We start from the raw sequence: 72,089 nt of genomic DNA on the forward strand, positions 1-72,089 counted from the left end.
CGGGGACGGTACAGGTTTCTAATAATTTGGTGGTTAATTCGCTGATTTGCTCTGAGAATAGAATGTGGGATATTGATTTTCTGAAGCCGTTCCTGGAAAGGTCCGAGTTTGATGTTATCCTTAAGACCCATATTGGAGACCCTTTGTTACGTGATCGTTTGGTTTGGCCCCTAGATAAAAAAAGGGTATATTCAGTTAAATTCGGATATAAATGGGTGGTTGGTCGAAATCTGCCCCATGGGGGTATTAATATTGGATCCTCGGTCACCATTCCTGCCCATCTATGGAAGTGTGTGTGGAAACTTGAGGCTTCTCCAAAAATCAGATGCTTTTTATGGAAGACCTTTCAGGAAGCTGTGGCTACTATGGCAAACCTCTTCCGAAGAAGATCTTCCCCATCTCGTTATGCCCGATTTGTAAGAATCAGGATGAAAGAATTGTACATCTATTTTTGCAATGCCCGTGGGTGGAAGCTGTTTGGTTCGGGGGAAGCTTGGGTATGAGGATTAATCAGACGGATACTTCTTCTTGGGCAGGTTGGTTGCTCTAGAGGTTTGATTCAGCGAAGGGATCGATTGAGGTGAGAAACAATATGCTCTCATATATCACTTTCACTTGTTGGCATATATGGAAATCCCGATGTAATATGCAATTCAACCAGCAACCAATTCATCCTACGCATGTTATTTTGGCCATTTCTTTATTGGTCTCTACATTCAAAGAAGCCCAGGGTGGTCCTTATACTACGCCTCCACCTCGTGGCCTGGATCAATTGGTTGATGTTTGTTGGTCTCCTCATTGTCCAGGTTTCGTTAAGATAAATGTGGATGCTAGCTGGGGATCATGTGATGGACAGGGATTCATGGGTATTGTTGCACTGGATGAGGAATGGAGGTTTCTTGCTGCTAGTAGATCAGGTGTGAAGGCTACTAGTGTGGCTATGGGAGAGGCTATGGCAATCTTGCACGGGTGTATGCTTGGCAAGAGGATGGGATGGAATAAGATTATTTTAGAGACCGACTCGTTGGAATCGATTTCTTGCCTTAGGGACATGGCTAAGAAAGGCAGTTGGGATGCCTTCCCCTCTCTTCTGGATTGTGTTAGATTGGGAAAGGAGTTTCTTGATTGCCGCTGGTCTTGGGTTCCAAGACCGGCCAATTCGGCAGCGGACCATTTGGCGTCGCGAAGTAGTAGGGAAGTATGTGATCATGTGTGGGTTAATAGACCCCCATCTTCCTTGGTTCATGTTTTGTGTAACAACGGTTTACCTTGTCCGCCTTAATGGTTTGTGGTATTGCGTGAAGGGACGCTCTAGCATTTGTTGCGGCGTCGTGTTTTCTCTGTAACCTCCTCGCTCTACCCTTTCCAAGTAGTTTTTGGCTGTTTGCTTCGGTGTAGGCTCTCTTTGTACTGTTTGGCATCTTTGCTCGGTTATTGAATCTTCTGTTTTCCAAAAAAAAAAAAAACAGTCATCAACAAAAAGTAAATTTGAAATTTTAAGTTAGTGAAGTGCTAATTTAGTCATTGAACTATCATTCAATGAAAATTAGGTCCTTACATTATTTTTTTGGTAAAATAAGCCTCTAAGTTCATTAAAAATTGTTAATTTCATCCCTACTATTATATTCAAAGCTATTTTATCCAATGTTTTGTCAACTTAAGTCACTTGGCACACTTTAGAGTATAATACCGTCATTTTCTAGCCCATAAGCCCTTAACATTTTATATAGGTTGCGAATCTAATATCTAATTTACCCTCCGAATCTGATGTCTAATTTACCCTCCAAAGTTAACTCCATAAACTATTTCTTTATGAAAAATTACCAATCTATCTTCCAAAGTGTATCACATGCAAGTAAAGTGACTTAAATTGACAAAAAGTTGAATATAGTATCTTCAAATCTAATATTAGGGATGTAATTGACATATTTTTATAATTCAATGACTGATTTTTCTGGAAATTTTTTTTATGGACCTAATTTTCACTCAGTTGATAATTGAGGGACTAAATTGGCAGTTCACCCTTTTAAGTCTTCGAGGGGAAGACAAAATTCCAACATGGGACTTAGTATAACCAGCAAGCGCATTAAGATGTCTAATTAAAGGTTCCACACAAATAATGAAAATATAAGGAAACAAGAGGGTCCCTTTGTCTAATTCCTCTTTTCGGGTAGATAACCATGAGCACTACCATTAATTAAAATGGAGAAAGATGAAGAAGTAATGTAGCCCATGACCAAAGAAAGTCAATGATTATCAAAACCAAATCTATGCGGAAAATACCTAATGTAGTCCCAATTTAAAAACTAATACGTTCTTTTTCCAAATCCAACTTGACACCCATTGCTCTAATTTGTCCTCTCATTCTATTAAAACTTGCAAACATTTCATGAGTGATTAGAATGTTATCCTGAATAAATCTTCCAGGAGCAAAAGCCCCCTGATTTTGAGAGATACAAAGATCCATGAGCGGTTTCAATCGTTTTGTAATAATCTTAGTCATTATTTAATAATTATCATTACACAAACAAATGGGCATGTAATTACTAACAGTTTCCAGGTTATCAATTTTAGGGGACAAGGTGATATTAGTATGATTTATGAGTCTTAAGGTGATATTAGTATGATTTATAAGTCTTAAACTAGTTCCATTATGAAAAAAAAATCTTTCATCAAATAAATAACAAAGTTCTTAATTAGACCCCAGCAACCATGAAAGAAGCCAGCACTGAGTCTATAGGGACCAGGGGCTTTAAGAGTGTTAATCTTCATGAATTGAACTGTATATCTTTATGTAATCTTTCTGTAGTATGCAAGAACTAGAGAGAGAAATTAGAGAGAGAAGAAGCAGAATGAAAGAAGAGAATTTTCTGTAAAGTATATTTCTTTCTTACTAAGTAATACAACAACCTTGCCTTACATAGACAGTTACAAAACTAGTCACTAACTAACTAATACACCAAGATTGTGACAAGCGTCACAATCATGGACCATTGAATATACTTTAACATCCCCCCGCAAGCTCATGCTTTAATGAACTAAGCATGAGATTGATACAATGAGTTCTAAACAAAGGACTACTTAAACGTTTGGTCAATATATCAGCAAATTGTTCTTGGGACGAAACAAACTGCACTGTCAACTGTTCCTTGGCCACTCGTTCTCGAACAAAATGAACATTGATTTCAATATGCTTAATCTTCTGGTGTTGCACATGATTAAATGATAGGGCAATAGCTGACAAGTTATCACAGAAAAGAACTAGAGGTATAGTTATGGGAATATGCAGAAATGCAAGCAGTTGCTTAATCCAATCCAATTCTACAGAAGTTGAAGAAAGAGCTCTATATTCTGCTTCAGTAGATGATCTAGACACGGTTTGTTATTTCTTTGAGGACCAAGATATGGGATTTGAACCTAAAAACACAACCAACCCCGTAGTGGACCGTCTGTCATTGGGATTTCCTGCCCAATCTACATCACTAAAGGCCTTGAGGTGAAGATCTCATCGAGTATAGGTAACACCCACATTCATTGTACCTTTTAAGTACCTGAGAATTCGTTTTACAGCAGTATAATGAGCAACCATAGGTTTCTGCATAAATTGGCATACCTGATGCACTGAAAATGCAATGTCAGGTCTAGTGAAAGTAAGATACTGTAAAGCTCCCACAATACTCCTATAAGCACCAGGATTAGCATAAGGATCACTATCATCTTTAAGAAGGCGATTATATGGAAGGTATGGTGTGTCACAGGCCTTTGCTTCAAGCATTTCAGTCTTCACTAACAAATCATGAATGTATTTAAACAATCCACTGGTAGTCTTAGAAATCTGAATGCCCAAGAAAAAAAAAGTAAAGGCCCTAGATCTTTGATATCGAACTCAGTAATAAGAGCACTGATAACCTGTGGAATTGAAGTTGTAGCACTCCCAGTTATGATTATAGTGATGATTATATCATCTACATAAAGCAGAAGGATCACAACTATATTTTCAACATATTTGACAAACAGAGAAGAATCTGCATATGTATTGACAAATCCCAACTTAGGCAAGAACTTTGTAAATCGATCATTCCAAGCTCTAGGAGTTTGCTTCAAGCCATAGAGGGATTTATGAAGTTTGCACACTAAATGAGAATTAATGGGATCCTGAAAACCAGGTGGTTGAGCCATATAAACTTCTTCTTCCAAAACTCCATGCAAGAATGCATTTTTAACATCCAATTGTCTAAGATCCCAACCAAAATTTGCAGCAAGAGCAAGTACTAACCTCACAGTAATAGGTTTAACCACAGGGCTAAAAGTCTCACCATAATTCAAACCAGGTTCTTGACTAAACCCCTTAGCTACCAAACGAGCTTTATGTCAAGCAATAAATACATCAGAGTGTCTTTTGATTTTGAAGATCCACTTACAGCCAACAAGATTTTTAGTAGATGGCAAAGAAACCAGAGTCCAAGTACCCTGAGCTTTAAGAGCATCCAGTTCTTCTTGCATGGCCTTGAACCATATAAGACTTTTAAGAGCTGACTTATAAGAGCTTGGTTCAATTGTGGACAAATCAATCCCCTCAGAATCTTGAATAGATGCTAGTAAAACATTCTTCTTAAAAATACCACTTTTGCTTCGAGTTTTCATTGGATGCAAATTGATTGAAGGAATATCCAAAACAGAGAGAATCAGGATGAAACTCAGTGTTCTTAGTACATATTATAGTATTTGGATTAGGTACCACAGGGAGCTAAGAAGAGAATTCAGGTGCACTAGTAATGGACTGAGGATTAAGTGAAGGATTTGGATGAATATCTGGTACTGATACTGGTGTATTAGAAGATATTGGTGATGGGGACACAATGACATTGTTTGTATTAACCATTGCTATGGGAATGGAAGATGAAGTGAGAACTGATGAATTAGATTCAGTAATGGTGGATTGTATCACTAAATCTGCATATAGAAACTGGTGTTCATAAAAAATAACATGCTTAGAAATGTAAATCCTTTTCTTAGGCACATCATAACACATATAACCCTTTATACTTAGAAGCATATCCTAGAAAAAAACACATCTTGTGGTTTTGGGTTGAAGTTTGGTGTTGTTGAATGGTTTTAACGAAAGGGGAACAAGCACAACCAAATATTCGAAGATGAGATATTAATGGATCACTACCAAATAAAAGTTCAAATGGTGACATATTTTTAAGAACAACAGTTGGCATTCTATTTATAAGATAGGTAGCAGTTTGACAAGCACAAGACCAAAATTGATGTGGCAGTTTAGCAGTTTGCAATAATCTCACAGTGGTTTCTATAATATGCCTATGTTTGTGTTCAGCTAACCCATTTTGTTCAGGTGTGTATTGACATGACTTATGATGAACAATACCTTTGTTAAGAAGAAAAGATTGAAGCCTATGATTCATATACTCTCCCCCACCATCACTTTTTAAAATTTAAATTGTAGTAGAGAACTGATTAAGTACAAAAGAATAGAATGCAAGAAAGGTAGAGTACAGATCAAACTTGTTTATCAATGGAAAAAACCAACAATGTCTGTTATATTCATCAATGAAGATTACATAATATTTGTAACCATCACCAGAGACACAAGGTGCAGGACCCCATAGGTCATTGTGCACAATTTCAAAAGGCTTAACAGACTTACTGACATGAGTTGGAAAGGGTTATTTGCTAAATTTTCCTTCAAGACAATGATGGCACAAAACAGATGACTTAGAAGGGGTACTAGGTACATTGGCTTTATTTAACATAAGAGAAACAACATGGTTGGTTGGATGACCTAACCTATGATGCCAAAGCTGAGATTTAACAAGTTGTCCCAGAAAAGCTTTTGCATATGGTTGACTTTGTGAAGTACCGGAGTTGGTATATGAAAGGGAATGAATATGGTATAGTCCATTACTACACAGCCCTTTGTAGAGAATCTTCCATGTGGCCTTGTCCTAAATCCAAAAACAAATCAAAGATTAGCCAACAATTATTATCAAGGCAGATCTTATGTACTGACAGTATATTTTGTGTTAACTTGGGAACATATAACACATAATTTAATTTGATTGGTTTTGCTGGAGTATGAATGATAAAATTCCCAATAAGGGAGACTTGTAAACCTTCACCATTGGCAGTTTGTATGGTCTCACTAGTAGGATAGGGTGATGTCAAGGATAAGTTGCTCATGTCAGTAGTCATATGATTGGTTGCTCCAGAATCAGTCAACCAAACTTGTGAAGGTGCTGATGGAGTTGCAGTTTGAGGTGTAAAATTGAACACAATGTTCATAGCATGCATTGGATATTGTTGTAGCTGATGTGTGTGTTGCCGTGGAAACCTTTTATATGAATACTGAGGTGAAGGAGGCAGTATGTGAAGGTTAAAGGTGCATATTGGAACCCATATGATTGTAGTGAACTAGGAGAGCCAATGTAGTTAGGTCCCTTATCATTGTAGAAACAAAACCAAGTCACATGATTTGTTTTTCCACATATTTGATAGCCATGCCTGTCTGGAGGCTTTGCACCACAAAATAAAGCAGTGTGACCATCACTGTTACATAACTGACATGGAGGAAACATAGGTGTAGATGAAGATCCCACTGAAGATATGGGAGAGTGACCAAGAATTTATGGTGCAGGAGTAGACAAAACATGCGCCTGATTTGAGTACACAGGTATGGGATTGAAGAATCTGTGTCCCTGATACTTGCCTTTACCCTTATTTTTATTGCCATTGTAAGCTTTGTAACCTCCAGAGGCAAATTGGGATTGACCATGAGTATTGCTAAACGACTGTGATAAGGATGATGCATTTTTAGGCTGAGAATTAGCAACCATAGCAGTCATAAAAAATGCATTCGAATGATTCTCAACAATGACTTCTTCAGCAAGTCCTAAAGTCTTTTAGAGAAATGACACTTTCACGACCTCGGATGATATAACGAAAGGTATTGTATTCAGAGGGCAAGCCATTAAGAGCTAGTATTACAATATCGTCATCCTGAAAGAACACTCCAGCAGCTGACAAATAATCCCTAGTTTCTTTAATTCGTTGCAGATAAACCGAAATGGAATCAGACCCCTTTTTAATTGTCTGCATGTTCGACTTCATCTGAAATATACTTGTTTTGGATACAGTGGAAAATTGCTCCTTTAAACGATTCCAAAGATATCTCGAGCCTTAACTCCCAATAGCACATGACATAGCCACAGGTGATAAAGTCGCAATAAACAATTGCATTATAGCCCTATCATGCATTCTAGAAATCACAAAAGCATCATTCTTAGTAGAAGTAGAAGAGATAGAGGGATTAATACCAGATTCACCAGTTTGTGAGAGATTTTAAGACGGACAAAGCTTCGAGCCATCCACAGATCCCATAATACCATTGCTTTCCAGCAAGAGTTGCATTTGAAAATGGCAATTAAGATAACTGGAGTCATCAAGATTGACGTTAACGGAGGTCGAGATTGACGAAATAAGGTTCATAACCAGAGATTGAAGCAATTGTAGCTGAGACGCAGTCACCATTTTTTACGCAAGATTGCAGATTCTTGAAGCATAACCCCAATTTCAGTCAGAAATTTTCACAAACACTTAATGTGCAGAGATCGCATAACACATCGAACCAGAAACTGAACCAAAAATCGATCACAATGAATAATCGACAACAAAACCCTAGAAAACAAAGAAGATTGAGTCTGATAAGAAAATCCGAGGATACCGAAGATGAAGGAGGAAGAAGCGGAAGCAAGAAGGATCTAAGATCACGTGTCAGCAACAATGGCGAGTCATACCATGTTAATCTTCATGAATCGAACTGTATATCTTTTTGTAATCTTTCTATAGTATGCAAGAACTAGAGAGAGAAATTAGAGAGAGAAGAATCAGAAGGAGAGAAGAGAATTTTCTGTAAAGTATATTTCTTTCTTACTAAGTAATACAACAACCTTGCCTTATATAGGCAGCTACAAAACTAGTCACTAACTAACCAATGCACCAAGATTGTGACAAGTGTCACAATCATGGACCATTGAATATACTCTAACAAAGAGCACCATACCATTTACTGCATCTGCATCCCAGATTTCATCATCAGAAACAGAAGCCATCAAATTTATGTTTTGATCTCTAGAAATGCAAGGTTGTAAAATATATGCTAGGGCGCATAGATCCTCATTCGAAGGCGGGCTAACACAAGTAACCTCTTTTTAAAATCACGGACAAAAACCTGCTCAAGATCCTCCCCCAGCGAACCACAAAAAATCATTATCATTCTTAACCTCAGTAATTTCATTCCTCTTCTTGTGAATAGAGGCCATAGTTTGAAAAAAGCTAGTATTCTTGTCACCAAGTTGCAGCCATAATGTCTTCACTCAGCAACACATACTGTCTTCACTCAACAACACATGATTTAACTCATCTCGAAGACACTTTTCTTTAAATAAGTCAACACAGTTATTATGAACAATAATTAATTACTGAAATTCACCAAGTTCACTAAGCAATTTTTCTTTCATTTCCTTAATATTACCAAATGTATTCTTATTCCATTTAGCAACAAGAAATTTGAAGGTATCCGCACAAGCCCTAAATTTATCTTTAGGATTAATATAAGGATCACACTTCCAAGAATTTTGAAACAAAAGATTTGAAGTTAGGATGATTGAGCCACATCACCACAAACCTAAAGTTAACGTTTCTCTTGGTTTCCACATCTGCATTTAGGGTTAGTTAAATGGGACTATGATCAGAACCAAAAGGATAATTATGCAATTGATAATGAGGGTACATATTTAACCAGATCGGATTAGCCACTACCATATCCAGCCTTTCATACACCACCGTACTACTCAAATGACAATTACTCCAAGTAAACAGCACCCTAGACGTGTTGAGGTAAGAAGTCTTATGTTCAATTATTGTCAAAAACGAATTTAAACCACATTATTGCTAGCACATTATGAGGCTAAGCCCACCCCCTCCATCTTAATGTAGATAATACGGTTGTTCAATAATAAAATAAAAATAAAAATAAAAATCAGCACCCTAGACGCATTGAGGGAGATAAGATTATTCATATCCGCAGTAGTTACCTGATTACCTCCAACTTTTTCCGATAAATCAAGGATTAAATGCAGCTAGATATTCTTCTATACACAATAATATATTTATCTTAAGGGTTAAATGCAGCTAACCAATTACATGTTTTTGTTTTTCTAGACAGATATTATTTGATACACAGGCCCTTTATGGGAAAGAATCCTCATTTAAAAAAAAAAAAAGTGGGGACACCCTCTTAATCATTGGATTTGACTTTAACGAAATTATGTGATTGAGATTAAATCACAGGCAACAGAATCTCAACCACATGATTTCATTAAAGCCAAATCTAACGGTCAAGATAATATCCCCATTTTTTTTTGAAAAATGGGGATCTCTTCCCTTAAATACTACTATTTGATACATAATGATATATCTATCTTAAGACCATCTTCAACCTTGCGTTAAAACCTAAAATTTAGACCAATGAGCTTGAGAGAAAAGGATTGAATATAGGCACAAACAAATTTTTATTTTTATTTATGGAATCGAACTTTAAGACACATCGGGGACAAAATATGAAGGGTAGTTCTCAATTTTTTTACATTCAAATTTTTTCAAAATCACACTTTACTACCCTTACTTTTTCTCGTGTCACTTTCATACCTAAAGTTTGGTTTTTCATCCACCTTAATACTTCCTTTATCCTAGCCGTTAACTTTTTTGGTAATGACATGACATTCTCACTTTGTTATGCTTAGTTTTTTTTTTCATCTCACGTTCATGCCGAAATTTACGTTTTGCTCCCAGATTCATATTTCCGTTAAACTAGGTGTCAAGGGTTAAAGCGTGACATGATGCTTGACTACTGTACAAAAACGTGGCGTTGTAGCCTTACGTGGACCTATGGAGCAATTAAAAAAATAAAAATCTTTTATTTTTTGGCAAAATAAAAAACTAAAAAGTCTTTTTTTTTTTTTTTTTTTTTTTGCAGGAATTGTGTTTTTGTCCACATGGTAGCATATGCTGCTCTTAAGTTTTTGAAAATTTTTAATTTGGTGGGAATGTATTTTAAAATATCTACTTAAACCATCTTGTACACCTTGTGAGGCTCATAGTATTACGTTTTTGCACAGTCATTGTCCAGTCAAAGCGTGACGTGGTGCTTGGCCCACCATGCCACGTTTCTGCACAGTCATCATCTAGTCAAGTGCCATGTCATGCTTTAATGGAGCCGTTGATGCCCAGGCTAACGAAAACATGAATCTGGGAGCAAAATGTAACTTTAGGTATGAAAGTGAGAAGAAAAAAAACGAAGGGTAGCAAATTGCAAATTTCACGATACTTGAGAATATTAAAGTAAGAATTAGTGGGCAAGACTTGCCAAATGATCAATTAACAAAAAAGTTAGTGGCTAAGTTAACGGAAGTATCAAAGTGCAAAAAATTAAACTTCGGTATGAAATGAGACAAAAAAGTAAATGTAGTAAAGTTCAATTTTGGCAAAACTTAAGGGTGGTAAAGTCAGAATTACCCAAATATGAATGACAACATTAATCAATTTGAAACTCTTGTTTTTTTTTTTTTGCCAAATAATCAATTTGAAACTTCACTAGACGAATAATTTGTTGCAATAGCCTATTCATTCTTTTTTTTTTTAACAAACAATATTATCTACACTAAGACCATCTTCAACTCTTGGGTTAAAACCTAAAATTTTTAACTTAGAAAATTTAGATTTTAACCCAGAAATATATTTTCTACTTTAACCCTTATGGGTTAAACTTTTAGTCCGAGATTATTAAAAAACGAATTTAGGATTCTTAAAGTAATTTAAAAAAAAAATTATGATAGACTATCCTAGTTTAATTTTGTGAACATTTTAACCTATAAATATTTAGATTATGATAAATATTGAAAAATCACTAAATTGACACCATGAAACTCGTAGAACACTATGAAATAATATGAAACACATGAAAGAATTTTTTTTATTATTTTAGCTATTGGATTTAAATTTGGACCGTTAGATCTTTTTCTTTACTATTAGATTTAATCATATTAGATCTTAGCCGTTGGATTCAATGAATTTATAAATATAAAATTTTAAAAAATACACATATATGGTGGGTTAGTCCCACAAACCCGGGGGAAATTCTGAACTAAATTTGCCCCCAAAATTTTGAGTTAAAACTCATATTTAGTCCAAGGGTTGAAACAAGTTAGGGTAAGTTTAGAATCTAAAATTTGAGTTTTACTCCAATGGTTGGAGTAGGTCTAATGGGGTGAGGGAGTGGGTTAAAGCCTCACAATGGGTTAGTAATAATGTGTTCAAATTCGTCTTTGGTTAGAATCTAACCTAATACCCGTCACTTACCAGTAAAGATGAATATCACTCGACCGTAATATTAAGTGGCAAAGTCTATTCATTCTTAAGCCATACTTTTTTTTTTCAAATTTTTACTTCTCAACCATTAATTTATTTCTGTCACTTAATTTTAAGTCACAATCATATCACTTAGTACTACGATCTAATAGTATTCATATTCACTTGTAAGTGAGAGATCTTAGGTTGACTCTCCTTGCTTAGTACTACAATCTAATGGTATTCTTCTTCAATTCTAAGTGAAAAAGTGTTCCAAAAAAACTGTCAGTCATACAAAGAAAAATGTAATTTTATGCCCCATTTTCTCAATTTGGGGCCTAACAACAATAAAACTTCCCTTTTTTAGTAAGTATAGAAAGAGGACATAAATGGTAAAACAAAAGCACAAAAACGGTAATCTTATTCCTTAATTTCTAATCTTCAGATCAAAAAAAAAAAAAAAAATCCTTAATTTCTAATACCCCTCTTTCCAAATCATGTTAGGAAAATGTCAACAGTTCTTTGATATGTACAGTAAATTGAAAATAAAATGACAATATATTATCTGTAGCATTACATCATCTTCACTAAAAATCTTATTTTCTCAGTTTTCTTTTGTCACGACAATCATATTTGTCTCAAAATATAAAGAAGATGCTCTCTTTAAAAAATAAGAAATTTAAAGCAGTTAGACCAAGGATTCCTTTCCTTTAATTTGGTTGTTACTTATGCATTCATGGGCATGCAAAAGAATGAAAGGTCATGACTGATATGTACTACTAGGTGAAAAATAATGGGGCAATATGGTGAAACACGATTGGGCAAATCCAAACCTTCAAGAGGCAAAATTATAGTGTTATGAGTTTCCTTCTTGCCATTGTCTATGAATTCGATTGATAGTGAATTTCATTGGATCATTTGTAAAGTGGGGCACAACTCATATAAACCCTGGTACATCACTTTTCTAGACATTTCCAGTCTCAACTTCTCTTTTCTTGTAAACTAGGGTTTAGTAGCTTTAGCATTTAGGAATTCCACAACAAATTTCGAAATAGGAATTCGCGTTCTCTTATGTATAACAAACGGTGAGGGTGTCAGCTAGAGCGGAGCCACCCTTAAGCTAGGGTAGGCTTGGTGCTAAAAACTCATCTTTTTAGAAGCGAAATACTCTTTTACTTAGGTAAAAAGTTGAGATTCGACAATAAAACACATTGGCAATACATGATGCAGCTAACTACTTATAAGCAGGTTCGACAATAAAACAAATTGGCAATATAAGATGTAGCCAACTACTTATAAGCAGGTTCGACAATAAAACAAATTGGCAATATAAGATGTAGCCAACTACTTATAAGTCCTTTTGATGTTTGTGATTCATCGATGTGGGACTTTGTCCTTCACATTCTCACGAATTCTCTTAGTTTTGTTCGATTTATGCTAAAATTAGTGAAACAAAACTTATATTTGACAGTTGAAACAAAATCATCAACTTAATAATATATGTTAACAATTTCAGGCACATATATATCGTCCCAACATTTCAACCACCATTTTGATTCTTAAATCTCTAATATCATAACGACATAACGTTTCCTAAAGTGAAAGATTAACAATCTTTTATATCATTGTGAGAGAAGAAATATATTTGTTGATGCACAAAACCGGAGGGGTCTTGGAACAACGTAAATCCGACCGTGAATCTGCAAGAAATGTAAATAACACAAGATATATCGTGGTTCACCCTAATGTTTGGGCTACATCCACACTGATATTGTATTTCTCTGTTTGTGAGGGAGAGAGAGTTTGTGAGGTGAGAGTGAGGCCTCTGGGGGTGAGGAGGCTTTGAGAGGGTGAGGGGGCTTGCTCTGAATATCGAGAGCCTCTCCTAATTGTGAAGGTGAGGAGTCCCTTTTATAGAATAAAGGCTCCTGACTTGTTACATATTTGCCCATTCCTTTATTACATAATTACATTTAAGTCCCCCAAGTATTTATACGAGATCTAAATATGGAGGCCCTAAGTATAGTACAAACAGTAGTCCCCCAAGTCTTCAGTCAAGAGAGTCTTTTGGCTGGAGACTTGAAATTCAGTCCATGTGTGGGCCGAAGTAACTAGATGTCGTCTAGGACTGATACTCGATATGAGGCGGTGCTCAATCTGAAATGATGCTTAACTAGAAGTAGCACATGTTGCGAGGCTGCTCGGCTTGTGGCTTATGTTGCCTTGGTTGGCTCGGCTTGTGGCGTTGAAGGTGAGGGAGTCCCTTTTATAAAATAAGGGTTCGCTCCTCAATACATAAATAATGGGCTAAGTCCCCCAAATATTTTTTTATAAGGCCCAATATATGGTACATAGTGTAGTCCCCCAAGTCTTCAGTCAATAGAGGTTGTTGGTTGGAGACTTCAAATTCAATCCATGTATGGGCTGAAGTGGCGGTTGTTCGGAAGTGGTATTTGTATACCCTGCACTGAAGCTTTCTAGGTGAAGCTTTGCAAGTGAAGCTTTTGAAGCTAGAGCTCTGTAAATGAAGCTTTCGAAGCTGGAGCTTTTGTAAATGAAGCTTTTGAAGCTAGAGTTCTGTAAATGAAGCTTTTGAAGCTTTTGAAGCTAGAGCTTTGTAAATGAAGCTTTCGAAACTAGAGCTTTATAGATGAAGCTTTTGAAGCTAGATTGACATGAGTGATGCTCATGAATATTTATGTGGATTGACATGAGTGATGGTCATGGATGTTGACATGAGTAATGCTTATGAATGTTTAACATGAGTGATGCTCATGAATGATGGTCATGAATGTTTATGTATGATTGTCATGAGTGATGCTCATGAATGTTTATGTATGAATGACATGAGTGATGCTCATGTATAATTTTGGAGTACTGGACGTACTTTTGATCACCTAGTGGGTGATAATAGCGGCAGGCTGCCGAATAATTTTGGAGTACTGGGCGTACTTTTGATCACCTGGTTGGCGATAATAGCGGCAGGCTATTGAATAATTTTGGAGTACTAAACGTACTTTTGATCACCTGATTGGTGATAATAGCGGCAGGTTACCGAATAATTTTAAAGTACTGGACGTACTTTTGATCACCTAGTGGGTAATAATAGCGGCAGGCTGCCGACTAATGTTTTGTAGTACTGGACGTACTTTTGATCACCTGGTTGGTGATAATAGCGGCATGCTGCCGAATAATTTTGGAGTACTGGGCGTACTTTTGATCACCTGGTTGGTAATAATAGAGGATCTGGCTCTTTTGGGTTGGTGATAATAGAGGCATGCTGCCAAATAATTTTGGAGTACTGGGCATACTTTTGATCACCTGGTTGGTGATAATAGAGGGTCTGGCTCTTTTGGGCGTATGGGCCTTCGCCCTCCACATAACACTTTAGCCTATTATTTTGGGCTTGCCGGTTTTTTTTTTTACCCTCTGATGGGGTTTATACAGATATCTTCAAAAGATAAGAAAAATAAATTACATCATTCAAAAATACTGCTGCAAAAGGTGGGTATGGCAGATGGTTGGATAATGGGATAATATTTGCACAATTGAAGGTTGGGCAGTGGTATGGCAGATGGCTGCAGAAGCTTTTACTTTTACTTTTTCTTTTCCTTTCTGCTTTTCCTTTTCCCCCCGCTCATTCTCTGTCCACCCATGTTGCTTTGTAAGGTATCTTTTGCTTGCAAACCACTTGCTTTTCTTGGACAGCCTGGTCGTGCCCATCCATTCTCACTCATCATTTTTCTTTTTCTCTTTCTCTTTTCCTTTTGCTTTCCATTGCGTCTTTGTCTCTGTCTCTGTCTCTTGGCGAAACTGGAGAGCTAACTCCACTAGGTAAAGATTTCATTAAACGCATGGAACTTCTATCGTGTGGTTAACACCATCATCAGAATTGGACGCTGACTTGTCAAGGGTCCTGGAAGCAACGTTGGGAAAGAGCTTTGGAGATCTCCATGGCTGAGAGACTTCACGATCTAGCCAGAAAATCCATTGACTCCGTTGGAATTTTCGACAGCGGCGCAGACGACCCTGCTGTTCCACTCCCTATACCGTCATTTTCATCTATGTTCTTCTCGAACCTCTCCACCTTCCTGTCAGCCAAACACCTTGAAGTCGTCATGGTTGCGAATGTAGATCCGGTAACCGGAATGCGTCGCAGGTGATTACTCCTCCGTTACGGGCGTCTGATCTCTATCGAGTGGCAAGGGAGGAGTTTTGGTGTCTGCAACAGTTGTCAGGATGAATGACGAATCCTTTGGAGAGCCCCCTGAAGCCATCGATCAGGCGCTGGTGACTGAACTGCCGTCGCCGTGTCGAAAAACCGTCTTTGAGTCCTAACTCGTTCTTAATCAGATTGAGTTGGCTCCCGAGCGACGATTTGATTCACTCCCTCAGATTCTGCACCTGATACTCTGCATCCTCCTCTTTGGCGTTGTCCTTCAACGACTCTCCTTCCGTGTGACGGTAGTCCTCGAAAGAGAAGATAAATTGCACTAATAAAAAACAACACAAACAATCAGTCGACTACAGCCAAGCTTTGAAATTGTTTGCCAGAGAAGGCTGCTTCCATGACATGGTCGGGACCAAAAACCCCTTTGTCCAGAAGGAACTGTACAAATTCGTTGCAGTCGCCACTCATCCTGGACACCCATTGTTCTACATAACGGATCCACGGGATAAGTTCGTCGTCATTCATATCCCAGTACACTATCTGTGGCACCACATCCCCGTAATGGGCTTCTTCAACACCGTCATATTCCTTGTACGATTCGCGCGGGAACACCTTCCTCACGATGCTCTCGCAAATCAGAGTGGCCTGATCGAATGAGGAGTCGATCGAAGGGTTCGCTAGTTGCGGGTTTGGGCTCGCATTTAGGTTCAGGTTGAGACGGTGTGGTGGTCTGTGCGGGTTTGCTGAACTTTTAGAAGGCTGAGAAGAGCCGGGGGATTTAATCGTACGGCTTGTGATGATTGGGCATGGAGAACAGCGTGGAGAAGGAGGAGTTGGACTGGGTGTGGTGAAGGACACCGCACGAGCATGGACCGCCAACCACGTGGAGAGCCACCACTGCACCTATGCATGATTTATGATGATTAGGCATGGAGAACAGCGTGGAGAATGAGGAGTTGGACTGGGTGTGGTGAAGGACACCGCACGAGCATGGACCGCCAACCACGTGGAGAGCCACCACTGCACCTATGCATGATTTTGTTTCTTTCTATTTCTCCTCCTTATTCTTCAAGGGATTTGAGTAAAAGTTTTGAACTTTCAAATGGGTTTTCTGAAATCTGAAATGGGTTCTGCTTAAAATTGAAGAGAAAAGATTGGAGTGGGGGTGAGAGATGTGGTGGCTCTGTGGGTTTTCTGGGAAAGCTTTGGGTTGTTGGGTTTTTGTAGATTCACAGTGGAGGTGAAAAAATGAAAGAGAACCGACACAACTTTTAGTATCGTTTCCCACAGACGGCGCCAAATGTTGATGTACAAAACTGGAGGGGTCTTGGAACAACGTAAATCCGACCGTGAATCTGTAAGAAATGTAAATAACACAAGATGTATCGTGGTTCACCCCAATGTTTGGGCTACATCCACACTGATATTGTATTTCTCTGTTTGTGAGGGGGATAGAGTTTGTGAGGTGAGAGTGAGGCCTCTGAGGGTGAGGAGGCTTTGAGAGGGTGAGGGGGCTTGCTCTGAATATCGAGAGTCTTTCCTACTTATGAGGGTGATGAGTCCCTTTTATAGAATAAGGGCTCCTCACTTATTACATATTTGCCCATTCCTTTATTACATAATTACATTTAAGTCCCCCGAGTATTTATACGAGATCTAAATACGGAGGCCCTAAGTATGGTACAAACAATATTAAGTAAATAAATGATGACAATCAAACGGAGAGTGTAAAGTACAAGAAAATATTAGTATAAGACAATTTGGTTTTGTTGAAGTTGCTCCTATATAAGCCAAAACGAACCAAACCCAATTACTTATGGTTTAATTTGATTTGGTCTAGAATTACATTTTTCTAGTGTTGAAACCAGACCGAACTAGTCAAATTGGTTTGGTACGATCAATTTGATATATGGAGATTTGACCTATTTTTCACTCACACTGATACTAGACCTGGCAGTTTTTGACACGACACGGTGACACGACACGAAAACGACACGAAAATAACGGGTTTCGGGTCAACACGATAACTTATCGGGTCACTATCGGGTGACCCGTTAAGAACCTGTTAATAACGGGTTCTTAACAGGTATACACGCGGGTAACACGTGGGTAACCCGTTTCGACCCGTTAAGAAAAAAATTATTTTAATAATTTTAAAGTTTAATTACTAAAAATTTATTATAAAATACAATAGTCATATTAATATATACAATATATTCTATATTAAATATATAGTTTTGTATTATTGTTCTATATAAATTATAAAAAAATAAAAAAAAGTTTTAGTCATTATTTATTTTTATTATGAGAGTTCCTTATTATCATTACTAGGATAAATTTTACATAACATATTCTTGTCCAAAATTAAAATATACTAGTATAGTATTTATATATGCAAGAACTAAGAAGACATACATACAGGTATGAAAAATGTGAAAGAATATATAAACACTCGTGATTTATCATTATTCCTTCACGAATAGATAATTGTTACACTTATATTATTGTTTAGATTTTTAAAATCCTTCAAACCCTCATGAATAATGTTTTTTATTTGAGGGCAAAATTAATAATAATTATTGTAGAAGTATAAAAAATGTAAAAAAATATATATACAATCACTCATATATAAAAAATGTAAATACTTTAAATTAAAGATCAAATTTATTCATTACATTCTTATAGGGTCGAGGAGTGTATATGTACAAAATCATCAAAATCGGAGCTAAAATAACCGTTAAATTGTGATTTTTTGTTTATAACCGTCGAAAACTTTTGTTCCGTTACGTAATCTCTGAATGTTTGTTTTTTACAATTTTTTATGTTTGCAATCTCGGAATGTGTACAAATAAGTTTGACGGTTGGATCATTGAAAAACGTTTCGTAGAATGCATATTGCATCAAAACGGTAAATTAAACAAACACTTAGAGTTAATATTATACTTCTATTAAGTATAAAATAAGTTTTTGTGGTATCCACTAGTGTAAATACTTTAAATTAAAGATCAAATTTATTCATTACATTCATATAGGGTCGAGGAGTGTATCTGTAAAAAATCATCAAAATCGGAGCTAAAATAACCGTTAAATTGTGATTTTTTTGTTTATAACCGTTGATAACTTTTGTTCCGTTACGTAATCTCTGAATGTTTGTTTTTTACGATTTTTTACGTATGAAATCTTGGAATGTGTACAAATACGTTTGACGGTTGGATTGTTAAAAAAAGTTTCGTAGAATGCATATTGTGTCAAAATAGTAGATTAAACAAACACTTAAAGTTAATATTATACTTCTATTAAGTATAAAAACGATTTTGTGGTATCCATTAGTGTAAATACTTTAAATTAAAGATCAGATTTATTCATTACATTCTTACAGGGTCGAGGAGTGTATCTGTAAAAAATCATCAAAATCGGAGCTAAAATAACCGTTAAATTGTGATTTTTCATTTATAACCGTCGAAAACTTTTGTTCCGTTACGTAATCTCTGAATGTTTGTTTTGTATGATTTTTTATGTATGCGATCTCGGAATGTGTACAAATAAGTTTGACGGTTGGATCATTGAAAAAAGTTTCGTAGAATGCATATTGCGTCAAAACAGTAGATTAAACAAACACTTAGAGTTAATATTATACTTCTATTAAGTATAAAATAAGTTTTTGTGGTATCTACTAGTGTAAATACTTTAAATTAAAGATCAAATTTATTCATTACATTCTTATAGGGTCGAGGAGTGTATCTGTACAAAATCATCAAAATCAGAGCTTAAATAACCGTTAAATTGTGATTTTTCGTTTATAACCGTCGAAAACTTTTGTTCCGTTACGTAATCTCTGAATGTTTGTTTTTTACGATTTTTTATGTATGCGATCTCGGAATGTGTACAAATACGTTTGACGGTTGGATCATTGAAAAAAGTTTCGTAGAATGCATATTGCGTCAAAACAGTAGATTAAACAAACACTTAGAGTTAATATTATACTTCTATTAAGTATAAAATAAGTTTTTGTGGTATCTACTAATGTAAATACTTTAAATTAAAGATCAAATTTATTCATTACATTCTTATAGGGTTGAGGAGTGTATCTGTAAAAAATCATCAAAATCGGAGCTAAAATAACCGTTAAATTGTGATTTTTCGTTTATAACCGTCGAAAACTTTTGTTCCGTTACGTAATCTCTGAATGTTTGTTTTTTTACGATTTTTTATGTATGCGATCTCGGAATGTGTAAAAATAAGTTTGACGGTTGGATCGTTGAAAAAAGTTTCGTATAATGCATATTGCGTCAAAACAATAGATTAAACAAACACTTAAAGTTAATATTATACTTCTATTAAGTATAAAATATTTGTGGTATCTACTAGTGTAAATACTTTAAATTAAAGATCAAATTTATTCATTACATTCTTATAGGGGCGAGGAGTGTATCTGTACAAAATCATCAAAATCAGAGCTTAAATAACCGTTAAATTGTGATTTTTCGTTTATAATCGTCGAAAACTTTTGTTCCGTTACGTAATCTCTGAATGTTTGTTTTGTATGATTTTTTATGTATGCGATCTCGGAATGTGTACAAATAAGTTTGACGGTTGGATCATTGAAAAAAGTTTCGTATAATGCATATTGCGTCAAAACAGTAGATTAAACAAACACTTAGTTAATATTATACTTCTATTAAGTATAAAATAAGTTTTTGTGGTATCTACTAGTGTAAATACTTTAAATTAAAGATCAGATTTATTCATTACATTCTTACAGGGTCGAGGAGTGTATCTGTAAAAAAGCATCAAAATCGGAGCTAAAATAACCGTTAAATTGTGATTTTTCATTTATAACCGTCGAAAACTTTTGTTCCGTTACGTAATCTCTGAATGTTTGTTTTGTATGATTTTTTATGTATGCGATCTCGGAATGTGTACAAATAAGTTTGACGGTTGGATCATTGAAAAAAGTTTCGTAGAATGCATATTGCGTCAAAACAGTAGATTAAACAAACACTTAGAGTTAATATTATACTTCTATTAAGTATAAAATAAGTTTTTGTGGTATCTACTAGTGTAAATACTTTAAATTAAAGATCAAATTTATTCATTACATTCTTATAGGGTTGAGGAGTGTATCTGTAAAAAATCATCAAAATCGGAGCTAAAATAACCGTTAAATTGTTATTTTTCGTTTATAACCGTCGAAAACTTTTGTTCCGTTACGTAATCTCTGAATGTTTGTTTTTTACGATTTTTTATGTATGCGATCTCGGAATGTGTACAAATAAGTTTGACGGTTGGATCGTTGAAAAAAGTTTCGTATAATGCATATTGCGTCAAAACAATAGATTAAACAAACACTTAAAGTTAATATTATACTTCTATTAAGTATAAAATAAGTTTTTGTGGTATCTACTAGTGTAAATACTTTAAATTAAAGATCAAATTTATTCATTACATTCTTATAGGGTCGAGGAGTGTATCTGTAAAAAATCATCAAAATCGAAGCTTAAATAACCGTTAAATTGTGATTTTTCGTTTATAACCGTCGAAAACTTTTGTTCCGTTATGTAATCTCTGAATGTTTGTTTTTTACGATTTTTTATGTATGCGATCTCGGAATGTGTACAAATAAGTTTGACGGTTGGATCGTTGAAAAAAGTTTCGTAGAATGCATATTGCGTCAAAACAGTAGATTAAACAAACACTTAGTTAATATTATACTTCTATTAAGTATAAAATAAGTTTTTGTGGTATCTACTAGTGTAAATACTTTAAATTAAAGATCAAATTTATTCATTACATTCTTATAGGGGCGAGGAGTGTATCTGTACAAAATCATCAAAATCAGAGCTTAAATAACCGTTAAATTGTGATTTTTCGTTTATAATCGTCGAAAACTTTTGTTCCGTTACGTAATCTCTGAATGTTTGTTTTGTACGATTTTTTATGTATGCGATCTCGGAATGTGTACAAATAAGTTTGACGGTTGGATCGTTGAAAAAAGTTTCGTAGAATGCATATTGCGTCAAAACAGTAGATTAAACAAACACTTAGAGTTAATATTATACTTCTATTAAGTATAAAATAAGTTTTTGTGGTATCTACTAATGTAAATACTTTAAATTAAAGATCAAATTTATTCATTACATTCTTATAGGGTTGAGGAGTGTATCTGTAAAAAATCATCAAAATCGGAGCTAAAATAACCGTTAAATTGTGATTTTTCGTTTATAACCGTCGAAAACTTTTGTTCCGTTACGTAATCTCTGAATGTTTGTTTTTTTACGATTTTTATGTATGCGATCTCGGAATGTGTACAAATAAGTTTGACGGTTGGATCGTGGAAAAAAGTTTCGTAGAATGCATATTGCGTCAAAACAATAGATTAAACAAACACTTAAAGTTAATATTATACTTCTATTAAGTATAAAATAAGTTTTTGTGGTATCTACTAGTGTAAATACTTTAAATTAAAGATCAAATTTATTCATTACATTCTTATAGGGTCGAGGAGTGTATCTGTAAAAAAATCATCAAAATCGGAGCTAAAATAACCGTTAAATTGTGATTTTTCGTTTATAACCGTTGATAACTTTTGTTCCGTTACGTAATATTTGAATGTTTGTTTTTTTACAATTTTTTACGTTTGCCATCTTGGAATGTGTACAAATAAGTTTGACGGTTGGATCGTTGAAAAAAGCTTGTCATTACGAGTGTTTATATATTTTTTCTATATTTTTTTACACTTCTACATTAATTAAAAAACTATTAAAGACTTTAGGTAAGCGAAAATATACTTAAAACAAAATTGCGTTTTTATGTTTTGGATGTGATAATATGAAATGTATATACTTATTTAGTATTATGTTTTTCATTTGATTATTTATTGGTTTAAAATATATTTTCCTTAACGGGTAACGGATCGGGTCATATTACCTGTTAATATTATCGGGTCGATTTCGGGTCGGGTCATTTTACCCGTTTATTTTAACGGGTGTTACACGACACGACCCGTTAAGATATCGGGTATGACACGAAAACGACACGAACACGGAAAACACGACACGAATGCCAGGTCTAACTGATACCATGTCCAATGGTTGGTTTGGTTGGGTTCAAACTCAAATTTTGAGTTTTAAACCCCTCCAAGTCTCTTCTAATCACTGGGCTAAACTTTGAATAAATGTTCAAACCTGTTTCTGGGCCAATTTCCCCTCATAAAATAAGCCGAGGATAGTGGTGGCCCTTGCTCCTGCACATACTGCAGCTCAAAGACGCACCAAACACATCTCACGCAACAAGGCATCGAATGCTGGGTCCTGCTTTAGTGCCCTTGTCAACTACTACCCACTACCCCAACTGCCGTTGGTTGATCCAACGGTTCAAAATTCAGTTTTCTTATTAGATCAAATCTATAATTACATCAAATCGAATGGATGAGATCGAATATGAGCAAACCTAATGGCAAAAAAAATTGAATTGCCCAAAATTGAATCCAACGGCAAAACAATTCACAATTATTTAATTTAAAATTGACTCAAAAGCTTTATAAATACCTATTTATTTGTTCAAAATCCACACAAAATTCACTTTTCTCACACATAATATTATTAGTACTAGTCTTTCTTGTGATTTTATGTAGTATTTCAATTATCGTTTATTAATCTTTATTTAGTGCTTTAATTATCATTTGTATTAGTAATTGTTGTTCTATGACTTTCATGTTTCATGTAATAGGCTTAGTGATTTATTATTATTTATCAGAATTTAAATAACTTTAAATTAAAATGTTCATAAAAATAAATTAGGATAATCTGCATAAATTATACTTTTAAAAAAATTAGGCTAAAATTATTCTTTAATAATCTCGGCATAAAATTTTAAGCCAAAACCATTGAAGGAGAAAAACTATTTTTGAGTTATAATCTAAATTTTTTAGATTAAAAATTTATTTTAAACCACACCATTGCATATGATGTAAGCTTTATGTTGGTGTTTGGCCAAAAAAAAAAACAAAACCTATATGTTAGCAGGGTGTGGCGGGATTGGATATCTAATTAATTAGTTTTCTAAAATTTTCCAAGCATAGAAGTATAAGTGCTAGAAAATTCTCCTCTTTAGCTGAAAAGACAATGTCTCATTCTTTTGACATGGAATTGGGAAGGCAATGGGACTGCTTTGAAAGTTTGAATTGGAACTTTAATTATAGCATGGTTTCAAATGATCGAAGGAGAAATTACGAGGAATATTAGTCATTAATCTTGAACAATCATATGGGTTTGTTCATTCCTTGAGTTCTATAGAGAACAGAGAGACATGTTTGCAAATATATCCAATTTGCGATTGGATAAACCTCTTGATAATATCAGATATTTAATGTCACTCATTATCAGAAATTAATATATGCCTGACGAAAGTTTGCCCGATGAATCAACCTTTGTCGGACAAAGTAATTTTACCCGACGAAATAAAACAGTTCGTCAGGCAACAGTGGTCAACGATTTGAGTGTTTCAAAGCCCTTGCCTGACGAATGTCGTTCGATAGTCAAACTTATCTTTGTCGGGCAAAGTTTTCATCGCCAAGAGAAAAAATCGGCGTGTAGTGCCACCTTTTACCTGACAAACCCTTCAAGTTTCTTCAGGCAAAGGTATATTTTATGATTTAGAGTTTAGGTACCTTTCGTCGGGCAAACGTGAGGGATATTTTGGCATATTAAATTCCTTCGATGATTTTCGCAATCTGCAAAATTAATTTCAACATCTGACAGTCAATGTAGTTTGTATATACTTCGAGATGGCATGCCAAAAATACCCAAATGCAAGTTTCCGGGATTAGGTAACGAGACGAAATCATTCAATGGTTGCAAACGTATCATCACGATTTAACCGTTATTTTATCTCCTATTTGATATTTATTTACATCTACACTCCTACCGATCTACACCCGGAGTTTGTAGAGAGGTTGGCCAAGTGGGAATGGCTGTGCGGTAATTTTCATAGTTCTGTATTTCAAGTAATTAATTTTTTTTTAAAATAATTTTAGTTTTGTCTTTTCAAATTTAAAATTTTTAATTTAATTTTTTTTTAATTCAAAGTGAAAATCGGCGACAAATAGGGCTAATCGGGAAGCGAAGCTGTACCTTCATCACTCTAGTTCTTGACCCCTCATTTTCAGGGTCGAGGAACGACTTGAGAAGAGTTCATTTTTCCTGGAAGTTGAGGCTTGGGGGAATACGCATGCCTTGTTGTGGCAATCAAGTCGCTGACGAGATTTATGTATTGTTCAAAATTTTAATTGCAAATTCATTAAACTAAAAAAAATATTAGGATCGATAATCTTAATTGGTTTCTCTTTTTTCGTAGGTTTCTATGTTGCAGAAGAAAGACGAGTACATCACCAACCTTTCCCAGCACGCCAATGGAGGACACTTGATCCAAGGGTCTATACAATTGCTGATGGACGAGTTTGAGAAACGGAAGGGCAAAAGGATACGCTGCTTAGGAGCGGGTTGAGTTTGAGACCTCGAGGGATCTTCTACATCTAGCTCTCAGAATCCAAGCGGGACGTTTCCCAAACTGTAGCAGTTGGAGTCTAAGACAGTGGGATTGCGAGCGAAGAGAAGAAGCGCGCCAACGAGAAGAAGTTGTGCACCTGCACTTAGAAGATCGGGAAGAAGCGCAACGCCAACGAGAGGAGAAATTTCAAAGATACGTATGGCCCAGGCTATGATAGTTTCTAGCATTTGCCTTCCTGATCCTCTGCGCCACCTTCAACCGCCATCCCAACAGCCACCCAAGTAGTAATTAGTTTAGGACATTTAACATACACTTGTGCAACTATTTCAGTTAATATAATTAAATATATATTTTTACATTTTATTTTAATATAATTAACACTAAATATTTATTTAAATTTCAAATTTTACAAAAAATATATAAAACATTTGCTTGACGATTTTTTGTCATAAATTTTGTTTTCTTTAAATTAATTGCTCGACTACTATTTCATCAGGCAAAATATTTTTTTAATAAATTAGAATTAGATGCTTCATTTTAGACATTTTTAGATTAAACATTGATTCCTTTTTTTAACTTTAGATTTAAGAGCTTTAACTTTTGATTAAACCATCCATTTCATGTATATTCCTGATTTAGATGCTTTATTTTAAATTAATTTCTACATCATAATAGTCCACAAATAATTTTTTACTTTTTTTATTTTTGGACAAACGATAGTATTTATACTAATGGGTATACCACTAGACCGTAATACTAAATGACCTCAAATAATATTATTAAAATCTATTACTATCTTTATCCTTCCCTCAATTTAAAAATTCAACAATATCCAGATAGATAATAACTAAATTAATTGAAGGCCGGGAGAATTAAATTATTAAGAATTTTCAATAGGATAATATATCTAAATCGTTTCTAACTTTGTTTTATACAATCTTTACTACGTACTTTAAGGGTTAATGTTATTTCTCATTCTCTATTTTCTTCATTAGAATTCAACTATGATTCAAGTGAAATGTACTATTTTTTTAACAAAAAACATTAAAATGTACCAACACAACTTATTTTTAAATTAAAACATATGTTTGTACCATACTTGACCAATCCCGAAACTACTGAGCACCGGTCAACGTTATACCGTCAAGGACCCAGAAGAGTTTCCCTCCAACCAGGAGGCCAATCACAGCGCGACACGTGTTAACATCAGAAGCCAACCATAGCGCAACACATGTCAACATCAGAAGCCAATCATAACACGACACGTGTCAATGTCAGAATGAAACTAGAAACTCTCTTCTATAAATAGAGATCATTCTCTCACAATATTTCCTAATGTCATTTGTACTAAATCATTCACTTGTACTCACTAAAGGAGAGCTTGAACCTATGTACTTGTGTAAACCCTTCACAATTAATGAGAACTCCTCTACTCTGTGGACGTAGCCAATCTGGGTGAATCACGCACATCTTGTGTTTGCTTCCCTGTCTCTATCCATTTACATACTTATCTACACTAGTGACCGGAGCAATCTAGCGAACGTCACAAACTTAACACTTTCTGTTGAACCAAAGTCCTCACTGATTTTGTGCATCAACAACATACATATGCCAAATTGAAACGCCTTCATAGTAAATTAAAATGTATCATTACTAAATTGAAATGTATCCATGTTGAATTAAAATGTGCCCATGTTGAATTGAAGTGTACCGATGGGTTTTAGGTACGTTTATTCCAAATGTACCAATATGTATGTTTTAGTAACTTTCTATTTTATTGTTTGTATCTATATTTTATATATGGGTATTAAGTATTTGCCAATTATTCAAAGAAAAAACTTTTGCAAGTTGTCTTTTTTTTTTTTTTCTTTCTAAATTGCGAGTTGTCTTTTAGGTACGTTTTTATGAGTCAAGATACAACACCTTTGTTGTAGATGAGTATATGACGATTTCATATTTTCATAATTTTATCAACTAATGACAATTTTTAAAATTCTAAATACACAGGAATAATGTAAAGAAAACGACATAATTTACCAAATAATATAAAATGAAATTAATCCCCAAATTTATAGGAGAATGTTTAATCAAAATATTAAAAGGAACAGATGTTTAGTCTAAGTAATTAAAAAACAAGGCACCTATATTAAAATGCCCATTTTTTTAATTTCTGGATGCTCAACGAAATGATGTCTTTGGGCAAGTTTCATTCGTTGGGCTAAGTAGGTCAACACACTTTACTCAACCTAATACATTTTGTCCGATGAAGTAGTATAATTTGTCGGTTAAACACTTAAGCAACAAGTTTTGCGCAACAGATAGTGCCTGACAAAATATCGTCCAGCAAGTAAATAGGTGACGAAACGTTATTTGCCCAACTAAATTATTTCGTCCGCAAACGATGTTTTTTTTTATTGACTTTAGGGTTTTCATTAATGGACAAAAAAGGAAAGAGCCAATAGGGTACGAAGAGAAATGAACAAAGCGTTGTAGAAAAGGGCAAGTAATGATAAGATTCATGAAGCTATTCTAAAATAATACAACAAATAATTCTATGTTGTAAAATCTACGGTATGTGCAATGGAATAAATGAAACAAGACACAAAATTTACGAGGTTCCTCTACAGTCAGTGCAACTGGAGTACATCCTCGAGGCAGCAGTGCTACTTTCGTTATAATTTGGAATAATAGGAGTACAAAGATAACTCTCTCTATTATCTCCTCTCCTCTTCCTCTCTTTTCTCTCTTCCTCTTCCATGAACTTCTCTACTCCTTCACCTCTATTCATTTTATAAGCAAAGAGAACATTATTCACTTTACAAATTTTCCACAAATGAATAGTGAAAATATTGTGCATAAATAGTAACAAACCATTCATGTAGGCCATCCACACATTATTCACAACACTCTCCCTTGGATGGCCACAAGTCTTCGATTGACTCGTTAAAATTTTGATCTGTTTTGGATGCTCCACCTGATGAGTATCTCCCCCTAATTTCAAATCATTTAGGCTAATCATTAATCATTCTGCTTCAGTCTCTTAGCAAGAAAAGTTTCCGAAAAAGGTGTTTTACTTCTTGTTAACTTTCCACAGACTTGTTCTTGAACTAGGCTGGAGGGTCTTCTGATTTCCTCCAAAAGTCTTAATTTACTTCATTTATCTGGAGCTAAATTTGATTCAAGAGTGGTGGACACTTGATCTTAAATCAGACTTGTGATTTCTTTAAGGATCTTAGAGGCTTGATCTTGAATGAAATTGGACCATGAAGAGCATTATGTGGCAAGTGATCTTCAGCTTTGTCGATGATGAATCAACACGTGTTTGTTGCGCTTGTCTCCACATGCTTCAATGTATCATTTTCATTTTCCTTATTTGTTCCCATTGCAGAAGTGGTATTTTCCCTGGTTTTCCCCCATGCATGTGTGGCATCTTCTTTTGTAGTATTTGTCCACTGATGCAGGAATGGAATGCAACCCTTGCATTTGAATGGTTCATCACTTCTTGGTGACTCATCCATGTGTGGCAGCGGAAGTTTGATTGGAGGTTCAGACATATTGCTTTCTTTATCCTTGTCTTTGTAGGTAAGAACAAGGACAAAGGAAGGGACATGGAGAAAGCATAATATGAGATACTCTTACTTTCGACCCTAATGATATGAGATACTCTTGCTATAGTGTGATTTGTTTGAAGAGGTATTTTTGGAGAGGAAAAAACTGAGTATTTCGAGATGCTGTGTTGAAGATGCATTCTTGGGGATGAGGAAGAGTTAGACATTCTTGCAGGTTTTCCTTGTTATGGAGAACGGAGGTCGACATATATAGAGATTTTTCAATAGCAAATAGTGGTGTTGTGCCTTTACTCTTGTTAGCAACTATGGTGTAATTAGAACAATAAGATTTACGCGTTTTCAACTTTGTCAGAGATCTTCAACAAAGTTGCACGCGATTTCCGAAAAAAGTTGAGATTGCGTCTGAAAAATGCCAACAAACTTTATTCAGGAAAATCTGGCTTTTGAAATTCGGAAAGTGATGCCACTTCAATCTCTAAACAAGTGGCTTTGTTACCTCTTCTTTTATAGAGACATCAATCGTGTTCAAGAGTATGCTCAGAAAGTTGCTGCCTGTAGAAATTTTCCCCTTCTTCTACTTCTGAGATTTTATTTGACCTCATTTTTCCTTCATCATTTCTGAAAATGGTTTGCCCATCTAACATTTTCTTAGATTTGAGTCTTAGAAGTGATATAGATGAGTAGCGTCAGGATAATATATGGCGCACGTCCTTCTTATCTTTTAATGGTCTTCTTACAATTGGGGACTCTATGATAAAGAATAACAGGAATCTTCTCACTCCAAAGGATAACAGAATCCTTTCAAAACGGTTTGATGAGTCGGCCGTTCAAGACTCATTGGCTCTCAGTGTTCAATGTGCGAACTCTGTATCCAATATGGGCCAACGCCTACTTGCTCAAACTCGCCAAGTTGAATCATTGATGGTTGAGGTGGCAAGTCTTAAACAAGATATCAGATGGCTCAAGCAAGAGAATAGAGTGTTACACGTGCTTGCAAATAATTACTCGACAAGCATGAAAAGAAAGCTCGACCAGTTGCAGGAATCCAAAAGTCGGATTCAAAGTGATCACTAGAGGTTTGTTGCTAGATTCCGAAAGCAACTGATGCTTTCCCCTTCTGGTGTTTTGCCAAGTACTGGGGTGCCACATGATCAATATCGAGTGCCTCTTCCTTCTAGGGTACTACCGAGCACTGAGACTTCACATAAGCAACCTTTGTGAAAACTTCATCCTGTTTGTTTGTTTTAACTCATGTGTATGCACATATCTGTAATTTATCGGAGATATTAATAAATAAGCTTTATTTCATTCAGTGTATTGTGCTAAATACAATAAAGCATATACTTCACTAAGATGTGGTACTTCTGGACCAAATATCAATTTATCTTTACCCTCATGAAGATAAATGATCATTCTTAGTGTCGACATTATTTGAGTATTCAACTCATAATCTTTAATCCATATGATTCTTTAATATCATAAACATCATGGATAAGATTCGTGTTGACATATTGCTCGATCTACAGTTCGAGACAATATTTCTCTCAACACTTTATATTCTTTCTAGACTCTTCGGGAGTTTCAATTTAATATCATCAACTTTTCAGGAGTTCTAATTTAATGTCATTGACTCTTGCAAGAGATTTTAGTATGTTGCAACAATATCATAATGATAGTACTCACTAAGGCAATTTATACCATCCATTGGTATTGAGTACATAATTTATGCTTTACTCTTCTGGGGCTTACTTCAAGTAATTTAAATCCTTCAAGGATTTTCTACACTTTATGACACATTTTCCTTTGGAATTTATACAGAGGTATTTACTTATGGAGATATGATGTAGGCGACTCATAACCCTTCATATATAATTCTCCATTCATATGAACTTGTTTACAACCTTGTGTCATATCATGTGAATATATTTCACTGTATTACAAATGCTCAATGTAACCTCCTTGGTTCAACATCTTTTGGCTATTTGTATTATATTCAAATATATAGGTTCATTTTTCCACGTTCTTACAAAATTGTAATGGAATTGCCTTTTTCCATTTTTTTTTCGTTGAAAAGAACGAGACTCAATATCAACACAGCTCATTGATGAATTTAGTAGCTACTTATAAAAACCAAAATTACCATTTGTTACATCAATCCGTGATCCCATATTCTCATATGCATACACATGCATAAAAACTTTTCATTTCTTTTGGATATCCATTGCCTCTTCAAGGGCATTACACTATCTCTTCCAGGATAGTCATAATTTAGAGAATGTGGATCATAACCTCCTCTAGAGCATTATAGAGCTTGGATTTTAATCTCCACTTCTAGGAGTTGAGTCATTTGGAACCTATACGTCTATCATGCTTCATGCATGAGACATCAACATTCCCATGTCCACGGATTGTTGTATATCCATGCGGCGACTGTCATGTTTCTAGCATGCAACAGTTATGCTTCGGGAATGCAATAATTTAGTAATGCCATATTCTTCCTCTTTCAGAAAACTGAATCTTTTTTGAGTCTGAGGTCTGCCACGCTTCAGCCGTGCAATAAATAAATCATTTGTTGCCTCATTATTTTTGTCCAACAAGGACATCAATTCTTGTAGGCACATTTGCAGCAAATATATGTGATTTCATCACTTTTGTTGCATCATTACATGCATCTGGCATTTGATTGATACATCGTTACATCATTCAATTATTCTTACTTCATTTTCATGTTGATTGTTTCGTGAATCAAAATAAGACAAATTCTCTTCGTTCTTCTGGAACGGTTTTTTCTCATCATTCTTCTGGAATGATGTTTTCTCATCGTTCTTCTGAAACGATGTTATTTTCTCCCCTTAATGGCGGAAAAATTGTCTTATCAAAATGACCATCCGCAAACCATGCAGTAAACATATCCCTAGTCAAGGGTTCCAAATATTGAATGATAGATAGTGTTCAACATCAATGCCCAATTAGCGATGATGCCTCATTTCAGTATGTTGTGGCAGTGCAATAGGCACATAGATAACACAACAAAAAACTCGTAAATGTATAATTTTTGGTTGGTTCCCAAACACTAGTTGTATTGAGAAGTATTGATGGTTGGTAACATGTCTCAACCGAATTAATAATGCATCATGTAAAGTATCATGTACCCATGTAAAAACTGGCAGTTTTGTTTTCATGAGTAGAGCGTGGGTAATCAATTTCATCTGCTTAATAAAGGCTTCTACTAAACCATTTTGAGTATGGACATAAGGAACTTCTGGTCCTTATTTAGGAGTCTGTAGATTGAGACTGTTATAGCCTTTATTACAATCAAGTTGAGGCACTGTGGCATTCAAACTTACGGTGCTCATCAAGTAACTTCATGTCCTAATCTTTAGGATCAAGGGACATCATGCCTGATCTTTCTGTATGATGGAACTTCGGGTCCAATCATTTTATATGATACGGATCAAGAAACTGTAGGTTCTGATATATTCAAGGAACTTCGGGTCCTTGTTATACTCATCGTAACAAAAGCGAGGTACAATAAGTAAATAAAGATACAGGTGGTAATTCCAGCCATAGTGAATAAATTGCATTTAAGTAAATAGAGCTTGTGACAAAGGCTTTAATTCAGCAACATTCACATAAATTAAAACTTAAAGCAGTAGGCGGTAAAACCGTCCATGATAAATAAATTGCTTTAAAATAAATAAAACTTGTGAAAGTATTTTAAGCCAACATCATTCACATACATACATACATACATACATATATATATATATATATATCTTCTTTCTTTTCAGATGATGCAACACCATCCAAAAGCCTTTACTTTTATTATTATTATTATTATTATTATTATTCATTCACATGTTGCATCATTCCAGAAACTTTGGCCCCATTATTATTTTTCATTCAAATGGTGCAGATGTATCATTATGCCTTTTCCATTTTTTTTTATTTTTTATATCTTGCTTTTTCAAATGGTGTCGTGCATTATTGCCTTTTTCAGATGGTGCCATGCATATTCCATAAAGTTCCCCCATTTTCTTTCTTTTGTCTGTCTCTACCAGTCTCGAAACCCAGGACCAGCTGGGTTGTTATGGAGGTCACACAAAACCAATTCAATCCAAAAAGGCTACCAGAGACTGGCGTTGTTCTTGTATGGCCCAGAGAACATGACATCGCAAAGCAAGAACCTCCCTACAGAGACATATATGACAGTGGGGTTGACGGAGGCACAAGAGAGGGAGGCTTAAGTGGAGTCAGTCTTACCATCACCATCTCAGACAACCGAGTATTCATGGGAGTTCTCGAGATCCGTAAAAAACGACGTGATCTGGGTTTCCAAGTCTGATGAGATTCTTCTAGATCTTTGGAAACCAGTTGTCAAGTACGAGTTTTCTCATCTCCTGACAACTTCAGGTCGTTGTAAATTTCAATTCTCATCGGAATTCGGTGGGGCGCTTCAAGCACGGTGGGAGAGACAGAAAATGGACATACCTTTTATTTTTTGAGATTTTGGCTAGCAGATGTGAGAGGTAGGTAATGCTTCACCGGATTTATGGTGTTGTGCTTTCCACTAACATGAGAGCAACTCATGCTGATAACGTGTTGTAAAATCTACGGTGTGTGCAGTGGAATAAATGAAATAAAACACAAAATTTACGAGGTTCCTTTACAGTCAGTGGGACTGGAGTGCGTCCTCGGGGTAATAGTGGTGCTTTCATTATAATTTGGAATAATAGGAGTACAAAGATAACTCTCTCTATTATCTCATCTCCTCTTCCTCTCTTTTCTCTCTTCCTCTTCCATGAACTTCTCTCCTCCTTCACCTCTCATTCATTTTATAAGCAAAGAGAACACTATTCACTTTACAAATTTTCCACAAACAAATAGTAAAAATACTGTATATAAATAGTAACAAACCATTCATGTGGGCCATCCAAATATTATTCACAACATTCTAGAGTTTTTGGTTTGGACCACCACCATTCCTCCCAAAGTTAACCTAACTTCAAAGGAATATATAATTAAATTAATAAAAAACTCCAAAGTAGAACGTAACATCAAGGCTTGCATATAAGGAACGGCGTGTCGTCGTAGGATTGTATCACATGTAATGTCGCAATTGTTATACGCACAAGCTACCACAAGCACAAAACCCTAATTTCTAGAAGAGAAAGTTGTAAGCACTAAAATCTTATCGCAAATTAAATAAGAATACGTGTACAAAATAAAGAATTTGTATAAATTTGAACAAAGGTTACAATCTTTGTTTACAAAGTTTCCTCTGGTTCGATCTCCAAAGATATGTGTAGATGTGTGTTGTTGATTTGAGAGTTAGAATGACTTAATCTTAGATGAATTGCACGGGCAGTAGTGTTTGATGAATCTTCAAAGGTTTGACGAATAACACATAAAGTTTTCTGAATTCTTCTAAGTGTTTGAGAATTTGGGGAATTTGGATGCTTGAGAGCTTTAGAGTTTCAAAACTTCAGAGTTTCAAAGCTTCAGCATATGGGTGTGAATGATTTTTCTAGACCCTTTCTTTATCTTGGATCCTCGTATTTATAGGTTCTCCAGTTTTACCTACAAAAGAACCAAGACTTGATTTGTGCCTTGGTTCGTGATATGTGATTTTACTCTATCAATTAATATTTGATTTAATCAAATAAAAATCAATTTAAAATAAAATTAAAATCAATATTCCCAATTTGGCATTTTCATTTGATTTAAATATAAATTAATTAATTGGTTTAATTTAAATTAAAATCAAATATTACTTTCCACCAAGTGTTGACATTTGTCCTCTTGGTCATCCGATTTTAATGAGTCACATAACACGTGTACGATTTGTGAGACATATGTACATGCCACAGAAGCCCTCACATGTCGAAATTTAATGCATTGGTGAACATTTACTTTTGCCGAAATTTGCATGTCTACAAAAACTTTGCTTATTTTCCATTTTTTTTTTCTTATAAAAGTAGTATTCATACTTTTCAGGTACAAATAGCTTTGCTTCCAAAGGAGATTGAATATTTTTGAGAGACTTGTTCTTTGTTACTTTTGGCTGCTGTAAATTTTTATTTTTTTCAAACGAAACGTTACTTTTACATTTTATTAATAATCAAATACCAACGAAAACATTAACATCATGCTGCAAGGGTGTTGAAGAGCCATGGCTCAACATCATCCATTCATTATTGATACAATCCTTGCTCTTTAAACATATATGCAGCCACAAGCTGTGATTCCTTGTTGCATTGCCGAGGTGAATACCTGAACAACGGATCTAAGGTGAGAAACTAGGATTCGAATGTCATGGAAAATACCTTCTAACGACATCAAATCCACAACTCTGTCAAAACCTCGCTTTAATTATACTCATTAAGCTGATGTAAATTAACATAAATGCACTGCCTCCTCTGGTTGAGGCTCCAGTCTCCCCACACCATTGAATATCGCATCATTCCTACAGCATCAAACGTAAATGAATATGCATTTTGGAATCCTAAGATCAAACCTAAAGGATCTCGCAATCTCATCATCTTGTTTGTAACTTTGTATCGACGTTTCCCACGGTTTTCCACCTCCCACCCTATTTTAGCCTTTTTTTTCTTTGACCCTCCCTATATAAGAAAAAGGAAAATAATTAAATACAATTTCACGGAGATATTCAAGCTAACTTGGGAAATTATGCGTTGAATTGGCATGCTTAATTAGACTCTTTGGACTGAACTAAACAGTCTCAACCATTGTGGGATGATTACAAGGGGATATTATGTGTTACTCATAATATTCTTAATATTACCTTGGAACACTTTAGTAAGACAGTGAATTGATCGATCAGTACGAATGACGCTCCCTAATATATTTATTATCCCAAAGCAATTTGTTACAAACATATATATGTTCTTACCCTTTTTCTTCGATTCGAAGTACCTTGATCCAACTTCATCACACGTACGGTACATAAATAAATTTTTTAAGTATAACTCAGTTTACTACCATCTAATTTCGTGATTTTCAACATTTAATACATGAAGTTTTTTTCGTTTCAGAGTCATATTTAAAGTGTTAATTTTGGGATTCATTAGTCTAGCTTTTAAGTCTTTTGTTAACTAATGACGTGACATTCACATGTACAATGATTGGACGCCACGTGTTAATAAAGATCCCACGTAAATATTAAAAATAAAATTAAAAATTAAAAAATTAAGCACATCCATCCTTCCCCCTCCCTATTCGACTCCACGCACTCAACCCTCATCCTATTCAACGGCCCCGTGAGCTCGAAGGAGCGTGCCCCACCTACCAGATTTGAGGGCAAATCTCGAGAAATCAACCACACATCTGGAGAAAAGCAGGGGATCGAGCTGCATTCTCATCTCCGACTTCATTCTCGAGCCGATTGAGCTCGACCTTGATCGGATCTGAGTGATGCAAGAGGTTTATGATCGGATCGAAGACGAGCATCGTCCATGAACTTTGCAGAGACCAAGACGCTGGTGATGAGCAAGCGATGGCCATTAAAGAAATTGATCGGCAGCAATGGCTGCATCTGAGTGAACCGGTTGAGGTAGACGTAGGCGACGGTAAAGCAAGATGGGCTACAATCGGCGTACTTGAAGATCCTCTGGAGGTAGCTGTGGATTGAGATGGTGGGCGTGGTCAGGGAGTGGAAAACCGACAGCTTCTGGGTCGGGTGGAACTGCTAGTTCAGGTCGTTGGACTTGGAAACCCGCTCGAGGATAGAGGACATAAAGGCTATCATTCTTGGCATGGATTCTAGGCTCGCCGTCGTCGCCTCGAGCTGATCAGCCATTGTTGTGTTTAATTTGCTCAATTTTTTTAATTATTTTTTTATGTTTAATTAATTAATTAATTAATTTTTAATATCCACGTGGGACCCTTATTGACATATGACGTCGAGTCATTATCCATGTGGATGCCACGTCATCAGTTAACGGGAGACTTAAAAGTAGACCCGGCAGTTTCTGACACGACACGAAAATAACGGGTTTCGAGTCAACACGATAACTTATTAGGTCATTATCGGGTGATCCGTTAAGAACCCATTAATAACGGGTATACACGCGGGTAACACGTGGGTAACCCGTTTCGACCCGTTAAAAAAATAATATTTTGATAATTTTAAAGTTTAATTACTAAAATATTTCTTATAAAATACAATAGCAATATTAATATATACAATATATTCTATATTAAATATATATTTTTGTATTATTATTCTATATAAGTTTAAAAAAAAAAGTTTTTGTCATCATTTATTTTTATTATGAGAGTTCCTTATTATCATTACTAGGATAAGTTTTACTTAACATGTTGTTGTCCAAAATTAAAATAAACTAATATAGTATTTGTATAGGCAAACACTAAGAAGACATACATACAAGTATGAAAAATGTGAAAAATATATAAACACTTGTGATTCATCATTATTCCTCCACGAGTAGGTAATGGTTACACTTACATTATCGTTTAGATTTTTAAAATCCTCCAAACCTTCATGAATAATTTTTTTTATTTGAGGGAAAAATTAATAAAATTAATAATAATTATTGTAGAAGTGTAAAAAAATGTAAAAACAAATATGCAATCACTCATAGTGACAAACTTTACAACTTTCATGAAGGGGTCTACTTCGAAATCCAACACTATAATTCATAAACCTTAAATTTATATTTAACCGTCGATTACCATTTACGCTTTATTCTTCTTACTGAATTTCATCTTTTAAATTTTCTTTTTTGAAAACATGATCATATGGTGGATGTAAGAAGATGAACGGTTCAGATCTTTGATATCACGTTTCAATATTTACGGTTAACTGAAATATGAGTCGATGTCACAGTTTGTAGAAACTTTATGAACATCAAGCAATATTTTCACTAACCGTAAAACTCTAAATATAATATCAACAATCCAAACCGTTCATCTTCATGCATCCTCTAATAGATCAAGTTTTCAAAAAGAAAATCTGAAAAAAAAGAAAATTTGATGAGAACAATGAAGCGTAAATGTAAACAACAATCAACAGTTAAATTTTGATCTATGATTCATATGATTATAGTGGTGAATTTCAAAGTTAAGCTCTTAATGAAAGTTGTAAAGCTTGTTATTATGAGCGTTTATATATTTTTTCTATATTTTTTTACACTTCTACATTGATTAAAAAAATATTAAAGACTTTAGGTAAGTGAAACTATACTTAAAAGAAAATTGTGTTTTATGTTTTGGATGTGACGATATAGTATGTATATACTTATTTAGTATTATATTTTTCATTTGATTATTTATTGGTTTAAAATATATTTTTCTTAACAGGTAACAGGTCGGGTCATATTACATGTTAATACTATCGTGTCGATTTCGGGTCGAGTCATTTTACCTGTTTATTTTAACGGATGTTACACGACATGACCCGTTAAGATATCGGGTATGACACCTAAACAACACGAATGCCAGGTCTACTTAAAAGCCATACTATGTATGAGATTGTCCCAAAATTAACACTTTAGGTATGACTTTGGGATGAAAAAAAACTTCATGTACTAAATGTTGAAAACCACGAAACTTAAAGGTAGTAAATTGAGATTAACCCTAAATTTTTTAAGTATATTAAGAGACTTATAGCTCAAGTGGTTGAAAGTGTTTTTTACATCTGAAGTCTATATTTCAATTACTCTGTCTCCTCATTAATTTAGCTTGGATAGAAAAAAAAAAAAGAAAAAAAAAACTTCATACATGGTTGAATCATAAAAAGGATGAGCACTATGCGAGTTTATAACTTATATGAAAACTCCTCACCGTATCAGTATGTGCTAAGTTGAAACTTTATATTTAACGAGCTGCATTGACATCCTTCCCCCAGCGATCAAATGTCCATTTCTCACACCTCAATTAACTTCAACACAATTAACCACCCGAGCGATTATCCAACACCCGTAGCTATCAGTTGGACATGACCAAATTCACTAGAACAGCATAATGCTCTCTCTGCGTTCAAGTTTGAATCCACATGTAGTTTAATAACCCTCGAATAAAATTTAAAAACAAAAAAAAAAAACAAACAAACGAGAGAGTTGATTGCTGGAATTTCCCACACTACCCCAAACATAGACCACAAATTTTTTTTTTTTATCAAAAAGAGACTTCAAAATTTTAGCCCTGTCCTACACAACATTTGGTGTCAAGTAGAACCCAATCAATCCAAAAATAGGGCCCAAAACCTTAAACCGGCTTTGTTTCTGTGTGGATACGGGCTTGACATGGCCTCGGTGGGCTTTAGAAGGAAGTAAAAATATCTGGAGTGTACTTCTCGTCACGCCGCTGTAATTTGGAGGGAAACAGGAGGTGCAGCGGCAGAGTACACCAGTCGGTGGACGAAATGTGTAAGCTACTTGGCGTGGGTGCTGCATGCAGCCGCACAGTTGTCCCTGCGACACAACTTTTTCATGAAGAGGAGTGACTGACTGTCTTTTTAAGACTAGGATTTTTTCCCCTTCTATTTTTCTTCCTTTCTTTCTCCTCCTCTCACACTCTCTCCACTTTGTCTTTCTTTCTTTATAAAGAAATTAACACAAGATATTAACATGGTTTAATCGTGACCGTTCAAATAGATTAGAGGGAAAGAAAAGAAAAAATAAAGGGGAGAGCACTCCGTCTTTTCATACCCGCAATGTTTCTCACACAAGTTCTCCAAGGTGAAAAAGAATCCATGGGCTCAAATTGACAAAAACACCCCTGATTACTAAATACATTTTTCTTTTTCTTTTTTTTCAGGTTTGACACAAGTTTTAAAATAGTAAGAAATGTGCTTAGAGATGTTCGACATGTATCATATTTTCTTATCACATTTTATATCATATTTAGATGTTTCATATGAAGTGATGTGGAACTACTTACAACCTTATGTGCATTTTGCACGAGATTTACATTCGTATCAAATTAGTGTCCAAAAACTAAATTTGATTAGTGAAGGAGTCAAAATTTTATCGGGAGCCTGATAGTTAGAGAAGCTTCGAACCTCATGACCTTCAACTACCATGCCTCAACCCTTAATCTTCTCCTTTAACTTTGTATTTGTGCTCATATGTTTACCATCACGTGACATTATATAATTAATCAATGATAGAAAATTTTCATATAGTATATTTATGTTTTATGGCTAAATTTTTTATCATATATTTATATTTTTAGTTTGTACCCATTTTTAATTTGCAACCTTTTTTTAAATTTGTAGTATTTTCTTTTTAGTTTTAATTTGTACCCATGTATTAATTTTTTTTTTTTTTTGCGCCCATATTTTTTAAAATTTCATTTGTACTCATAATTTTTTAATCTTTTATTTGTACCCTAATTTATTTATAATGTACTCATTCTTCTTTATTAATGTACTACTTTGTTATATGTGAAATGTACCAATTTTTTTTAACACTATGGATACATTCTTTTGCCATTTATTATTTCTTATTGTTACATAGTTTTTATCCATTTATTCAATCAAAATGTTTGAATTTTTTTATTGTAGCTGTTTCTAATAGTATTATAATGAGGGATTTTAAATTTATAGGATTATAAATCTCATAAAATATCAAACAATTAATGTCAAAAATATAAATATTAATAATAATATAATGAGGTGTACAAAGTCAATGGACTATGATCAAACTTTGAATACCATTAAGGTTTTAGTTAAAGAGTGTTAGAGACTAGGGATCGCATCCAAAGTGTGACAGCCCGTCCCTAAAAATTATGGTTTTTTGTAATTTTATAAGTGTGAATTTACAAAAATGCCCTAGAGGTGAAGGTGTTGACTTTCATTGACCAATGTGTAGTGAGATGTACTAAATATTCTTTTAGCGTATTCCTGAAGTACTCGACGATATGAACAAATAAGCGCAAGCAGAAGTGAATTTGGACTTACGAACCGAAAGTATTTTGAAGAAATAACTATTCTATTTATATTATATTAATGTATGCTAAATTAGGAGGACGTGTGTGTGTGTGTGTGTGTGTGTGAGTGTGTGTGTGTGTGTGTGTGACGGAAATGGGGAAGAAAAAGAAAAGGAATGGGGGAGAAGAAGAAAGGAGGAGAAGGGAAGGGCTGCTGCCCAATCAGGAAGAGAAGAGAAGTGAGGGACCAACTAGAGAAGAAAGCAAGGAGGAGAAAGGAGGGAGAAAAGAAATAGGGGAAACCGGGTTTCCCTCAACCTGTGACCCGACCCGGTGGATTCTCCCATCTCCGGCCACCTTGGACGAGAAGTTAGTGTCAAAATGACCCTTACCACGAGGCCAACCAATCCCTCTTCCATTTACATGTGGAAATTGGGTGGAAATTGGTGAATTTTGGGTAAAACCGTGCAAAAATGGGGCGCACGGGTTGGGTTTCATTCCGCCATGATTGGAAGCTAACTCCTCCAATTACTACTACAAATAAACTCCCCTCAACCTCAGGAACAAAGCCCAAACACTTATGGAGGCGTTGGAGTAAGCATGGAGGTCAAATCGAAGCACACTATCTTTAGGGTTTCCGACGAATTTATGTAAAATTGAAGCTCTCACCGGCCAAATTGTCCTTGGTCACAGGTATGAAAGTTACTCTACTCATTGAGATCTTCATTCATGTAAATTTTGATAATTTTTTGAAATAGTTGGATTTTCCAGCGAGTCGGGGCGGCCGACTGCCACCTGCAGCCGCACGTGCGGCGGCACATGGCCAGGAGACTGTCGATGCTACTTTTAAGATAAATTAAATGCCTTGAATTCAGTTTTGATATCCAAATGTCATAGGTTGATCGTTTGAATCAAATTTTGTTACGATACTTGGTTTAGCCAAAATATGAATCGACGATTCGACTGTTGGATCGTTACCAAACTTGGATACATTATAATACGTAATATTTAAGGATCATAGGAATTTACGGATTGGGAATCCGAAGTATGGATCTTCCCGAATTGGATTTGTAAGTTTGTAAAATAAATGTTAACCGCCACTTGGTTTTGGGCAATTGGCGGAGATCCGACCGTTGGATCGTAATGAAAATTTAGTATGTTATTCTAGAAGCATAATGTGTATCTTTGGAGGTTTCAGATTGGAAATCTGAGATGCAGATCTTTCGGATCGAGTTTTGCAGGGTTGTGGACCCAACCGTCGATCTTTGATCGACGTTTGACTTGTGGTCAATGGGTCTCAAACTATTTTAGAATGTCCTTAAGGATGTGCTTTATGTGAATTACGTATTCTATTGATAAGAGTTCTGAGATGTGGTTCTATAATTGGTCACAGGCGCTAATCATTCGGGAGGCCTTGATGTGCGTGCTAGAGAATCATAGCAAGCACTCCAGGTGAGTGGGTCTTTTTCTTTTTGTCCTATGTATATAATTGATAGTTCCAAAAATGCTTCTAAATTGATTTATGCATGTTACCTACAAATAATTATTGTGAACTACGATTGGCTTAATCCCTGTTTAGGGTACGTAGGCAGTCTAACGAAATGTTAGATGCAGCCATACAATAAATGAGACTAAATAATTGAGACAATAGCCTTGTTTGGGGAATTGAGCAATGTGAAGGAGATTGGTGGAAAATGTGAGATTTAACCTTATGTTTTGGTGGTTAAATGTTAATTATAAATGTGTGAAGAATCGTAAGATTGAAGTGAAAAATAGTTAGTAATGATAGTTAATTAAGCTAGTGTTTAGTTGGGCTTATTACTGATAATTATTTCTGAAGGTAATTAGTTCGGGAGTAAGGCAATACAGCTTATGCATTTTATGCCATTTTTATATATGTTTATATGTTTGGAAATATTATGATATGGTTGAATTTCAGATTTACATCCTGGTATATTCACATGTATGTTACTTACACATAATTAAAGGTGAACGCTCTGAAGTGCAAAGGTGAACGTAAGACACGCAGGTAAGTTCAAGTAAGTTTATGGTATTAATTGAAATGATGGAGTTATGGTATGACTACATTTATGTTTTAGGCAACTCCGACCTTGTCGTATAGGTTGCCCATGAGTCGTACATGTTATATTAGATGTAGTTAGAGCTCATAAACTTGCACCACGGTGTTAGTGCTCCCGCCCGTGGCCAAGGCACAGTCATTCACGTGATGTTCACCTCCCGCACCTTACACTCACCTTGGATCTAAGGTAGGTGCATAGTCCTGTCGTACAGACCACCATAGGTGGTTCCGACTTGTAGGTGACCCGTGATTATTCGCATAGTCTTCATGTGATAGTAGCACTTAAGGGTATTTATTTACACCCAGTCCTGTCGTACAGACCATTTTAGGTGGTTCCGACTTGTGTGCAGGTATACTTATTGAGCTATGGATAAGTCGTACAGGTTACTGGAAGTGACTCCAACTTATGAAATGCTAGCATATATGATGAGATATGTTATGAGCTAGCATATATGATGAGATGTGTGATGAGCTAGCATATATGATGAGATATGTTATGAGCTAGCATATATGATAAGATATATGAAGAGATGCTAGCATATATGATAAGATATGTGATAAGTTAGTATATATGATGAGATATGTTATGAGCTAGCATATACGATGAGATATATGATGAGATGCTAGCAATATGATGAGATATGTGATGAGCTAGCATATATGATGAGATGCTAGTATATATGATGAGATATGTTATGAGCTAGCATATATGATGAGATGTGTGATGAGTTAGCATACATGATGAGATATGTTATGAGCTAGCATTATGATGAGATATGGTATGCGCTAGCATATGTGATGAGATATGGATAAGTCGTACAAGTCACTAAAGGTGACTCCGACTTATAAGCTAGCCTTGATTGATGAGATATGGATAAGTCGTACAGGTCACGTAAGGTGACTCCGGCAAGCGTGTGATGAGATATTGATTCAATCGTACATGATAGGTGGATTCGGCTAACATGCCATTTCATATTGGTTTGTTTCACCTGGGTTACTTATTCTTGTTAAGATATTTGACGTGTCATAACTGTAAGACTATTATTTTGGTTATGGTTTTGATTTATAGTCACGCTTGTTATTTTATGGGAAATTATACAGGTATTACGGCGAGGGGCTACTACCTTTGGTAGTTGGAATTGGTTTGAAAAGTTTTTTTTTTACTCACTCACATTTTCTATTTTTGTACCCCTCCAGGTTCTAGTAGCAAAGTTCCGTATATTGAGGATTCGTGGCACTTTTCAGCACAGGATGTCTTTTTATGATGGTATAATCATTATCTCACCTCATTATACTATACCTATACTCTGTATCATGCATGAAATGGGTCCAAATCCTCTCACTAGGCACTCATGTACTTAGGCACTTTTAGATTTTAATTTATTCACATTTTATACATTATCACACTTTATGGCTTCGTCACCTTCCAGATGTCGACCAGCACGACCCGATTCAGGATCCTAATGGACATTCCGAGTCGAGGTGTGTCACAAAGTATCCTCAATCAATATTTTCTTTTGAACAAAACTTCAATTATTATATAGTTAAGGTTGGTGAATTTCATGATATAATAGCCCCAAACCCAATTAAAAACAAGAAGAAAAGTTAGAATCATAAGGGTATTTTGGACCATAAAAAGTTGGTTCGAAGGTGGCAGCTCCTCAATTCCACAATTCCACGTGAACATATTCTTCATGGCTGTTTCTGTAACCCCCTCAACATATTAAAACCAGAACCCTCCAATTATAGTAAAAGCCAGATCTCACTCTCTCTGCAGAAACATTACGAACCCGCAAGGAAGAACAAGTCCAAACTCAAATTCAACACCAACATAAAAGATTTTGGTCCCTAAAACCCGATTGTTTAGAATCTTGTCCCGGTCCAGATTCAGTTTTGATATACCAGTACTGCATTTCCTCACTGCAGAATAATTTCAGGAACTTCCGGTTGGCTGGCTGAAAGGATATGGTGATCCGCTTCCATTGTTAGAGCTTCTTTCAGTCCTCTATCTCCCTCACGACGTGGATGCTATGGAGGACATGTGAAGGCTAGGGTTAGTTCTTTGAGGTAATTAATCTCTAATCTTTTCTGGGTTCTTCTAAATTTTGTTAATTATAAATGCATTGGCTTCATCCCCACATTTCTCAACGAGAAGTAAATAATTTTAGAGAGATATGTAAATATGATTTTTGCATTCCAAATTTGCATCTTGCCAATTGAGATCCTCTTAGGGCATAAATAGATTTGGAACCCTTAATTATTTTTCTTGACTTCCTTGTTAATTTGGCTACTTTTGGTAATGTTTGTTTAAACCAAAAACATAAATCATTGAAAGAGAATTGTTAGCAATATTTGCAGGGATAATATTAGGGAGATCAAAATTTTAAACCAAATTTGCATTACCCTATTTGCATTAATCTTTGCATTTAGACCCTTTCACCATTTTCAAATGACACATGTCATTTTTTGTAAAAAAAAAAAAAAAAAAAAAGTTTCAGGTACTGTTTACTTTTAACGAAAATGACATTTTTACTCTAAAAAATCAAGTCATTCCTGATATCATTCACTTACAACACAGTTTTGTCTTTTTTATTAAAACTCAAAGTTTTAAAGTATTTTTCATTAATTTTTCTATAAAAAAAAAAGTTCAATGTTTTTGACATCATATTTTTTGTTTTTCATTAGCCAAAAGCATTTAAAGATCTCGTTTTTTGTGCAAAAAATTACATAAGTCATTTGATAAAGTGAGAAGATCCAAATGCAAAGTTTAGTGCCAAATTTACTTGCACTCCCATCTTTGAAAAATCATAACATTTGGGCTATTAATAGTTCGATCTGGTGAACGGTAGTCAGAAAATAGTCTATGTGGTAAATAAATTAGGATTTAAACTTCTATAGTGAAGTTCGTTAGGATCTAGATCCAAAATTGAAAGTTTCGTCAACTTTTCATTAATTGTTAGCACGTAACACTCACATGTGAGATTAATTTGTCTTTTTATTTCTTTAAACTCATTATGCGCTCAACTTCATACCTTTGAACTGGGATGGAACTGAAATCGTCGATTGAGATATAGAGTCGAACAATGAAACCAAGAAGTCGAATAAGATGGGTGTCAGGATTCTCCATGAGAAATCTAAGAGGGTTGTTGAAATTGTTTAAGCTCACTGAAGTATTGAAAGAGGTTTTCCAGATGAAATTTTTTTGTTTTAATTTTTAATTGATGTTGTTTTTTATGAGTTTGTAAAATTTTAATTAAACCTTTGATTATTATTTGGTTCATTTGGTTTTTATACGCCTTCCTTGCCGTGGAAGGGTTTCTTTTCAAGCAGAACCCAACTTATGAGAAGACCAACTGGAGAAAAGAAAAAAGAAAAATCTAGAACACCACCACACCTACAAGACTCATAGAAACATCACCTAAAGATCTCAAAGTATGGATTAATGTCTTAGAATTATGGTAAGACGTCCCCTTCCACTCTTTTACCAGTCATTGATGTGGGCGTGGCTATTCAAACACGAACCAAATTTCTTTGATTTCAATCCAATTTGCCATAATCTCAATTTCCAATTCAATTTCAAACGACAAATGTAAATGCCACATCGTGTTTCATCGTTTTAGATTGAGAGGAATGATGAAAGGGTTTTTATTTCAATTTTGGGCTTAAATTTGAACAAACTTCACCACAAGAGTTTAAAATTCTAATTTTTTTTACTAGAGTTGTCTTCTAACTACCTTATCACCACATGAATACTAATCAACTAAGGATGTTCAGATGTTTGTTATGATTGAAAACGGTTGTTTTGTTTGAAGACATCATTTTAATTAGTGTCAAGTCATTTGTCTCACATCGTTGGTTAACTTGAGAAAAATTATGATGACTCTAGTTAAAGAATTTTGTGATTTCGTAACTAATTAGAGTTTTGAGTCTATGAGTTTGTTTTAATAACACTGTCGGCTCTAAGTTTCTGTTAATTAACTAATTAATCACGATAATCTCTATCCAGGAAAAGTAGTTAGAAGATGTCCTAGAACTCCAAACACAAGACAAAAATTTACAGGTTTGTTTTGGTAGAAGATGTTAAGGCAAAAAGGGATTAGAAAAATAATTTAAGTGCGATTAATTCCTAAACAGATTATAGCAAGGCGGATGGTTTAAAGCTAGGGATGGTGATAATCTTGTCAGTCGGGTGAGCCAAGGCAAAACCATTGAAATCAACATCCAATTAAAGTACCAAAAACCGTTTTGGTTCCAAGTACAAAGACCGAGACATAATGGTAGTTGTGTTTTGGTTTCATCTCCATAAACTGATGACACGTAAGAGTTACAGTGCTTGCTAGATGTTCGACAACGGTTCTTTTGGTTTTGAGGGGTTTAAGAAATGAGAAAGTAAAAGTTCGTTTAATGATCATTTCATTTTTTTTTTATTTTAAGTTTTTATAGTTTGTATTAAGGATACTCTGATAAAAAAAAAATATACATAGGTTAAATGAGGAATTTGGAGAAATGAGGAATGAAGAAGAGCGGATGAAGAATAGTGAAAAAAATTATAGAGAATCTCAATTTTAAATAATGATTGACGAATAGGATTTGCTCCAATGCAATCTCATTTTAAGCATAGAAAGTTGCATGGTTTTTCCCGCCATTTTTGTCCCTACGCATGTGGGTTCGTAGTTTTTGTTTTTGTTTTTTCGCAGAATATTACAAGCTAATGGATTTATTATGTTCCTCGAATTTCACACTGTCTTTTGTCAAGATTATAGCTATATTTTGTCTAATTATCATGTCAAATGACTTCAAAACCCTTACCATAAAACGCATTATTCCAAGATTGGTAATTAGTCTTGTGCACAAAATCGTAATTCAGCAATGCACTGTTGTTAATGAGGAGCTTGGAGCTGATTAGTGTATGATTATAAAAGTCCATTACCATAAGCAGATTTGCTTTCAAGAACTCGGCCAAAAAAACAAATAATTCTGAGTTCTTAGCTAACAAGAAGTTTGAATATTTTTCCAGGAAAACCCTTCATTACTTGCAGTTCTGGTGCAATCATGGCATGCAGTTCACCAGTTATTCCTACCTCGGCCGCTTCCGCCAGGACGGTAGACATTTTCAAAGAGCACAATGGTCTCCGCCGGTCTAACTCCAGCCAAGACCTTTACATTCGTGCTACTATGCGGAGGTCTTCTTCGGACAACCATCTTTGTTGCCGCATCAATCGTATCCACGCAGCAGCAACGGAACCAAAACTAAAGAACAGCCGTTCCATGGGGATTTTCCCGTTTCAGTTTTCGAGTTCCATTCTCCCAAACTCGGTGAGATCATTCTTTGATCCAGACACGAGTAATGATATGAGCATAGGGGAGAAGGACATGAGTACGGAGAACTCCGGGGAGAGTGCCAGTGAGGAGAGAAAAAGAACCAATTGGGTGGAGAGACTTGTAGAAATCAGAAGTAAATGGAGGAATAGGCAGAAAAAGGACGATGCGGACAAAGACAGCGTCTGTGAAGCGGGTGAAAATGGTGAGTGTGAATATGGCAGTGAGGAGGGTGGCTGTGCGGTGGATTATGCGGCAGAAGACGATGAGGGAGAAATCAGTCCTGAATTTTTTCGGAGGTTTTTGGTTCGAGTGCCATGGTTTGATACCAAGCTGTTTTCCAAGTTATCCTTCTTATGCAACATGGCCTATGCGATACCACAACTCAAGGTACGTTCTTATTCAGCATATTTCACAAATCGAGCTTCGATATTTCTAACAAGATTAATAAATTCATCTGCTAACTCGTGCAGGAAAATGATTTAAAGAGATATTTTGACCTACAATTAGTAACAACTTCACTAGAAAAGAAAGCCGTAGAAGATGAAATCAAAGCAAAACTAGATGACGACTCTAATCGTGTACCTGTAGCTGCTGAAGGAGCTAGTGAATCCAGTTCGGAGAAAGCTGTAGAATCTGAGTACAAGCGTCCATGCCGTCCTGCTGTTGCTTACAATATCGCTGCCTCAGCCGCATCTTATGTGCGGTCACGCGATAAGGATAGCATGCCACCCAGGTCCAAATTGCAGCAGGAGGGTGATGGTGAAAATTCCCGAGAGGAAGGAGGGTACTCACCTCGAAGCTACAAGCCAGAGGTTGCAGTTTCCATGGCAGCATCAGCAATGACAGCAATGGTTGCAGCAGGGGAAAAGGAGAAACAAGAAACAGCAGAGGACCTTCAGTCACTCAACTCCTCACCTTGTGAATGGTTTGTCTGTGATGATTCCAGTACGTATACTCGTTGTTTTGTGATTCAGGTAAACTTTCTGCCCTTCATCCCACTAGATCTGTGTTTGATAATAGCTCCCCAACAGCCTTTCAAATCCAATTGTGGGATTAAATAGGCTGATTTCATGTGGCAAAATCATTCTGATTTCTGAATCAAAGAGATACCGAGTAACATACTTGTAAATGCTTTGACATGCAAATTGTTCTTACCTGCAGGGTTCCGACTCCCTCGCATCCTGGCAGGCAAATCTTTTCTTCGAACCTACGAAATTTGAGGTAAGGATAGATAGTCTTACAAATACCTCCCTTGATACTGTCTCAGAAGGAAAAAAATGATTAATCAAACCTTTTCACATCCTTGTACAGGGGACAGATGTACTTGTTCACAGAGGAATCTACGAAGCAGCGAAGGGAATGTACAAGCAATTTATACCAGAAATAACCGAACACTTGAATAGACATGGCGAGCGAGCGAAGCTTCAGTTCACAGGCCACTCTCTTGGAGGAAGCCTTTCTCTCTTAGTCCACTTGATGCTGCTGAGTAGGAATTGTGTAAAACCCTCCACTCTTTGGCCAGTTGTCACATTTGGCTCACCATTTGTGTTCTGCGGAGGCCAGAAAATACTTGACATACTGAGCGTGGATGAGAGTCAAATCCATTCCGTGATGATGCATAGAGATATCGTCCCTAGAGCCTTCTCCTGCAACTACCCTAACTATGTGGCTACACTTCTCAAGCGTTTAAGTGGTTCATTTCGGTCACACCCTTGTCTAACAAAAAACGTAACCATCCTTCACAAACTATGGGTTACAGCTTTAAAGTAACCTGAAATTTTACCAATTTAACCTCAGAGAATATCATTCATGCACATAAGGCTTCAACTATGCAGTATAAAATGTTATATGAGAACCAAGAATTTGATATCGATTACCTACCTACTGAACTTTTAGTGCAGGTAAGTTTTCTAATTCACTTCTTATTGTGTGTGTTTCTATGCAGAAAGTATTATATTCTCCGATGGGCAAACTATTCATTCTCCAACCTGATGAGAACTCATCTCCTCCACACCCTCTACTTCCTCCGGGGAACGCCCTCTATGCTTTGGACAAGACCCAACGTGGATTCTCTTCAAGTGTCCTTACAACTTTCTTGAACTCCCCACATCCATTAGAAACCCTAAGTGATCCTACAGCTTATGGTTCAGAAGGTACAATTCTACGAGACCATGACTCAAGCAACTATCTAAAGGCTGTTAATGAGGTCCTAAGGAAATACACAAGGACGGTTGTTCGGAGAGTGAGAAAACAAAGGAATCTCTTGTGGCCGCTACTTACTTCACCATCTCCGCACTCCTGGAGCCATGAAAGTAATCTGGAGAGCAGCGGGTTGGCAACTAAGAAGATACTCACGGGAGTTTGAAACTACTGTTTGTGGGTGGGGTTCGACATGCATATAGAAGATGTTCATAAGAAAATAAGTAGAGGACTTATTTCATTCTCTCTGTTTCGTGTACATCTCTTACATCCTAACCATCTCTGTATCTATGAACTCAACCTTACGTCCTAAGTACAGAATTGTAATATTACTGTAAAGTATTTTCTTCCAATATCTTTTTTGTCTTAAATTTTCTTTAATACTAAACAATGAGTAAATAAGCACAAGCATGCTTTCCGACACCACAAATCAAACAAAGCTGACTATTAATTCCGATTGGCAAAGAAGAGGATAAAGTTTTCCACTAGCTTTGCCACCATTGTTATGCATTTCCAAATTTTATCATACAACGAAAAGTGAACTTTCTCTTCAACACTTAACCAAAGGGGGTGAGGGGAAGAACTATTCCTGCCACATATCTTTAAAGTTTTGAAATAATAAGTACTAGCGGTTATTTACCCTCCGCAGCCATTCTTTTTCGTATCTCGTGAGCTGTGTTGAATATGCCAAGAGTAGGCTTGTCGCAGACAAAGCATTTCTTGTTCTTCGAATGATGCTGTGAATGAAAAGCATATGGTTAGAAAATGCTTGAAAGAAACACACGGAAACAGAAAGAGCCTGTTCTACTTGATATACTTGATTCATAAATCAAAAACCAAAAATTTAATATCATAAAGTTATGGCAACAACAAGAAAGCGGATGACACATTAAGAAAGAGGGGTCACCTTCAGTGCACAATGCTCACAGAAGTAATGGTTGCACTTAGTTACGACAGGATCAACAAATGGTTGCCTGCAGATTAAACATGCGAAGGGCAACAAGCCATCATCTTCGTCATCATCATCTTCCTCAGACTCGTCCACATCATCCTCACCCATAGCTAAGTTTCTCTTCCTCGCTTTCTCTGCTTCATCCCACTCTTTTTCCATCTGCCAGCGAGATTTGTAGTCCCCACGATCGTGCATAAACTTGCAGGAATCCCCATACCCACAGTAACCAGTCTCCTTGTAATCCTTACAGATGTCTGGTTGATAATCAAATCTCGTAGAAGTCCGAATATGAGCAGAGGCCCTGAGAGGCCCATGGGCACCTCTTGCTTTCTCACTGGCTACTGTTAGCTCTCTTCGGAACCCAGCCTTGTAATCAGTATATCCATGGATCCCTTTATACAACTTTTCATTGCCGGTGGTTTTGCCCCTTCCCTTCAAAGCCTCTTCTGCCCGCTTGAGAACTCTTTCTCGAACTGCTCGTGCATCTCTGGAGAACTCAGTCTCAGTCTCTATAGTCGCTGTTGCCCTGCTATCATTTTCAACTTGGATTTCTTTTGAAGACTCAAACTCAAAGACTGCTCTGTCATCAGACACAGAGCTCTTGGAGGGTCCGTTAGAAAAAAAGAGCTTGCCAGCAGCCTTTGGGGCTTTTCTTTGGTTAGATAAGGATGTCCCAGATTTTGAATCATCCTCCTCTTCATCTTCATCAGTCCTTCGCTTTCTAATGTTTTGCCTCCTTGATGGCTTCCGGAAGAAGTTGCAAACTAGAAACGAAAAAAAGCTATGTATAGTGTATATAGCATATGCAATGCAAGCATATAAAAAATATTCATCAAGAACCAAAAATACCTTCCCCAGGCTCTTTATTTTCACCCTAATCCGCCATGTAGACACAAGAAAAAGAAACGCAGGAAACCAAAGCAAGTAGAACAAAGTACAGTTTCCAAGGCCTAGGTTAATTGCCACAACTTGAGTCTATTAGAGCTGAGTGGCCGAACTAAGGATTGGAGAGGTAGCTCTGGATTTTTTTTATGGCTGCTGCTGGAAAACAAAATTCAATTTATAAATTAACTAAAAAAACTCCAGAAATAAAGAAAAAAAGGTTCATACATGGAAATCAACCAACACTAATAAACAATGGAAAACAAAGTGCAGCTCAAAAGAAAATGGCTCGACCAATAGAAAGAGAAAATTTAAACTTTATTGAAGAGAACAAGAAAGAAATTTGTAGGTTCGTTGTATCATGTGGTTTCTCAGTACTAAACCAGTAAACTCTTACCATTTTGGTAAAAAAGTCCTGCAAAATTGTTGTTTCTTTCCTGGGAAAGAAATGAAACGAAAGGGAAGACGCATGAATCCTTGAGCCCATAATCAGGGCGGAATCAGGATTCCAAGCTAATTGTTGAATATATATCAAGCTTGGCTTCTGTTTTAACTAATTGATTCTTTTCTTTCCTGCTAAAACCAAAAGGAGTTCATATACCCAAGTTCATGCGCTTTATAAACACGGTCTTAGTCTCTAATATATACCCTAATGCTGCCAATCCAGCTGACAAGAATCTAAAAGTTTCCCAAGTTAACATTTTTCCTTCTTCTGCGAATGCATCCATATCTCCCAATCAATCTTTTCACTTTTTCGAAGGAGTTTGATTAATCCCAATTATTAAGCTCACAAAAATCTAAAAGTTTCCCAAGTTTTGGCCACAACTAGCTCTACCACAAGGAGAATGAAAGATTTACTCTTAATCCTCCCAAAGTAATTCTCCTTAATCCTCCCGAATAATTATCAAAACCATCATTGCCAAATGTTGAATCAATAACAACAGTAGTAGTAAGCATTTCATTACATAAATGGAGATTTGAGTATGTGGGGTATGAGATTTACGTGTAAGATATTGAACCCAGAATTTATTTGGAGGATAAAAAATAATAAGAATCCAAACTTCATATCAATAGAGTATATGCTAATCAAAAATTAAAAATTGATTAACTCTAAGAAGTTGCTTCTGAATTGCATAACAATTAACAAAGTTCAAACCTTTTGGTCATGATTCTGCAATCCCTGTCTGAAACACCCAGAATTTGCTGTTGAGCCCCCTAAAAAGGAGGGCGCGAGGGTATTAAGGAAGAAGAAGAAGAAGAAAGGGGTACTGGGAGCGGGGACTGCTCTCTGCCGAATTGGAAGCGGAGTTGGGCTTTGGGGATGGACTTCTACAATGCCACCGTGGCCTTGCTGGCCTCAACTTTTCAATTTTAGATATAGGCTTAGAAATTGCTATTTGCACCCAACACCTGAAAACTTGGCATAAGCTACGTATGCTATGCATGTGCTTATTAAATTTTGAAAATAAAATTTGGTCATTAAAGCATTTTAGTGGCTCCTTCAAATAACTTTTTGTCATTAAAGAAGTTGTTGACTGATTCTAGATAACTATTTCGTCACTAAGAGTTCAGGGATGTAGTCAAATTAGAATTTGAAAGGATTTTAAAGATATTTGTAAGCGTAGATTTGATAAGAGTTGTTAAATCTTAAAGATTTGGAAGGATTTTTATATGAATTTTGGAGGAGTTGTGTGGACATTGTTTATAGATTTGGATGGATTTGGAAAGACTTTCTTTTCATTTATGTATACTTTTTTAAAATAACAAAACATAAATGAAAAACTTTTCCTCTTCCCCTCCCTCCTCTGCCGTACCCCAAAACATGATTCCACAAACCTCAAGAAAAATTTTCAACCTACAAAATGTTGTAAGAGATCAAGTTCCCAACGAAGGTTTCAATTTTTAATATTATTACTATTATTAAGGGAAGGGGAGGATTCAAAACTATTACAATAGTTTAGGAATGAGAGAGTTTCAAACCCGGGACATACGAGTGAAAATTCAATACCATATCCACTAGGATATTGGATCATATGCAAATTTTTTATTTTTGATGATTATTAATAAAGTTTTAATTTGCCATCAACCAATTAGGTTTAAGCAGAAATTTGAATTTGCCTAATTAGCAAAAAAAACCAAAACTAGAGCCGGATTCTCATCCACCAAGCAAAGTAGGGACCAAGGTGGTCCCAAGACCACCCAACAGGTTGTGTCAACAACACTCAGACAAATTCTTTCTATATCACTCATCAGATTCCTTCGACATATGTCGCTATCTGTTGATATGTGTGCAACATGGTTTGGCTGACAACAATAAGCCCACCAAACGTTCAACGATAACAAGCTGAATATTTTTTTACGCACTTCGTGCTCTTTTCTATCTAAAAAACTTGTATGTAACAATGGGACCCCACAAAGTTCAAATCCTAAATCCGCCACAGCCATCAAGTCTTACTTCCTTGTGATACCTCAGCGGAACCCCATCCACCAGGTATTCTTTCCCTTACCTTCCTTCCCCAATTTACACATGGTCCATAACATGAGGGCTCGAGGCATAAGTCTCAATGTGGTGGACAACTGAAACTCGGAAGAATTTGTTTTAGATTGTGATAATGAGTCTTTCAATATGCTTAAACATGCAAAAGCCTTCACAAGTGAAACATGCAAAGCCATAAAAACTGAAAGCAGTTACTGGATTTGAAATCTTAGGGGATGAGATGGGATTCTTTTTTGTCTTAGTTATATATACTTCTTGCTCATCAAAATCCCTCTTCTATTAAAATCCTAACAAATCTTTGGAATTTTCACTACACCTAAACTTGTGTGGACTTTTTTAAAATCATAATCGACTACCTCTGGATTTGGATGTGTTCTTTAAAATCCTTTAAAATCTTCGTTTAAAATCCTAATTAACAACAACTGGATTTTAAAATCTGTTAAAATCCTATCAAATCCTAGTTTGACAATACCAACCCACCTATTTTATTTGAAAGAAAAACGTGGAAGAGAAAATGAAGGCAACTTATATGGTTACATGGCTGTGATGCTTTGTGAAAAAAAAAAAAAAAGTTATTTTGGGTTTAATTTACTATGTAGCTCCTAACTTCTATTTTGGTTATTTTTTTAGTTTTGTTGACAATGTTAATTTGGTCTTTTAACCCTCTTTTAGTGTTTACAAAAACCCTTTTGAAAGAAAAATGGAAGTGACAATGAAAAAAAAGAAAGGAAAAAAAACCTTTTGTTAATAGATAGTTTAAATTTCACACTTACCTATTTGTAATTTTTTTCTTATCTATTTGCTTTTTTTTTTTAGGGAAAATTAAAATGCCCTATATATTTTCTATAGTTGTTAGATTAAACATTCATCCCTTTTAAAGATTTGATTAAGGTGCTTCAATCAATTGCCACCTCAATGATTTTCTATTTATTTAATTTCCATGTCATTAATTTAAATGCATTTATATAGAGGCATAAGGTAGCTTAGCAACTAATTGCCTATAATATAGGAATTTAATTTCCTCAATCCCCTTCTGCGCATTAAATGCATTTTTTTAATAAAATAAAATAAAATAAAAAATTAATTAACTAATTCCTCATTTCCTTATTATCAGTATTTAAAAAAAAATACTCTGTCTATTAAAATTGTATCAATAAAAAGTCTTCAATACATATTTTTTTCATGTATAGATATATAAAAAAAATATACTTAAAACTTATGGTACATTTGAGAACAAAAGTATCGACTATTGGTACGTTTAAATTTCAAATGTACCGAGAAACCAAATGTACCAAAAATTCAAATGTACCATAAAACCAAATGTACCTATTGTTATGTAACCTTTTTGGTACGTTTAGATTTCAAATATACAGAGAAAACAAATGTACCAAAATTTCAAATGTACCATAAAACCAAATGTGCCCATTGTTAGGTAATCATGTTGGTACGTTTAGATTCTTATTGTACCAAAAGACCAAATGAACAAAAAATCTCAAATGTACCACAAAACCAAATGTCTCTATCAGATAACCCTTTTGGTACATTTACATTCCAAATGTACCAAGAAATACAAAAAATCAAATCCACTATAAAACTAAATGTGTCCATATTATAGGTAACTAGACGTAGCTATATAATCAAACAAATCTTTACTATGTGTTGGGTCTTCTAAATAATAAAATTTGACAATTTTTTTTATAAATATTCTACTATATTCACAAAAAAAAAGTAAATATTATAACAAACAATAAAAAAATGCATAGAGATGGATAATAAATGCATAAATATAGGGATAATAGGAACAAACAATAAAAAAAAATGCATAGAGATGGATAATAAATGCATAAATATAGGGATAATAGGAAAAGAAAAAAAAAGAAAACGAAATGCCCAGGAGATGGATAATAAATGCATAAATATAGGGATAATAGGGATAATAGGAACTGAAATTAATAACCAAAATTTTAGGAAAATTTTTTATCAAATTTTCAAAAGGAGTGTATGTTTAGTCTAAAAAATTAAAAAACGAGGCGCCTATATCAAAATTTCCCTTTTTTTTAATATAAATGAGAAGCTCATGGTTGCCTTCAACTCTATTGGATATCAGGTTATCTCCAACCGAAGGGTCCAAAGGGTCAGAGGGCCGAAAATAGCCCAAAAATTGTCTCCAACTGAGGGCTAGGCCAGAGGGCTTTGGAATCTGGAAGGGCCCCACAGAATCGGAGAGGGCTGGAGGGCTGGAGGGTTGGTCGCATGCAGCCAGCCAGCCGAGGGCTAGCTATTTTTTTTTTTTAATGTTTTGTTATTTCTGTCGGTTATAACCGACATGATTTCTTAAGAAAAAATACAAATGCAACGGCTAGTAACCGTTGCACTTGTTTTTTTTTTTTTTTTTTACATTTTTATTATTTTTTTTAATTTACAAAAGTTTTCATGTAACTTCTATTTTTTCCTATAACTTCTATTTCACAAAATTTATTTCATATTTTTTTTAAATTCCATTTTTTTTCCTATAACTTCTATTTCACAAAATTTGTTTCATATTTTTTTTAATTCCATTTTTTTCCTATAACTTGTATTTCACAAAATTTGTTTCATATTTTTTTTAAATTCTATTTTTTTCTATAACTTCCTAAGCCATTATACAACATTAAATTAAATTAAGTAACATGAAACAACATTAAATAACATTAGCCAACATAAAAATTATACAACATGAAACTTAAACAACATTTTTAAAAACATTTAAAAACATAAAACGTAAATGCCTACTCCATTCTTCTTTGGGCCCAAGGATATGCAACAAGATCTTGTTGTAGATACTTGTTTGCGGCACGAAAACGTATCATTCTATAGCACCTCATGTACTCATCTATAAAGATACTACCAGTTCTTGGATTCAAAGGCAAATTAGGCTCATCATATATTTTTGCACGAGCCCTTCTTGACCTATTTGGATCTTCTTGGTCGTCATCGGACTTTCCATCAATATACCCATCTCGCTAATCCTCCACTATCATATTGTGTAATATGATGCAAGACATCATGATGAAGTCCAAATTTTCTCGACTCCACCCTCTTGCCGGTTCGCTGATGATCTTCCACCGTACTTGTAGAATACCAAAAGCTCTCTCAACATCTTTTCAATATGCCTCTTGGTGTAAGGTAAACAACTTTTCCACGTTATTCCTAAGGTTTGGAATTGCTTGGACAAGTGTCGCCCACTTTGGGTAGATGTCATATGCCGAGTAATACCCCATATTGTATTGACGGTCGTTGATGTAGTAGTCAAGTTAAGGTGTTTTACCTTCCGTCAAGTTATTAAAGAGGGGTGAACGCCCAAGAACTGTTATGTCATTTTGGGATCCAGGGACTCCAAAGAAAGCATGTCAGATCCATGTGTCATATGAGGCAACCGCCTCTAACACAACAGTTGGCTTTCTCGACCTTCCGCTAAAGCTTCATTGCCATCCGGTGGGACAGTTCTTCCAATCTCAATGCATGCAGTCTAATGACCCTATCATGCCCGGAAACCCATGGTCTTCAGCTTTGCGAAGGAGCCGATTTAGATCTTTTTTATTTGGCTCGCGGAGGTACTCGTCTTTGTAAAGCTGAACAATTGTGTCACAAAATTCTTCAAGAGTATCAAGGCATGTAGACTTAGACATACCATGGGTTTCATCCATCGAATCAGCTGGAGAGCCATATGCCATCATTCGGAGTGTAACAGTAACCTTCTGATGAGGTGAGAAACTAGGGCGGCCTACTCTGTCCCGCTTATGTCGAAAGTGCGGATTGACTTGCTGGACATCACAAAGTAAACGCTCGAAGACATGACGCCTCATCCGAAAATGACGTCTGAAATCCTCTTCTGTGTACATCGAGTTGGGGTCGAAGTAGTTGTTCATCAAATTGACATGCGTCATCGCTATGTTTCGTGGTTGTAAGAGTGACCAGCAATAGAGCCACCCCATTGAGGTTGTTCCTCAGTTGGCTGACACACCATGGTCGCAGCCATGGCTGCTGCTACGTTTTGTTTGTTGCACATTACTTAAACTTCTTCATCAAACTCCTCATCTTCTCGTCTCATTTGCGCCCATTTTGCTTCTCTTTTGGAATTGGATGAAGACCCCCAGTTGGAATCTGAAGAGGATCCAAAGTTGGAATTCATTGCAAACTTGAATTGAAAGAGATTGAATTGAAAGAGATTGAATTGGAAGAGATTGAATTTAAATAGATTTAATTCAAAGTTGTGTGAATTATATCCCAATATCCACCCTATTTATAGCAAAAAAAAATTCAAATCCAATGGCTAGCTGACGTCACTTAGCCGTTGGATTTGAATTTAAGTTGTAGTTTTTAAATAATAAATTATGTTTGGCCCTATGGCCCTTTGGCCCTCATATGGAGACGGTTTTTTGTGAAAGGGCTAAAACAAGCCATCTGGCCCTCTGGCCCTCGGTTGGAGACGGAGGCAAATATGGTCATGTATTGTTCATTAAAATATTAATATCTTGGAGAATCTTGGAGGGCTAGAGGGCCAGCCATCGGTTGGAGATGGCCTCAGAACCAAGAATTCCTTATTCAGGCCCAACGAAAAAAAAAATATGGTGATCAAGTTATTTTTCCAATTTTTTTTTTTTTTACAATCATTTTTAGTTCTCACACATTCCTTTTAAATTTGGTCGTCGGATCGAATAAATTGAAGAATATCAATAGGCAAAATTTTGAAACTACTACAATAATTCAAGAGATAAAGGAGTTTCAAACCGAAACACACGGGTGGAAATTCAACACCCTACCCTATCCACTAGGATATTGGACCATATACAAAGTTTTTATTTGGGTAAATTACAAAAAACTACCTCAACTATTGGTGTCACGGCACTTTCATACCTCATCTTTTAAAATTGACAATGTCATACCTCATCTTACGAATTTGTGCTAATGTCAGACCTCTGTCAGTTTTTCTGTTAATTTCTCTGTTAAGTGCTGACGTGGCTAGAGATGGGACCTATTTTTTATTAAAAAATTAATTAAATATTAAAAAATTTAAAAAAAAACAAAAAAAAAACCTATCAACCCGTGTCCCCCCTCCCCAGATCCCCTACTCTCCCACCCAACCCTCATTATCTCTTCTATCTCTCTCTCTTGCCTCTCTCTCTTCTCTCTCCCTGAAACTTGCATCCCTAAAATCCCAAAACCCAGAAACCCTTCCCATACATCCCTCCCCCAACCTTCCTCTCTCATCCCACCGACGACAACCCTACATCTGTCGTTGACTCCAGCGATGACAACCATGACCCCCAATCGCCCTTAAACTCTAACTTTAGCCACAACCTCCACAACAACATTCCCTTCTCCTCCTTGCCCCCGGAGTCTACCCCTCTAGCTCCTCGCTTGCCTCCGTCACTCTTCCATGTCTGCTTTAACCAAGACCAGGCCTGCTTCGTCGTGGGGACAGACCACAGGTTCCGGATCTACAATTGCTACTCGTTCCGTGAGCTCTTCCGCCGTGACTTCAACAACGGGGGCGGAATCGGCGTCGTCGAGATGTTATTTCGTTGAGACGATCGTGAACCCCAAGGGGTTATGCGCGGTGTCGCAGGTGGCGGGGTCGCTGGTGCTGGTGTGCCCTGGCCTACAGAACGGGCAAGTTATGGTAGAGCATTACGGGTCGGGTGGGAAGGGTTTCTGGGTTTTGGGGATTTTAGGGATGCAGGTTGCAGGGAGAGAGAAGAGAGAAAGGCGAGAGAGAGAAAGAGGTTGGGTGGGAGAGAAGGGGATCTGGGGAGGGGGAAACGGGTTGATGGGTTTTTTTTGGTTTTGTTTTTAAATTTTTTCATATTTAATTAATTTTTTTAATAAAAAATGGGTCCCGTCTCTAACCACGTCAGCACTTAACGAAGAAATTAACAGAAAAACTGACGGAGGTCTGACATTGGCACAAATTCTTAAGATAGGGTATGACATTGTTAATTTTAAAAGATGAGGTATGAAAGTGTTGTGACACCAATAGTTGAGATATTTTTTTGTAATTTACCATTTTTATTTTGAAACTTTCATTTTTGATGATTATCAATAAAGTTTTGATTTGCCATTAACCAATTAGGTTTAAGCAGAAATTTGAATTTGCTTAATCAGTAAAAAAAAAACAAAACTAGAGCCAAAATCCCATAACCAAACGGATGGAAATAGGGACCAAAGTGATTCCAAGACCACCTGAAGTTCGAAAAATATCATGTGAATGTCTTCTAAGGATCATCTGAATGTTTGGTATGGGTCATGTTTATACCTATTAAATGTTTGATGTAATATTTGCTAGGCATATCTCAACAAGTTTTGTCGACAATACTCGATAAATTCCCTCTATATCACTCATGAGATTCTTTCGGCATATGCCGCTATCTGTTGACATGTGAGCAACAGGATTTACTTGACGAAAACAAGCCCACAAAACTTGTATGTAACACTGAGACCCTCGAGGCATAAGTCTCGATGTAGTGGAGAATTGGAACTTGGAAGAAGTTGGTTTGGATTGTGATACCAAGTCTTTGAATATGCTTTTGCAAGTCTGTGTTAGCGGTCTCATATAGGTGCTGGATTTGAAACATGCAAAGCCTTCAGAAGTGAAACATGAAAAGCCGTAAAAACTGAAAGCAATTGCAGGATTTGAAATTCTAAGGGGTGAGTTAGGATTCTTTTTGGTCTTGGTTATATAAACTTTTAATCCATCAAAATCCTTCTTCCATTAAAATCCTAACAAATCTTTGAAATTTTCACTACACCTAAACTTGTGTAGACTTTTTTAAAATCATAATCAACTACCTATGGATTTGGATATATTCTTAAAAGGGTTAATTACACTAACACCCCTTGAGGTTTATCGTGTTTTCACAAAACCCCTTCACATTTAAGACATTACACTAACACCCTTCAAGGTTCTAATTCACTTTCACATATCCCCTCAAGGAAAAGTTTACTCTTTAAACTAATTGTTTGCAAAACAAAAAACTTTTTTAACAAAGAGAGAAAAAAAAAAAAAAAACACACACACACAAGCATCTCATTGTCGTGCATCTTCTTCTTCTCCCCCCATATTTTTTCCCAGCGACCATCCCCAAATTTTGCAACCCCAAAACTTCCTCTCTCTGTCTCATGAGATGTTTAATAGGGCACCATGATTATTAACCTAAATTGGCTAGCCAAGATGATTCACTTTTTTTCTTCCTAAAGACTAATTACCCATTAAAATTCACCATGAAAGTAAGAGTCCATCACGATTCAGCTCCAAAATCGGCTCCCCTGCTGCCTTATGTGGACCACCACTATAAGCCCAATCCCTCCCCACACGCTCCGAAAACCAGGCCTAATGCATCTCTCGCACACGCCACCAATGTCGTCACGATCAGTCTCAGATTGTACAACGGGGTCCTCTCCGCCTTCTCAATCTGCCAAGGGTGGTAGAAGAGGTCTAAGAAAATATCGGTAATATCGAAAATATCGGTAATCCAAAAACACGGAAATATCGATGGAAATATCGGGATAATATCGATATCGATAAAAATTACATGGAAACCACGGAAATTGTAAGAAAAACTTGGAAATTTTTATTGAAACTTTGCAGGATGTTTATTTAGTCAATTATATATTAGTTTATCACAAAAAATTGGAAGGAAATGTATTGCATGATGGATTTAACTGATTTAAGTTGATTATATAGCGAGCTGGCAAACATTGTGAGTGTATAAAATATATAATAATTAATAAAAGAAGTTTAAACACACCATAATCATTTATATATAATGAATTAGTACAATATTTTACACTTTATACATTGCATGGTAAGATACATGAGTGACTAAGTACCACATAGAGTTCCTATGAGGTTCAAAATTTTCACTATCTTCATCATCACTATGTATAGAGTAAGTGTATTGTGAAGAGTAGTTAGCAACCATGGCAATGGCTTTCAAGAACCGAAACCCAAAAGTCAATAGGAAACCGAATACTTCGGTATTTTTCGGGATTTCAGGATTACCAAACAAATGGGATTTGGAAACCAATCCCATAGCGAAAATTTCAGTATTTTTCGGGATGGTTTTGGTTTGGGACTTTTTCGGTTTGGTTTGGGATTTTCAGGAATTTTTTCCAACCATACATGTAAGTGACCAAATAAAAAATAGAAAAATTAAAAACCACATGCCATTGACTAAGTAATTAATTGACACAATGTAAAATATAATACCACAAAAAATTTGGAATATGTGCAAATTTGTTTCTTGCAAAAAGAATTCAAAACAAAACCATATATATAAATAGTTTAGCATGTTTTCACAAAAACGTAAGTGGTATAGTGGTCAATTCGTTGAAGGAGTTAGATGGGAGGGAACGCATTTTCTTAAATTGGTTGAGATTTTCCTTTTTTGATAGAAAAACCTCTAGTACATCCGTTCTCAAAACAATCAAAATAGAAAACAGGTAAAGCACTGGAAGGCAGACAATGGTCCCAAATGTGGGGCAAAGTAAGATTAAGCTCAAAATGCACCAAAGCATCTGCGACAAAATTGGCTTCCTGGAAGACATGTCTCCATTCAACCCGCCAGAACGAAGCAGCAATAAACCGAGCCTCCTCGATGATAGTTTTAATCTTCCAAGGAACATCCCAGTTATCTAACACTGCTTCGATCACCACTTTGGAATCTCCCTCCACAATTAACTTCCGAATGCCCTTGGCCTTAGCAAGCTTGAGACCTTCCTTTAAGCCCATTGCCTCCGCAAAAGTAAGAGTAGCTCCATCAAGGTTAAAGGATCCTGCTCCCACCGCCTGACCACCAAAATCTCTGAGAACAAAGTCACCGCAGCTTTGTCATTGCACACTGAGCCATCAAAATTTAGCTTAATAGTATATGGCTCCGTCAGAGGCATTCATTTTATGCAACTATTAGCAAGACTCGAATCCACTCTAGACTTCTTCTCGTTAGCGTTCCAAAATGCCTTCCCAACACTGCAGGCAATGGCAGCCCCCCTCACATGCTTCGGAGGAACTCCCCTAAAAACAAGATTATTCCTTTTAGACCAAATTTGCCAACAAAACGGAATAGCTTTGCTTAAATAAGATAAACCATCATCCTCGTTAAAATTAAGAGTTTCCAACCAATCTTGGAACTAATTATGCCTATTACTAAAAAGGTCCATAACCTGAAGAGTAGCTTTTGACCATAGTGCTCTCGCAAACTCACAATTAGCAAAAAGATGGGAAGTATTCTCATCATCTCTCTTACAAATAGGGCATATTTTATCAATATTATTAACAAACCTACTTAGCCGCAATTTAGTTTGAAGTCTATCATTAATCAAAAGCCAAGCAAAAATTTTAACTTTTGGAGGTAAGGTAAGTTTCCACATACGCTTTAAAACAGAACTTCTTGTATTTGAGTTATTTGTTTGGTTTTGAAGCCAAGTAGCAGAATTAACTGAGAACTCACCATTATTGGTAATTCCCCAAATTAACTGATCTTCTATATCCCTATTAAGGAGAGGGATTAAAAGAATCTTCCTAACAATGTCATGATGAGCTATCTCATTAAATCTGGTTACATCCCAACAATTAGTAGTAATAAAATCACTAACTTTAAGATCCCAATTAATGCTAACTCTCTCATTCTCTGGAATAAGATGAAATAACAGGTAAGGAAAAACCCAATGATGGGACCAAAACAATATGTTCTTACCATTACTCACAATCTATCTCATCCCATTCTTAGAACGTCTCTAGAATTCAGAATACCTTTCCAAGCAAGAGAGTGATTTTGCTTAATCTTGCTACTTAAAAAAGAATCATTTCTGAGGTATTTATTCTTTACTATTTGGACCCACCAGTTATTCTCATTGGTTAACACCTTCCACCCGAGTTTTGCTAAACACGCATTATTGAAGTGGTCAATGTGCCTGATTCCTGGACCACCCATTTCTTTCGATGTACATAAACTATTCTAGGCCATGGGGTAAATTTTCTTATTTCTAGAATAAATCCCTACTCATTATTAATCTTCTTCATAAGTCTAGTTGGGCATTTAAAACAAAACATAACATGATTAGACATACTTGTAAGGTTTGAACGAATAACAGTCAATCTTCCGGCTTTCGAGAGGGTACTAGCCTTCCACCCAGCCATTTTTTGTTTAACCCGCTTTAGTAACTCATTTTCATTTACAGGATCTTTCAAAAAAAAATATTATTTATTCCCAAGTACTTACCAATAGTAGTTTTATGTTGATTTGAAGAATATTTACTATGTCAATTCTAGTTTGGTTAACCATGTTGTTGGAGAAATAAAGATTTGATTTTTGGAAATTTACCTGCTAGCCTGCGGCATCAACAAACAAATTGAGAATCCGAAGAATGTTCCTAGCTCCCTTAGTAGTAGCTTTAGCAAACAGAAGGCAATCATCTGCAAAAACAAGATTAGAAATTCTCAGACCTCTCGGGGAAGAAAGGATGCCCACATGAGACTTATGATTGTTTGCCAATGAATTAAAATTGCGAAATAGTGGCTCCATACAAAGGATAAATATGTAGGCGACAAAGGGTCACCTTGACGAATGCCTCTTTTAGGATAAAAATACCCATGTGGAGTACCATTTACCAAAACCAAAAACGAGGCAAAGGTAATACACTCCATGATTAAATTAACCCACTTATTGTCAAAACCAAATTTAAGGAGTACATGTCTAATGTAATCCCAATTAAGGAAGTTGTAAGCTTTTTCGAGGTCCAATTAACACCCATAGTCCCTACTCGTCTTTTCTTGTTTTTTAAACTAGCAAATAACTCATGAGCAATGCGAATATTATCTTGAATAGACCTACCTGGGACAAAAGCACTCTGATTTTTGGAAATGCATAAATCCAGGAGCGGCTTAAGTCTATTAATGATTATCTTTGTTACTATCTTATAACTAACATTGTAAAGACTAATAGGTCTATAATTACTAACTGTTTCTGGGTTCTCGACCTTAGGAATCAAAGCTATATTTGTATGGTTTGTAAGTTTAAGACTAGAGTTGTTTTGGAAGAAATCATTGACCATAGAAATTATATTACCTTTAACCACTTCCCAGCAATCCTGATAGAATGCAGCTCCAATACCATCAGGCCCTGGGGCCTTAAAAGGACCAATGCTCTTCACAGCATTCCACATTTCATCATTCGTGATTGATTGGAGGAGTTGGGAATTGTGACTATGCTCGATGCAAGGTTGAAGACTTGCAATTAAGGCCTCAAACTTGTCCAAAGAATGTGCACTCCCACAAGAAAAATGCAGCCTGAACTCCTGCACAAAAACTTGTTCGAGCCCCTCCCCTTTGAACTACCAGTAGCCATTAGAATCTTTGATTTTCTCTAGAGCGTTTCGTTTTTACCTTATGGTTGCCACCGTTTGGAAGTACTTTGTATTTTGATCACCTAATTGCAACCATTTAACTTTTGCTTTTTGAGCCCACATAATTTCCTCTTGTCTCAGCACCTCATTTAAGTCCTCTTTAATTTTCAATTCCAACTCAATATTACTGTGAGTATGTTGATTGGCCATTAGTTTATCTTGTACTTCCTTTAGGTCATTGACAAGTTTATTTTTACATTCCCTAACATCTCCAAATTTAAAAGTTCCCATACAAGCCCTAAACTGATCGATAGGTCTATCACAATCCATACAAAACCAAGCTTTCTTAACAAACTCCTGAAATTCAGGATGTTGCAACCACATGGCCTCAAATTTGAATTGGCGATGGTTCTTCGTTGTAATCTCAACATTGGTATTAAGGAGAATTGTGAAGACTAAAATTAGGGAAGGCATAAATAAAAGGGATAAAGTACGACATATTTGTAGATAATTCATTTATCTGACAATGGATAAAATGATCATGTGCTTTCAAAACCCTATTTCTCCTACATATGGTACCATTTCTTACCTATTTTGTTTTGTTTGGTATACGGCCTTATATATTGGTTAAGATGATATTTATTTTTAAAAGGATTTTTTATTAAAAAAAAAAGGGTAAATTACACTTTATCACCTCAGGTTTGGGATCGATTTCAATTCCTTACAACATCTTTAAAACATTTCACTTGCATACCTCAAGTATTATTTTATTTCAATATAATACATCCGTTATATTTTTCATCCATTGATCCATTAATTGCTGACGTGGCAGCCATATTTTTGCCACGTGGCTGCCAAATTTATGCCACATGGCAAAAAAATAATTTTTTATTCTTTTAAAATATTATAATAATTTACCCAATTAAAAAAACAAAACAAAATTGGAAACCCAGAAACCCTTCTTCCCTAAGCCCTCCCCCTTCCCTGAAACCCAAACACCCCCTCCCACCCTACCCCCACCTCCCCCACAACCCCCCACCCCAGCCCACATCTTTCTCCTCCACTCTCTTCACCCCTCCTCCCATCCAAAAACCCACCTCATCCCATCTAAACAAACGCCCAGATCTTCTTCTCCCCCACATTTCTCCGATTCAGATTCGACTTTTCCTGTTTCGGATCCGCCAAGATCATCCTCCACCTCTTCATCACTGGCCATCATGCTCCTCCTCAATGGCAACACCATCCCTCACCTCATCATCCGCTACGTCCTCCCTTCCGAGGACCACACCCTCCAGAAGCTCCTCCTCCTCTACCTCGAGATCATCGACAAGACCGATTCCAAGAGGAAAGTCTTGCTAGAGATTATCTAAGGTTCGTTGTTAAATTTGGAGCTCCCACCGACGCCAGGGTCTACCAGTTTAAGCAATGGGCCCCGATTGGCAGTGTAGCCAGATCGGGTCGGAGCATTGGGCTTCATTATAGATCGAAGCACTCATCCACTTCCTCTGGTAATTTGAATTTCAATTACTTATAGAAAACGATTTGTATTGTTTTGATTTAACCTGATTAAGGATTTAGAATATAGAAATCAGAAGGCAGTTGGCAGTGTTATGTAAGAAATTTGGAATTTGAAATGAAAGCTGGAATTTGATGGTGATGGTGGTGACACATGACATGTCACGTAAGGGCTCAGGTGGTGATGCTTGAGCAAGTGAGCGCTGAGGAAGCCAAAATCGTGGAGGGTCCCGTGGTAGTGATGATAGGAGCTTCTAGAGGCATTGGCAGATGACACACCCCGATCCTAGAATCAAGGCATGCTGGCCGTCACGTGAGCGTGACGTAACCAAAAGTGTGATGCATAAGCAAAAGATAGAAGAATTACGAAGGAATAAAATCCATCTACTAGCAATAATAACCAACTAGCATACTAGAGTGAGTTTAAGTGTGAAACACATATGTTCAGAGCATAAGTACTAGGTGCAGTCAAGTAGGACTGTAACTAAATTACAACACTCGAAGGTGAGTCCTACATTTATGTAGTCTGTCAGTACACCGTGGGAATCCTCGTGGGCCACCAACGCTGCTAACTAGAACCTGGAGGGGCGCAAAACAAGATTGAGTGGGTCAGTAAAACAAAACTTTCGAAAACATTTCATTTAATAACATTTCTAACCCCTCGCTGTAAAACCTGTATATTTTCCCAGAAAATAACATAATATGCATATAATTCTTCAAATATCTCAAATCACCAATCTTTATCCAAAACCAGAAAGTATGTCATGCTATAAACGTCAACAACATAATAAGAATGCATCAATATAACAGGTGAAATAATGAATCAACCGGAGACCCTGCAGCTGTCCTGTACGGTTAATTCTATAGCTCAATATCAAATCCAACCGGAGTCACCACTGTGACCTGTACGACGCTACTCTGCACATAAACTAGAACTACCTAAAGTAGTTTGTACGATAAGAATGGTGTAAGAATACGCTATAGTGTTTCTCTCATCAACAGCTGTATAATAATCTATGATCACCTATAAGTCGGAACCACCTCTAATGGTCTGTACGACATGTCGGAACCCTCTAATGGTCTGTACGACATGCATCTACTTGGATCCAAGGTGAGCGTGTGGTGCAGGGTGAATAATATAAGCACTAACACCAGGGGTGCAGGTTATGAGCTCTCAACACAATTCACATCATCAATAAATCATATGAACAATATAACTCACCTGATACTCACATGTGCGTCCACAGCACCATTTAACATATATATGCAACAATTACTAATTCATATATTTCATATATATGTATGCATGATATTTTAAAACATACTTTCATTTAAATTCAATTTCTGGGAAAAATCAATAGTATATAGGTAAATACAGAAAATACTGCCCACTCACTGGTAAGTTGAAGGGTCGTAAACCCCGTGACGCCCTTGAACGCGCTCGTCCTCGGGATAAGTCTCACCTATATGCAAAACAACTATAAAAACGTTATTTAAAGCATACAACCAACAATACGTAATAACTTTTCATACGATGCTCAATTTGGGTATATGAATATACCACAGTGACCTACTTAAGGTCATGGACGTCGAGGTATTTTTAGAAAAAATTTCCAACACAGCACGCGCCCCCACGCGCGTCATCTTCTTCCTCTAGTCACCGGACTGGTTTCGCCGGCGCCGGAAAACTAGAGATTTTTCAATCTCCTTGTTCTCCGTCAATTCTCAACCATTTTTTACAAACTTTACATCAAAAGCCCTAAGCATGTAGAATCACGTTATACTTTAAGGCTAAAAAACATATGAAATCTCACCGAAGAAAATCCAAGAAAACCGGCCAACTTCGAACCCTACGATCCCGACGTCCAAAACCTTCAAACTAAGTACTCCGAGCTTCCTTGGGACCTCACTAAGCTCCCTGTAAGCTTGAAATTCCCTGAAAATCAACATTTCATGTGTGCATGAACAGTGACATCAAACTGGGGTTCGGATTTCACGTGATTTCGAGGGTTTCCAGTTCTAAAACTAGTACCAATCGACTCAGGAGGTTGCAAGGATGAAGGAACTCACCCTTTTGACGTCGATCCGTGAAGATTTGAGGGTTTTGGTCCTCGTCCATACAAGTTCGAGAGGGAGAGAGGAAGAGAACTGCGAGGGAGGAGAGAGAGAGGGCACGGGTAGGAGAGAAGGTTTGTCCCGTGTGTGTGTGATCCGCCCAAAACAATCACAATCCAATTCCTTTAGGTCCCTAACCACACAATTTACATACCATTTAATCTACTTAATTAAATTTTCCAAGAACTTAGGAAAGTATACATTTATTCGAATAACATGTCACACGTACCTTAATAGCCTTTAAGGGCAATTCCGTCATTTTACATCCACGATAAATAAATTTCGGGACGGGGTGGGTTGCAGGGAAGGGGAAGGGCTCGGGGAAGAAGGGTTTCTGGGTTTTCAGTTTTGGTTTTTTTTTTTAGATTTTTAATTTGGTAAATTATTATAATATTTTAAAAGAATTAAAAAAAAAATTTGCCACGTAGCACAAATGTGGCCGCTATGCCAACACTTAATGGATCAATGGATAGAAAATGTAACGGATGTATTATATTGAAATAAAATAGTACTTGAGGTATGAAAGTGAAATGTTTTAAAGATGTTGTAAGAAATTGAAATCGACCTCAAACCTGAGGTGGTAAAGTGTAATTTACCCTTTAAAAAATTAATAATGACGGAAATTTGTTTTGAAGAAAATATTTTAAGGTGATGTCAACCCTAAATGGGTTACAAGGAGTATTAGTGTAATTTCAAACGTGAGGAGGGTTTTGTGAAAATACGATATACCTCAAGGGATGTTATTGTTTTGACAAAAAAAGGGGGGTGTTATTGTGATTAACCCATTCTCTTAGGGTTATGATATTCACACACCCTTAATTACTTCTCTCACACCCTTTTCATTTTTTTAATACTTTATTCATTTTCTACTATTTGATCTTCCATATATGCCCTTCCTACTTTTTAACCTTTGGAATTTTAAAATACTTTTATTATTGGCTAATTATATTAACACCCCACAAATTGTTAAATAAACCCCACAAACTTAATACACCCCACATTTGCTTTTTCACTTAAAAATTATCTTAATACACCCCACTTACTTTCCCATAATACCCCCACACCCCACATTCTCAATATACATCTTATATTTTGTACATACACTCCACATTTTCTTTACATCCCACGTTTCTCAAATCTTATAACACTCAGTTTTAATTTTTAGGGATTGAATCTAACCATATGAACACTAAAAGATGAATATGAATATAGAAGTTTAAATAATGCAGCAAACGCAAGATTAAATAATTATCGATGTCATCGAAATCACTAAAACAATGAAAACTATGAAGTCTTACCTCATGTGAAGCTCCTGAAACATCAATTTCGTGTTCCATTCGTCAAAAACAATTGTTCTTAATCAACATGTTTGATAGTTGAGAAGATAAATAATACGCTAAAAGTGATTTGAGGTGTATTTATAAATCTTTATTTTTTTTTAATACCTAATAAGGTCAAAATTGTCATTGCATAGTGGAGTAAATAAGTCATTTAATATTAAATTTTAATGTGGGATGTATTCAACATTTTGTGGGGTGTTAATATAAAAACCCTTATTATTTTGTTTTACACTTTTTAAAACACCCAACCATATATATGCCTAACCAGAAGACCTAAACCAAACAAAAATAAAATATTAGATATAAAAATAAAATAAAAAGTTTCAACAACAAATAAAAATAAAACGATTACCTTTTTTTATCAGCTAAAACGATTACCTAGTGATGTAGTATATATGCATAAGTTACATGAATTGTACAAAATACTACTAAGCAATCCAAATACATTTAATCCCCATAGTAGCATCCTCATGTTCCAACGAATATATCATCTATCATTACAAGCTTTCATATCATGTATGCACTATAGTTGGCCTTAAATTTGTGTTCAAAAGAAGATGTCAATGTGTACAAAAAAGGGATGAATCAAACCATTTACTACAACCTACAAGAAAATGAAAATATGTAAACAAAACAAAAGAAATTACAAACTTAATTAATATTTTTATTAGAAAAATCAACAAAAATATGTGTACCTTCGTGTGCTCTTTACAGCCATCTCCAATCGGGCCATTCAGTTGGGCCCAGCTAGATTTTTTTAAGACGAAATTAAATAAAAATTTAAAATTGTATTTTTTTATTTCTATGAATACCTAAGACATTTCTACACCATTTATCACATCATTTTCATCCTTCTATACTATCTTACTTCATTGTATTTCAATTCTTCTCATTCTATTTACCTCAAAGACTTTTCATACACACCCCTCTCTTACCTCTTCCAATAATCATTCCTTTAATTTTTCAATAATTTTCAAATGGCCACATCTTCAAGTGGCACTCAAAATATGTCTGGATGCTTATTCATTTGGCGACAAGTGACAGTCAAAATATGTTCGGAAACCTTATTTTAATATGGTAGTTTAATTCAATTAACCAAAAAAAATTAAAGAACAAACTTTAAATAATAAATTATTGTGGGGGCTAAAAAATAGTCTCCTTCAGTTGGAGATGGTATATGAATGTGGTCTGGCATTGTTCATTAAAAAATAATTTCTT

General features: G+C 35.8%; 3 protein-coding genes and 1 long non-coding RNA gene across 5 annotated transcripts; 1 reads left to right on the forward strand and 3 right to left on the reverse strand.

Moving 5' to 3' along the window:
- The first annotated feature begins 44,395 nt into the window (after nt 1–44,395).
- On the forward strand, nt 44,396–50,543 carry LOC103410201 (phospholipase A1 PLIP1, chloroplastic). The gene is made up of 6 exons (XM_008348942.4): nt 44,396–44,734; nt 47,685–48,376; nt 48,460–48,963; nt 49,151–49,210; nt 49,301–49,717; nt 49,935–50,543. Exons 2-6 carry the CDS (start codon nt 47,720–47,722, stop codon nt 50,352–50,354), a joined length of 2,058 nt encoding a protein of 685 aa, XP_008347164.3. The 5' UTR covers nt 44,396–44,734; nt 47,685–47,719; the 3' UTR covers nt 50,355–50,543.
- A 534-nt stretch (nt 50,544–51,077) lies between these two features.
- On the reverse strand, nt 51,078–51,526 carry LOC139197763 (zinc finger CCCH domain-containing protein 15-like). The gene is made up of 2 exons (XM_070825722.1): nt 51,502–51,526; nt 51,078–51,394 (listed from the first exon to the last, which is right to left on the reverse strand). The coding sequence occupies exons 1-2, from the start codon at nt 51,524–51,526 to the stop codon at nt 51,078–51,080; spliced, it is 342 nt and encodes a 113-aa protein (XP_070681823.1).
- Nucleotides 51,527–51,675: 149 nt separating this feature from the next.
- Nucleotides 51,676–53,363, reverse strand: LOC139197414 (uncharacterized). 2 transcript variants are annotated; one of them, XR_011582792.1, is made up of 3 exons: nt 53,179–53,363; nt 51,990–52,178; nt 51,676–51,904 (listed from the first exon to the last, which is right to left on the reverse strand). It is a non-coding gene; the product is annotated as an uncharacterized lncRNA (long non-coding RNA). The 2 variants fall into 2 exon arrangements; XR_011582791.1 differs by having other exon boundaries at nt 51,990–52,181.
- Nucleotides 53,364–58,013: 4,650 nt separating this feature from the next.
- On the reverse strand, nt 58,014–58,445 carry LOC139197764 (uncharacterized). Its single transcript, XM_070825723.1, has one exon. It carries the CDS (start codon nt 58,443–58,445, stop codon nt 58,014–58,016), a length of 432 nt encoding a protein of 143 aa, XP_070681824.1.
- Between the last annotated feature and the right edge of the window lie 13,644 nt (nt 58,446–72,089).

Source organism: Malus domestica, chromosome 07 (genome assembly GCF_042453785.1).
Source record: "Malus domestica chromosome 07, GDT2T_hap1".
NCBI lineage: Eukaryota > Viridiplantae > Streptophyta > Magnoliopsida > Rosales > Rosaceae > Malus > Malus domestica.

Coding starts and splice junctions, on each gene's coding strand:
- LOC103410201 (XM_008348942.4), top strand. CDS start 47,720: ATGGCATGCAGTTCACCAGTTATTCCTACCTCGGCCGCTTCCGCCAGG. Junction 48,377..48,459: donor ATGCGATACCACAACTCAAG/GTACGTTCTTAT, acceptor TAACTCGTGCAG/GAAAATGATTTAAAGAGATA. Junction 49,718..49,934: donor ACCCTTGTCTAACAAAAAAC/GTAACCATCCTT, acceptor GTTTCTATGCAG/AAAGTATTATATTCTCCGAT.
- LOC139197763 (XM_070825722.1), bottom strand. CDS start 51,526: ATGGATATACTGATTACAAGGCTGG. Junction 51,395..51,501: donor TATACTGATTACAAGGCTGG/GTTCCGAAGAGA, acceptor ATTATCAACCAG/ACATCTGTAAGGATTACAAG.
- LOC139197764 (XM_070825723.1), bottom strand. CDS start 58,445: ATGACGCATGTCAATTTGATGAACAACTACTTCGACCCCAACTCGATG.